The sequence below is a fragment of the Athene cunicularia genome (genome assembly GCF_003259725.1).
Source record: "Athene cunicularia isolate RWA chromosome 9 unlocalized genomic scaffold, athCun1 chr9_part1, whole genome shotgun sequence".
In the NCBI taxonomy this organism is placed as follows: Eukaryota; Metazoa; Chordata; class Aves; order Strigiformes; family Strigidae; genus Athene; species Athene cunicularia.
The window spans coordinates 16922101-16979066 of NW_020799110.1; the positions used below are offsets into that span (position 1 = coordinate 16922101).

The following is a 56966-nucleotide window of genomic DNA, read 5'->3' on the forward strand; positions in this document are numbered from 1 at the left end:
CGGGGCGCTGGCTCAGCGGTTCCCTCGCTGTCCCAAGGGAGATCAGAGCGGGCAGATGCGTGATGGCGAGTTGTAGAAGCATCGGGTGACTTTTCTTTCCCTTGTGCGCTTTCCCCCGCAGCTCTCACCCCCTTGTCACCTTTCCCACCCCTCCAGAGGATAGATCTGGCCCACGGCCGCAGGGCAGAGGTGGGTGAGAGCTGCGGGCGGGACCCTCCCTTCACCACGGATGACGCTGACAAAAGTTCTTGCTGAAACATTTATTTTCTGAATGGCATGGATCGGACACAACAGCACACACTTTTTAACTCGAGTGAATAAAACAAATTCATCTTGTGTAGCTCTCGCCTGATAGCACTTTTTAAAAAAGGGAAGAGTACAGGTCATGGTGTAAGCAATCTTTATGTCCCTTATCAGAAGGATTCTTATACTCCTCTCCGATTTTCTACAGGGATATCAACAGCCAAGCTGCTTCTAGAGAAAAGCTCCTAAGCCCCTTCCAGCCCCAGTGTGAGGGGTGACATCCGTAGCAAGAGAGCTCTACTCTTCCCTGCTCGCTCCTCCGAGCCACGGCTCCTTGCAGGGCTGGGTGGGGGCACCCAGGAGCGCGGGGCAGGGAGCGAACCCCGCTCGGAAACATCAGTGCCACCGCATCCCGCTGTCCTGAGCGAGAGGCAGCCAGCAAGCCACACGGGACGAGCTGCCAAGGACTCGGTAGCAGTATTAACACGTAGTAACGTGTTAATAGCAGAATTAAAACAACCACTAAATATTTGAGAAAAGTCCGCTATTTCATCAGTGAGGAGGAAGGGGAAGCCAGTTATTACTTAGAGCGCTCCGGAGGAAGCATTTAAAGCCACATTCTGAAAAAATAATTTCTATCGAGTCGGCAAAATAAATACAAAGTTTAAACCTTTAAACAATTGACTTGTAACTTTTGAAACAATGTACATAATTAAAACAGCTACACCTCTGAAGAACCTTGAGTTCTTCACATAAAAAAGGACTTGTGCTTATACCCCTTTTATATAGGGATGGATCAAATATTTATTTGGCTTTATGCTTGCTAAAGATGAAATGTTCTTCACTTAGCTAAAGGAGAAATGTTTGGTTTTAATTTTGGAAGGGTCTGTAATAGCATCAATTAGGCTGTATTAAATGATGACTAATAACAGCAGTACTGAGACACCGTAGTTCATAAAACAGCATCCCCCACCAATATCGTACTGCAGCACTAATGCAATAAAGGACAGAGATTACAGGGAGCAAAAGCAATTCAAAGCAGTGAAAAATCATTAAAATACCATGAAGTTCAAATTAATCCCTTCTTTCCATTTCACTTGAGGACAGGTATGAAATTTTTTTAAAAAAAACTAACAAAGTCATCTCCAGTTCTTACACAATTTAAAATTTAGCAAGTAACAAATAAAGATAAGCAAACATGAACTGCAAGCATAACATCTGAAATGGCAAAACTAATCAGTAAAAGCTGTAATTGGATTCTGCACCTTCCCTGCTGTTACACAGCAGTTCCGTCTCTCTGAATCCAAGCATATGAGTACTGACAGTAACGCTGCCTTCATTATGCTGCTCCAACTCTACCTAGGAAAACATGGGTCCAAGCAGCTCTTTAATTCGACCTACACACTGCAAAATGAAATTTTATTTTTCAAAACTGGAGATATATATGTATTTATTCTGCGCAGGTGGACTCAAGCACCCATGCAGAACCCAACTGAAATCAATCAGGTTCAGTGCAGCTGCAATATTCGATCCTCCCAGAACAAGTTTCAGACCTGGTAGTCAAGTTATCACTTCAAGCAACTCAATATCAATGAATATTTAATACATATAACCCAGTCATCCCTCAGATAATAAATAAAGTGGCTCTATTTACCTAAGACTCTGCAGCAAGCAATGTATGAGGTGAGGGGTAAGTAACTCTGACTAAAATTCCCCTATTTAAACTATGAGGAGAAAAACCTCTCTCTTTTTTTGCATTTAATGCTAAAATATTTTATATTACAGTTTAATATTTTATATTTAGTAATTATATTTATTATTTTTCTATGTAACAGACAACCCAAATCTTAACTAGTTGAATGAGTTCCTCCCCCCACAAAGTGATACTACCCCAGTCAGAATCCTCTGACATTTCCCCCATAATATCCCTTCATTTAAGCAGTGGTGCTGCAAAAGGTTTGATCCTTACTGGAATGCTTCCTGACTTAATTTTTTTATGCTTTAAGACTTGTCTCTCTCATGTTCTCAAGGATGGAGTGGACACAAGGTGAATAAGTTTTTTCTGAAGTCAAACCAGCAAGTTTATCTTTTAAGGCAAATTATTTTTGGATGAAAGATGGAGGTTTATGTTGTTATACACATAGCAGGTGGTAAGTTCTGGGTGTTGATTAAAAAACCCCACCTGTATCTAGCCTAATCAGAAAAAAAGAGATGCTGAATTCCTCAAGCACTGCTCAAAAGTGAGATTCTTAGAACTGAAGCACAAGATAGTTCGCAAAATGTGAACAAAACTCATAAAATTAGGTAGCTGCCCAAACTTGGAGATATGAATTTGTTTAAGACTGTATTTTGGTATCACCAGTAGAGATGGGTGAGAAAAATCTGTACAGTAGCATTTAGAATTGCAGATGTTTATATTTTGCATCTTTCCTTTTAGTACTGTTCATAAGTTCTAACAGCTTATTCAAAGTCCCATGCAGTAGTGGCAGCTGATCTCCCTTGAAACACATTTATTTCCAATGATGCTGAAGTCTTCAGCAGCAATTCGATTGAGGTGCAGCAATCTGCTTTTAAAGTCCTCATTTTCTCTTGGATGTTCCTTCTGAACTGTGCTTGCAGAAGCTGTGCTGCAGAAGCAGCTGGCATGGACTGAAATTAAACCAGCTAGTCATAAACCAGAAAAACATAGCAAAGTGGACAACCTGTCTGTAGCAGGCTGTTGCCCCACCTGCCCCCATAACCCCTACCCCCATTTCTCCTTTATATTCACCTCCAGTTGCACAGGTGACAGTTTCAATAAAGTTAATTTCATAAATATTTATAAACCCCTGTTTGTGCAGCTGAAGGGATTCCAGAAGTTTATGAATGTCCTGAGGACACTGCAGTGTACTTAGGTCTCTATTTGACTTTTATTAAAATTAGAAATCACCTTCTCAGCTGTTGTGTAACTGGTTTATGTTCTAAAGGAAATTAAGAAATTCAACTTTTATAACCACATACCTTAAAACAACAGGCAACATACTGTTCCATATCAAGATCTTCCAAAACCTTTAGCAGGTCACATGTAAGAGCTACCTTTGCCACACACATTAGGGTAACTCAACTCCCTGCAACCAAAACCATGAACCTGGGTTAATCAATCTCAGCACCCTCCAACCCCATGGTCTGCAGTGCCCAGGAACCCCTAAATCTCTTCAGCTGGTCAGCGCATCTCTCGCTCTGGTTAGCATCCCTGTACTGGGGGGCTCTGCCCTGGCACGGGCACCACGCAGGGTGTCACCCCACACCTCCTGCTGCGCTGCAGGGTGCTGGGGGCCTCACTTGCCTCTTAACCCCCCCACCCCGTACAGCAGGCAGCAGAAGGCACACAACAATGTTCTCCTGGATCTGAACATTCAGATGATGAAGCAAAATAGCTGGTCCTCATTTGGGTACAGATTGGACAAATATAAATCCTAGGGAAGAGAGTCCCAAGCCCTTGTCTTAAAATTCAAATACAGAGCTCAGGACAAAAGAGGGAGAATTCATTGTTTCTCATATAATTGACATGCAACATGCTATAAATGACTCTTTAGGAAAGATCTTGAAATTAATCCACTGCATCTCTTGAAGACTCAGTGAGTAACATAAATCATTCACTATTAACTCCTGAAAATCTTCAGAATTTGAGAAAAAGGGACTCTTTATCTGTACATCAAATTTCTACTCCATATCACAGGGAGGACTTCCTACAGGCTGTCGTGAAAGATGAGCACCCCCAGTGAAACTTAACTGCCTAGAAATCGGGCTTTATTGTCAACTTTTAAAAAAATTATTTAATATAGTTACCCTCTGTAAAAACAAGGGATGAGAATCTACAGCCCCTCAACTCACACAATGGCCAGAATTCAATTCCAGTCTCATGTCTTGAATTTTATAGCCAATTCTTTTCCAGAGTTTGCCCAAGGCAATATTCTTCATTCAGTTAATCAGCAGACAGTTCTCTTCCCACAGTATAGGGAAGATAAACTGAAATGCTGGGGGGGGAAAAAAAAAAAAAAAAGGTCACTAGCAACCCAAGAGATTTTATGATGAAAATGACCAGTATCAGCTGTAATGACAACCTCTATACCATCATAAATTCAGAAGGTACATCTCCAGTCTCTGAGTTTCTCTGCAACAGCGCAACGTTAGCCCTCGCAGTATCTAGCAGGTGACAATATCTGGCTAAATCATTCCTGAAACAAAGGTGTACCTTTTTAGCATGGCTAAAAAGATAAAAACTGGTTTCCACCTCTAATGATGACTTTGGTAATGACCTTGGAAGCTGAATCCTGAGCACAGGCTAGTCCCCTGATCCATCTTCCCCACATCCAAGCTGCATGCATAAATTCCACCCTCTTCTTCCCACGACAGCTAAATTTTATACCCAGAACAGCCTGTCATACAGAATTAACCTGTTCTGCTAGGTTAAATCTTTTCATGGAAGATTTCTGAGACTTATTACATAGACGTTCTGCTTACCCTTCCTCCATGCTCACCTTTCTACAGGCACTTACCATACACAAGTTCTCAGAAGCCCAAGAAGCAGAATCAGGAACACAGTTTCCACACTTGCTTGCAGGCAATCTCTTAAGGTCCTGAAGAGTAAAACTGATGGTCTGTATTTAAGGCAAGCAGCTACAGGAAGTTTTCCAGTCAACACAAGAGTAAAAATAGAGCAAGTACATCCAGGGATATCACAACATACCATGTTTCTCGACTGTGAGCTCTAAGTGAAGATTGTTAGTAACTGGGACTTGTAATCTCCCGCAAATGAATGCTCTAGGCTCTAACATCAAGAGTTCATATTCCAGCCTTTCCCATCTTGTGGGGGCATCTGAGATCTCTTTCCTTTTTTGGTCTTTCGCAGATCTTGCAGAAACTAAACTATCTTGGAGGCATTTGCTCCTCTTAGATTTGAGTGATGGGTTCAAGCATCACTGGAGAAAAGGGGAGATGGGAGAGGCAGAGGCAATGTAACAGCTCGCTGCTGCTAAGAGAGGTGGCCTCAGTTCCGCATCTCCTTCCTCCCACGTGCCTCATCACATAAACCTGCCTGCTCTGTGCTCATCCTACCTTTCCACAAGGAGAGTGATCAAACAAGTGCTAAAGCTGGTGGTGGGAAAGTGACAGGAGCACACGACCAGAGCAGAAGTGAGCAGCATGTAGCATCAACTCAGCCCATCTTACCAAAACACATGCTCCAAATGAAAATACTGTGGATGGAATTGCATGCTACAAGTGAGCCATTACCAAAAATGAGGACCATCCTACTCACTGTCCACAACTGTTCCCTGCACTGAGCCAGCTGAACTCAATAAGCCAGCAGAAAGTCAACAAAGTGAAAACAGGCACACACACAAAAAGGGTTTTTCCTTAATAAACTGAACTGGCTCCTCACAGGGCACCAAAAGCAGCAGAAAGGACAGAAAAGTAAGAGGAGGCTCATGGAAAGCACAAACAGGACCTGCACCCCACAGCAGCAACAAGCTGGGTCACTGGCCCAGCCATAACACAACCTCATGCTATGCGATGCCACAGGCTCCGTTTCCTTCACCTGAGTCCTGCAAACCATTTTAGGTATTGAAAAGCTGCTGCTCATCCCAATATCTGAGCAGCAGTTCCAAGTGGGAGGTTTTCTTTGTTCAAGAGAGGATTATACAAGCAACGACACAGTGAGCAGCCTGTGCCTTGTTAATGAGTTTCTGAGAAACACAGAGGTCACTGTTGACAGAAGAACAGCAGCAGCAATTACAGTTCAACAACACAGGCAGAATCAGCATCAACCAGCAGAAGACCCTTAGCATAACAGACATGAACATCACCCTTTTACAGGTTAAAAATAAAACCATTTCTAGATATCGGCAAACTGACAATTTTATTGTCACCATGTCATTTGGAAAATTTTCTGCATAAAATACAAACCCAAAAGCAAGTAAGACGAAAAAGTTCATGTGAAACTACCATTTCCTCTTTTAATAACCACAAACAGAAAACTTTCCAGCTTATGACAGAGTTACACAGTAAAACATCCCTGCACAAGATTAGACATCAGAAGTGACAAGTGGAACAGGCTTACCCATGAAAACTGACTGTGCTGACAGAAGCAGGTGAGGAAAAAAAAAGTATGCAATTGCTTAAGACTTATGCATCCTACATGGGGAAAAATACACATGGACAAAATTAAATTATTTTAGTTATGATTCTTACAAGACTGGTTTACAAACTGAAGAGCAGCAGTTACAGCAGCAGATGAACTGGCAGTATACTGAAAGTCTTGCAGTAGCTCATGAGAACAAAAAAGAAATTTTCAAATAATACTATGAGCCGTTTTAATAAAATAGAATTTTATGAAGAGCCTTATTCAGAAAAGTAACCTCCAAGATGATTTTCAGGGTTTGACTGCTAGTATCAGGTTTTAAATTTGATAAATCTCACGATACTGGAGTTGATTTTAAAAGGACTGTAAAATTTTCCTCTAGCTTACTCCACTGCTGCCGTCTTCAGCTGTAGAGAATTCACTTCTCTTGTTGGACCTTCATAAGTGCCCCAATCTAGATTTTTCAACAATGAAAACGCATAGAGAGTAGACCAGTCTTTACTAAAAAGGCAGCAATTCAAATATCCTTCAAAACTACCTTTACCTTGATGCAGCCAAATGTGTCCTCATGTAAGTACTTCAGTGTAGACCCACAACAGCTGAGAAACCTCTCACCCTGAATTCCTCAAGCGGCTCTATGAAAGTACAGCAAGACAGCCATCTAAAACTAGATACAAAGTTCAGACTCTAATCCATTGCTTCTAATTTTTATTAAAAGCATTAATTCCACCAAAGGACTAAATGCCTGTGGAGGAAAAACCCACAAGCAAGTTGCCTAAGGTGATAAAAGATGCTCGGAACAGATTTGTCGTTTTTGGCCAATCTTGCTTTTCTTATAAGATTCTAGTTTAAGTCATGGTACGTGAAGTCCTTCAAGATACCTTCCTCTTACAGGCACAGTTCAAAGACAGTGCTATTTTTTTTTTTCAATGTGCCAAGAACATGCCTCAAACACTGGCTGATCCCCAAGAAGTCCCTAAGGATTTCCCATTTTAGTGCTCTGTAACTTAGATGTCTCAGGTAGTTCTCATGCCACAGCGGGGGTCTGATACAATTTTTACAGTTATAGATATAAAATCTGCCTCGGAAATTTATTAAATAAATCAGTACAAATTTGAAAGCGATCCCAGTGGTGGGGATAATCACAAGTTTGTAACTGAAAAAGCATAGTGGTAGTTTTACATGCAGAAAAACAATGAACACAATCCAGCAACTGCAGCGGGTTCACATGTGCTTAGGTCGAGCTGCTATATTAGTACAGCAGGTGATTTGTAAATGCAGAAAGCAGCAGTATGTTCAGTGTCACTGGGACAGATGAACTCACATTAGCGATAGTTGCAATTCTAAATATATGCTTTGGAAAACATAATTTGTTACCCATGTTCATAAGCAGTTTATTCTTACACTTCAAAACCTCTGAGGGGGAGCAGGGGGAGAACACATGCACAGTGCCTGGTGCCCAAATAACCTAACACTGACTTTCAGAAACCAACTCTTCCTCAAATAGTATCACAAAAGGTATATGCAGCTGGTGTGCAGAGGTCAAAGGAAGTCACAGAGTTTAAAAAAGGCAGTTCAAATATAAACACTTCTGTAACATGGTAAGGAAAGATTTTAATTGTCAGAAGGAGACTCTATGCAACCAAGTAGCATTTCTCCACTGAGACAGGGCCCACACGCTCCGAGCGTGACAAGAGACACAAGAGACACTCACAGAGGTCAGGACTGATTCAGAGAAAACAAAGATGAACTTGCAACTCCATACCAGGCAGCCTTCATCCAAACATCTGAATGTCCTATGGAGTGCTGGGTAGGCTTCACCAAAACAGATCAGCATGGCAGTCTCTAGTACATACCCGGGTATATGCCATATACGATCCTTTTCTAATGTGATCCCACACCAAGATAGGCCTCACCAGCCACTATTTCAAGCTGCAGTGGGGTTAATCGGCCACGCTAGAGCGTGCCTGTAGCAAGCCACGCTGTTTCTCTGCTCTGGATAAACCTTAACACTAAAGCATGAATATTTACTTCTGATATTATCCTTAACTCCAAGCAGGAGAGGACAGAGAAGCCCCTTACCCACTCATGCCTCCTCCTCCTCCCAAAGCCAAGGGTCTGTCGCTCACCACCTGGGGGGTGTTGGAGGACAACGGGGTCCCTCTTCCTGTACAAGCACAAAAAACATCTGGAAACACTGGACCACACCTCCTCAGCTCAGAGCTTTTTTCCACAAGGATTCATTGAATCCTACTCCATGAATCCCAGGAATAATATTTAAATTACTCTTATCCTACATCAACTAGACGATTTTTCACCATTTCACACCAAAAAGCTGCATAAACACCAGTCACACAGTAATAGCACACTCCAACTATACCACATAACTGCAGCACAACCTAAGGAAAAACAAAATTTCACAGGCAGCCTAATTGTCGGTCTTCAATATTCATTTACATCTTTTACAAAAGATTTGTTACCAGATGCTGTGTGTCCCCCCCCTGCTTTTCTTTGAGAAAAAGCCAAACTGTAAACAAAACTATTTATAAAGGAAGGGAAGAAAATTTTAAAAGTAGGATCAAAAGATGTTCTTTTCAAAAGGAGAAAAAACCCCAGGAATCCAGTTAAGGATTCCTAATTGCTCTTAAAAGACTACTAGGTCGAAAACAGCTTTTCTAAAGTCCAGGATATAAAGCAAAGAACAAGAGGTATAAGAATGGTATTTTAGAGAATATAGATACTGGAAAAAGGTATTGCATAATAGAGCTGTCAAAGTCTAACGGGTGTGCTTCTTCAGTTCTCTAGCTACTTGACTTGAGACTTATAATCACTGATGATAATTTTATAAAATCTGAAATAAAAATTAATTATTGAACAGTATGGCTAACCTATAATGCTAAATTATTTTCTACTCTGAGGATTTTTAGCTATTAAATTAAATACACAATTGATTCTGCAGATAGAATATTCCTGTGGCAAACTATTTGTAGCCTCACATTATCTAGAACGTTGACATTTACCACCCCTCCATTTACAAACAGCTGTAAGATAAAAGTAATAGTTTTAAAGAAGTTAAACTATCTCAAGCGATCTTCTTCCTACTGTAAAATTAGGATGCTCCCTGTTCCCAATTGATTTTAGTACCTACATCTTGCTCTAGAAACCTTACCCAGCCTGTGTCACATGTGAATACACAGCATTTAAGAAAAAAAAAAACCCAACACAACTTAGTTTCTAATAGTTTAGCTACCAAAATCTGTACATCTGAAACACCTTATGTTACAGGGAAAAAGAAAAATATAAAAAATAAACTCTGTATATTTCTAAACCAGATTCTTTATAATGCAATATAAACAGACATAAGGTGTATTTTTTCTCATTATCAATGCATCTATTGAATACTCATTCTAAGTCAGTCTTTACAGTATGCATTCATTCTCCATATTTTCAGTATCCCAGGTCATCTCTCAGATCTCATTAGCAAAGAGAAATTTCCACTTAATTCTCACATTTTCAACAATTTATATACTCTTATAATAAAGTCTCCCACTGGGAAAAAAATTGGATTTTTTAAAAAATTAAATATGTATGTTTTTCAAAAGACCTTTTAGATTCTGCTTCTGAAAGTGTTGCCTCTTAGGCTATATACATGTACACCATAAGATTGTCCCCTAAACATTTACAAAATTCTAACAATGTAAAACCCGTAAATACACAAGTATAACAGCAGGATCTGATCCAGCACTCCATGCCTGCAGTTAAGTACAGTTTTGCTTTTAGAAACAGTTCACAGGAAGCAGATCCCTTTTAATTTTACGTTTTTATTACAATCTCCCCACGCCTCCAAGTATAAACACTAAACCCTCCCCCATTTCTCATCCCTCCCCACCTCCCACCCAGAGAAAGGCTGCATGATGAGACCAAGGTGAAGTGATTTAAAGCCACATCAATGCCTAACACACAGAACAAGTTTGGAAAAGGGAAAGCCTAACATTAAGAAAAGGTAAACAGCGTCTTGATTCCAAAAGATTAATAAATAAAATACGTAATAAAAAAATTTATTTTTTCCCATTTGGAAGGATTTCCACAACAGAGGAATAAATTCAATAAAATAATGTAAAAGCTGTCCTTTTGGAGTAAAAATCAGTTTTAGAAAACAATAGTGTGCTGTAGGTTGCAATTATTGTACCTAAACAAAGAAGTCATAGTGCTTCAGACTTGATGTCCTTTTAATTGTTCCCCATGCATGCCATAAGTATGGCTTGTTACTGATACATCATATATATAAGATATACACATACATGATGCATCTCTGCAGAGGCCCCTTTTTAAAAACGAACAAAAACATTACTCTGGTGTCACAAATATTCCCTGCAATTAAAATGGAGAAATACGAAGCAAAGATTTACCTGTAAAGCTTATCATAGTACGTACCAGACTGTTCAGCTGTTCTTACAGTAAAATATCATGGTAGGGAAGAAAACCCATCCACTGGATTCAAAAGGTGCTTTTATCTGGATAGTTAAACCAGAGAAAACAGGAACTGAGCTACCACTATGCTGAAAGACCTAAGCACCATAGTATGTCTGAAATACACAGTACTTCCAAACAAACTATGAACTCCTTTAAAGATCTGTATCACCAGTGGGGCAAGAAAACAACATCTTAATTTTCTGTTCATATTTTATTTGAAATCTAATTCAAATTGTCAAAGCTACAAAAAAGGGGAACATTTGAGTTATTTCTGCTATGTCACAACATTCTAAAACAAAGCATCACTACTGCCAGCAGATCAGTTACACGCATTTCTGATGAAACTTCTAAACACAAAAACGTTTCTTTTGGGAAATAGTCACAATGAAGATATTTTGTACAATATAAAACAATGACAGGTCTACAGATGTCGATACTCATGAGTATACACGTGCATTCACAAAAAAAATATCAGGAATGCTTTTTTGTTTTTTTAACAGACTGTTCAGGCACAAAAACAAAACCGCATTTCCAGTGACAGCATCATAAAAAATATTAACAATGTCAGTGTTTGCTTTTCTTTGACTTCTTGTGAGATCTGTGAGGAGAGCGGGACTGAGACCTGGATTTTTTCCCTGACTTTTTAGGGGATCTGGATCGTGATCTTCTTGATCTTTTGGGTGTCCTGGAGCCAGATGGCGACCTGCAAAGAAAAACAAGTTTTATGTCAAGTACTAATTGCTAAGAGCAACTTTTTCTGCCACTATTTGGCATTTATTTATTGAGCTATACAAGGTAGAATATGTTTTTATCTAGTAAGGGAAAGTAACAGAACAATATCCCACTGTTGAGAAAAAGGCAATGTTTGCATTATAAGGTTTTTCATGTATTTTGGGCTTAAGTTCAGTGCTTAGAACCCACAAGAAAAACACCACCAACTCATGTCCTTAAACCAGCATAAGGAATTCACAGCCTTCCACATATGCCTCAAACACCTTGGCTCTTGTATTAATAGCAGCCTATATCCATATAGAAGAGAACAAAAATGAGTAATTATGTTGAACTGTGTTATGTTGAAATACTTCTGACTCTCAAATATGTTCAACTTGTGATGTAACCCCACAGAAAAAGAATGGACACTGAATAAACTTACTGTCATCTAACCCACACCCAATACATTAATCTGATATAACCAAAATTGAATGACCATCATATTAACTCTAAAAAAACCCACCTCAAATACTTTTCTACTTCTATACAAATTCCTTAGAGCACATGAATCTGATTACTGTGAATATGTGCTATGATTTTCTCAACAAACGAATTTTCCTCAGCACGTCTGATGAATCTTAGTAAGATCTTATGCACTGCTAAAAGAAGTGGAAGCTGAACTTTTGACTTTTGAGCTACAAAATATCGATACAATAATAAGTTTAACAGTAGCTACAGACAAATATTTGTCAGTCTAGAAAGTAGGAAATACCTACTTTGGAAAGAAAAATCTATAAGCAGCATCTAATCTAGTTTGTTTTTCATTAAGAAAACAGAGCATGGGAGAGGAGCTTCATGTAAGCAAATCAGTTGAAGACTACATGCTCACTATAATTCTGGAAGTTACAGGCTACAGAAGATCTGTCCTCTGAAAAGAAAAAGCTAATAAAGCAGCAAGGTGCTTTGGTTTAAGGAGTATTTCTCAAAATTTTCAGTAAACAGGTAAACAAGAACATAGAAGCAGAGTCCGGAGCTTTCAAAGCAGGAGGCTGTATACATTTCAGATTGTCCAAAGATATTAACCAGGAACATGCAGTACAGTCCACTATGAGACAAAATATTTGTGCATCAAATGTGCTCTGCTAAAAAACACACAAACAAAACACCCCACTGAAAACATACCTATGTACTTAACTTTTCTATAACCTGAAATAGAGAAGATACCAGCTTACCTTTTGGCTTTTTTACTGACATCTCTAGGAGAATCTTTATGTGATGACCGAGAACGTGAACTCTCTTTGTGGGACCGTTCAGAGCGCTCTGAGCGTTCTGATTTTGGCGATGGAGATTTTGCTCGTCTACTGCCACTGCTGCGAGATGGACTAGGTGAAGCACTGTGTCGTCTTTTCCTTTGTAAAAAAAGCAAATACAGTTATATACATACAGATGCAGAGATACACATAGTGAAAATTTATATTAAGAAAATCGATTCCTTTCTGTAATTTTTTATTTTGCCAATGTAACATTAGATCCTTTTAAGTAATTAACAAGTGGTAGGCCTTTTATTACTTTAAAAAAAAAAATCAAGTTCAACATGTGCACCAGATTTTCTCTGGTTGAAAAAAAATTAAGGCCTGTGACTCATCTTTGTTTATTGCATTGTAAAAACATTCTGTTACAGCTTCCTGAAAGGCAAGGCATTTTACCATATCTACACTTAATATCATGGAAGAGTTTGACTATACAAGTATTAGAAAATCAGAATGTACAATCAACTACCCTAAAACTAGTTGTTTTGAAGAATTTTCATTATGAGATTAATACATTTAAACTACTGCAAATAATTTGCAGTGTGACTTCAGTACAATTTTCTGACTAATACACTGCAGTCAATTTACAGCTAAAAGAGTTAAATATACCCTGTTTTCAACTGGTCATTATTTTACCATGTTTTCTCAGGGTATAAAAGACCAAAAAGGAGATTCTATTCAATAAGGTACATCACTTGGGGCAGGATAAAAATGGCAATTCCTTCAAAATTTTGAAGTATATTTTTATATCCAAAATGCATTTTTGTTGTTGTTGGGTGAGGTTTTTATTTGGGTGGTTTTGTGTTTTTCTTTTAAAATAAGATGCATGATACAACATAACTTCAAGACTGCCATTATATACAAAGACTATCATTAACTGTGAGGTTTTTCCTTCCATCCACTTCAAGGAAAGTCTTACCTCTCTTTTCTTGTTGGTGTACATTCCTCCTTTTCCTTCTTATCTTTGGACCTGGATTCAGATTTTTCCTTGTCTTTTTTGTCTCTGTCCCGTTCTCTTTCCAACTCTTTTTCTTTTTCCTAAATTATTAGAAGCATTCATGATTTCAGATGAGGTATGACTATTAAGTAAAAACAATCAAGCTATCACAAACAGCATAAAAGCATTGAGCACTGAAGGAACACAGCACAACATTGGGGAAGGAACCAAAGGTCACCCCATAACTCAGGCTTCAAATCTTTACTACTCCTTTGTACACAGCAGAAATATTTATTGTAACACAAACACTGACAAAAACATGATAGATGTCCCCCTACATGAGAAAGTCTGAGTATCTAATTGGAAATGAACAGTCTTCAACTTTGCAAGTTTCAGGGAAATATTACAGCTGTAATAGATTTTCTAAACTAAACATGAAAGAATACCAGGCACCTCTTTCTACTTAAAACATATCTATTCATCTTCATTAATTCAGACTAAAATTTGAGAGATAATCTCATAGCTACAAGAAATTTAAAGAAAAAAACAAAACTACAAACAAGATTCTGCAATAACACCTACTCTTGTCAGGAAAACCCCATAAAAACAGTCCATTTCTATATACCAACAGGACTATTTAAAAAAGAAAATACATACCCTGAGCACGCGTCATCTGTCTATCAAATAGTTAGAAAATTAATTTTACAAAAAATAAACCTAAACCATCAGCAAGTCTGAACACAGAGATCAAGAGATGAGCTTCTTTCAGTACTGGCATAAAAAAACCCCTTCCATGGCAAAAAATAAACAGATATTCCCTGCATAACCCATAAAGAAGACAAAGAAGGGATGATTTAGCTGAATGAAAGATGGGGGTGGGTGGTAGGAAGGAGAGGAGGGAGATTACACAAGTACAGGAAATACCAGGACAACTATACTAATTAAGTCCCACATTTTCTTTACATGGAAGACTTACCAGTGAAATTTTAAAGTGTCCCTTATAGTTATACCTACTATTGCAAACTACTGTTAGATTATACTAAAATCAATGGGCTCTTAGGGTGTGCCTAATTTATTTGATAGCACAACTATTATTTCATCTTGATAAACAGGAATAAAAAGTATTTAAAATAGCTCTAACTTCCTATTCTCTTAACAATATACAATACTACTAGCAAACTTACTCTTGGAAAGCTTATTCTATAGTAAATTAGACCAAAAAAATGACAAACCACCAAGTTTGTGGGAAATGCAATTAGAACTAGCATTACATTATTATTATGTAAGTTAACTTCATTATGGCATTAAATCAAAAGATAAATTTATTCCCTTAACAACAGGGTTATTACTGTTTTAAAGAACACCTGTTATAATTGTCATTAAATATTTCTTAACTATTACCTTCACCATTTAGAGTGGAAGTGAGATAATTATTAAAAATTTAAAATATTGCAAGCTGGTTGAACTAATTCAACACAAGGCACCTAACAAAGTTACCAGGATTATGATTTCTGTTTTTTTAAGATACCATCTCACTGAACATCCTGTGCTTACTGTACAAATCACTTCTTTCTCCAATTACAGAAAACACTGAGGAAGTGGGAAGTTTTAAGACACAACTATATTTAAAAGGAAAGTTACTTATAAAAATTAAAGCCTTAACTGCTAACATTGACCTTCAAATGTGTAAGTCTGTAGTGATCAGCTGTGTTAATTTTTACAATTCTCTTTCTTCAAGGTACTGTGGAAAATTACTGTAGTGAATTAGTCAAATATTGAGCAACAAATAATGCAAAGAACAGGTGACAAACAAGAACCTGTTGAAAACTGCCTATTTGTATTTAGCTTCCAAGAAACTGCACAGGTATCCAATTTCATCATTGATCGGTCAGGCTATGAAACCAGACTAGAGAAGCAACTGCCACTTACTCTCACTAAACACACTGTCCAAACAGGTTACGTGTCCCTTCTTTATGTTTCAAATTCAAGACCACATGACATCGCATTTGATGATAGTTTTTAAAGCCACTGTGACTTCATAGTCCAGAGAGGACTACCAAAAATGGTAATGGTACAGAATTATTCACTTCTGGGTGACAGTATGGGCTAGAATTATCCAGGAAATCTTAGACACTGGAGAATCAGAAGCACACACGCTGCTTAATACAGCTTTGTCTTACTTTGGAAAAACCTTTTAGCACAATTACTAAAATGAAAATTAAAAGTCTGATTAACACCTTAAAATTACAGCTCTCCTTTTCCTTTCCCACACCTAACTTTGTAGTAACTTTGCTTTATGTAATAGATCCAGAAGTGACCTCTTTAAGGTTTCAACACATGCCAGCGGTATCCATCTGTACACTGTGAAATACTACATTATTATTCCAATTAAAAAGAGAGATTATAGCTACTCTGCAGAAAGCACTCAGACTTAGACATGCAGTTTGACATTACAGTAGAATTTCAATGAGAACCATGTGCTGTTATATTTTATGCCACCTTACATTTGATAAACTCAATAAAAGCCTATCACAGAATCAGAACCAAACATAAAGAACATTTCTTACCCTCTGGAGCAGCTTGTCTCTATAGTGTTCAACCTGTTCCTGAAAACTCTGGCCTGGTTTCTTGGGTCTTTTCCCAGACTCTAACTCATCCTGAAACTTCATCACCTTAAGCTGTGAAAATAATACTGACCATTAGGTTATTGGGCTTATAATTATCCAGTTAGGCAGGTGGCTGAAAATGAAATTTCCATTATTTATAATCTCTGGTTTTCATTCTTTCTACATAAGTTTGTGCACAAAAAGATACTAACTTAATTCAAACTGGATCAAAGCAACAAAACCCCATACTCATCTGCAGGCACCTGCAGTTGTTCACAGACATATTAAGAACTAAAAATAGGGATTTTTTCCATTATTCTAATAAATTCTGTTCCATCATTAGAACACTGCATCCTTATATTTCTTAGATCATTATCTGTTTATTTTCTTTCAAAATGAGATCATTTACTGGACGTGTCTTAATAATATTGTTTCAACTTCTCTGAGTTTTCCTTCAGAAATTGCCTTTTTTTGCCATTTAACCCTAAATATTAAAATCAAATGATGGACATAAAACAAATGCATCTCCTTTTCAGGGCTGTTTGCACAGTGACTGATTTCAAAGAAGTGATTTTTACTAACATTATAATCTTTCACATGCTATCAAGCTGAGCAACAAAATTCAGTTCACTAGTGCTGCTAAATGTAACACTGAATTTACTGCGATATCATCTCCGAGTCACAAAGTTAAGCAAATGTCAGAATTCTTCCATGTGGGTTTTTGGGTTTTTTTGGTCTAGATACACTAAAACCTTTCTCCACGCTGACTCACATCATAAAACTTCACTCACATCTCCTATCATTTGTCAATTCTTTATTCTTACTGTCATAGCCTTTTATAAACAATCCTTCAGTTTTTTTGGATGAGGAGGTGTCTCAAGGCTTGGTAATAAATCATGTTGTATTTGTCAGCCCTCTTCCATATACTGATGCTCTGACCCTCCCGTATTTCATGTTTCAATACCGACTTGCACAGACATATATGAGTAGATGTTTCCAGTGCTTGAGGTTTCATTTTTAACAAACACTCAAAATATTTTTCTCTTTAGAAATATTTAAATCTTCCACACTGAAAACACAAAAAGGAAAAAGACATTGCAACTATGTCCATTTTGATTATCTAAAAGGATTCTTATTCTCCAGGTCCTCAATTCCCTAATACGAAGTAGGCACAAAAATAAAAACCCTAAAGGTTTTTTCTTCCCTCTCAAAAGCAGCAGGCTAGATGGGATATGAAGACACAATATACATTCGAATCAGCCCTTCTAATTATTGACTGAGCAGAAAGGAAAGGTATTACAAAAACAAACTAATCACAAGAACAAATATGTTAAGAAACATAAAACCCAGGCAAAGATAACACTACTTTGAACAGGCTTTGGAAAGGATCCCTTCCCCTTCAGGTACAGAGCTTATGCCAACAACACATTTTTCATTTTAGTTTCAAACACGATGAAGCAACTTGGGGGGGGAGGACACTGCTATCTTGTACCATGGTAAATTGCTGACAAATGTTGTGTTTACCTCCCCCATTTACAGAGTACACTACCTATGGTTGAGCTTTTTTCATTTTTGCTTACAATTCAGCCAATTAAATAGTCAGCAGCCAATGGAAAACTGACATCATCATTTGTCACATATCACTCCACCTTCCACAAAGGCATTTTTTCTTCTCCCCCCCTTCAAATGTAGAAGTTTCAAAAGCAAGAGTGCCTCTTGGAACCATATATTCAGTGTCACCCTGTATGACTTGTTCTGGTGAGAAATCAAGATTGCATGCTCTACCGTGATGTGAACTCCAATGCCATTAGTTGCTTAGCACACTCAGTACTGAACAGAAGGAGTACAGAGGAAGCTTAGCTGATCCAGAAGGCCTCTTGACCTGCCATAGTATAAACATGACCATAAGACTTCTACTTTGTTTTCTCAACTAAATCACCCAGATAATCTAAAAAACCCCCAAAATTGAAAAAAAAACAAAAACAAACAAAAACAAACCAACAAAAAGCCCAAAACAAACCCCCATCCTAGTAAGATTTTATTTATACTTTTAGCCAGCAAAGCTGTGACACTATGTCTGTTTAACTGTATTTTGAAAGCAAGAAAACATAAGTCTGTAACACAAAGCAACCTGATGTGAAGGAAAACTAGAAATCTGATCAACAGGCTTTATTTGATTTAATAAACTAATATGGGCACAAAGAAATGCTGAACTTCAAGCAGCCTGTCTTATATGCATGTTGCACAACTCACTGTTGGCATAAAATTTAAAATGCCAGGAGGAACTATTTGCATGTAACTTTTCCATTAATGGGGAGGGTGGGGGAAGATGGTCATTAGCAGGTGCCTAGAGGAAAAAAGCCTACACAACAGCCAACTCAACATCTCTCTGTATGGTTTCCTGAGACAGCTGTGGTCTTTTACAGACCAGTCATCAGTGGATCTCTCTTCCACATACTTGCTGTATCTCCCTTTGAACCCGACTCCTTTTAGAAAGATGCTGTGGGTAGAGGAAATCAGCTCTAGTAGGTCCCTGGAAAAGGAGACTGGGTGTTACAAAATACTGAAATGATACCAACAGCTCACTACAGAAGATCATTCTCTTCCACCTCCCTTCTCTATTCTGGCACTCCAAGAAAAAGGTTCCTCCTCCACCCTGCCCTTGCAGCAGCTCCAGTGCTTGCTTGAGCCTTCCACAAAGCAAATAAATTCACTAATCCAGCAGAAGTCTACCTCCCACATTCAACTTTTTTTCCCTGCATTAGTGAGATGTATTGGCTCAGGGAAAGAATAAGCAAGTGCCAGAGCTCACAGGTAGAATCAGAAAATTCCCTTTCAGTAGAGGTGAGCAGTTAGATCAGATCAGCTCATCCTACACCTTCATGTATAGCAACTTTTGCTACTTGCTCTAAATCACCACCACCATAACAATGTTTTAAAAGAAAAGGAATTACTTAGGTCCCAAAGTTCAGAAAAGAATTCTCTAAAGAATTCTATCACTCAAAATTACCATATAAACCTGTATGCTTGGTGTAGCCTATTGGCCAGAGTGAACACTCTTCTTATTGACTTCTTCATGTAGAGTGTATGATGCTTATATACCTATCACACAGTTCCAGGTACCTGCCCAGGAGAGATCCTTAAAATTTAAGCTCAAGTTTGCTTAAGCATCTAACCTAATCTCTAAGCATTCCACTTTCTAAACCTCCATTTAGAAAGAACTAATACATTCTCATTGAACTGGTTATTTAACTATTCTTGTCCAACAGATAAAAACTATTAAGCCTGTTCATCATTAGGAGTAGATACATTGACTTTATCTACACTATGTCTGGAGACAGCAATGCACATGGTAATACGGAAGGGGAAAATTTTTCCAAGCCCTTTGCCAAAACTTCATAATACCAATTCCTTAGACACAGCAGTCTCCCACAGCAGAGTTTAGAGGTTTCCAGAGACTACAGTGTATAAGTGTCAAATATCACTGGAGTTCCTGTAAGCAATCTCTACTAAATGCTCCAATGAAGGGATGGTATTTCTCACTAACCATGAGGAGAGGTATCTCTTTTAAGTTCAACATGCCTCTTGTGCATTGGTTCTCATCTTGAAATTTTCCCTCTCTCTCTCTTCAAACTCATTTCAGGAGAGTTTAAAAGATTCAGCCTTCCATAGAAGTTGAGGCCTTGATTACAGACTAACCAGTAAACTAGCAAGTCACAGAAAAGGGTAACATCTTGCTGCCATGGTCCAGCGAAACCAGAGACTGACACAAACTGAAGCCCTGCATGAAGCTTTTTGCATTTTGACACCAACAGGTGTGCTGTGAGTAGCCTCCCTTGCTGAAAATTAATCTATTTTCAAAAACTGTTCTTGGTTTTCTAATCTTCTGCTGATGCTGTCCAAGTCCATACACAGTAGGTCTTCAGGGGGAAAAAAAGGCTTTTTCACAAGAGGTTGTTTCACAGTTACACAGCCTCAGAACTTAAGTGGCCAGGTTCAAAGACAATTTACTTAAGGTAAATCAGCTGCATACTAGGATTAACTAGGAAGTTAATCCCCAAATGCTTGATGAAAGATAGGAATTTCTGCTCAATATATAATTGCACTCAAATCTAGATTGATTACAAACAGGATAGACAACCAAGCAAACCAAAGTCTTTTGTTCTTCCTTAAAACAGACTCACCCCCAACAATTGCTGCAATAAGTCCTAGACTTTGCTAGAAGGAGAGCAAAATATTTCTTTGAAAGCCCGAGTTTTCTAGTGAGTCTATGAGCAGTGGAATTTCTGCAGCTACAATATTATCAACAACAGATAACAGTGATACTGATGTACACATGTGAAATACCTCTTCAGCTGTAACAGACCTCTGGTATGCTCAATCCCACTTCACAGGATGTCATGTGTCTTGGAGCTAAACAATTCCTCACTTTTGTCTTTGTGTAAAATAGAAGTAGATTCCAAGCTTTAAAATAGACCAGAATCTGCTGAATTAAGATACTCATTATATCCTAAGGAACAACTGCTATAAATAGCAAAACTACTGGTCAAGCAAGAGATAATTTGTCTCAGCTGTTATTATTAAGATGCAATGAGGAAGATATTTAATTGGATTTTGCCATTTTGCAGTGGCCTCAAGTAAACTAGGTAGAGAAGCCTCCACAGACTGTGAAAACCAAAGTGTTGTATAGTTCTAGTGATGATTAGAAGCCTCAGACAGCTACTATGACTTGATGAACAAATACTCAAAGGTGAGTATTGTGCATACTAAGCAGCATAATCCAGAGAAAGAAAGAATGGAAACTGTATGGAACCTTTTTTTTTTGACAAAGGTATACAGGGCCTTGAAACACACAACAGGCTTTAGATACAATCTGCTCTTGTGGACTATGCTTAATCTATTCTTATCTTGTGCTCTACTCATTCTCTGTTGAAGACTGAATACTACACTAAAGGTGTATATTGATCTTGTCTGGTACAGCAATTCATAACAACAACAACAACAAAAAAAAAAAAAAAACAAACAAGGAAAGTAACCTGCTTTCCTTTGTGACATGCAGGATAAACTCCTTTGGCTCTTGGTAGAAAAACAGATTGCACCTCAAATACCACGAGACATTTTTGTCAGGGGAGAATCTGTTCACACACTGGGTAGGGAGGTACTGACAAAGTACAAACACAGGACTGTATAAAACAAACCAGTCCTGCATCTCCTGGAGCTCAGCGGTATGTAGCAGCAAGGCTGAACAAGAAGATTGAAGACCATTAGTCTTCTACTTCTGATTAAGCAACTGAATACTATTTTGAGGTCTCAGGTGGCTAACACAAAGGCGAGTAAAGGCAGCTACTAAAGATGACAAATCTTCTGTTTTCCCCTTTTGGAAGCACTGATACATCTGAATTTGTGAAGAGCCTGCCTTCTGCTGCAGATGAAGTCTGTGCTATGGTTTTTTGGGGTAGAATTATAAAATCTTGTGCAGCAAGATGGGGACAGAAGTACCTTAGAGAAAAGTCCAAGGAGGACAATGCTGCTTCATTTTGTCTGTAAGTTTTTGTACTTTCTGAGGAAACAAGCTTAATGAACAATTTAAACAACATAAAATTCGCATTTTTCTAACACTTCACAGCACTGAGATCTCTTTACAAAGAGGAATATACCTTTCTTTTACATGTTGCTGGGGCAGGGAAAGAAATACATACACGCAAGCAGAGCACCATAAAAACCATTCTCAAATTTGAGTTATAATGTAAAGCAAAGTCCGATCTTTCCACACTTAAAAAAAATTAAAGAAAACACCGTTCCTCAGCGTTACAAAAGACCCTCTGCTCTTGCTCAGTTCTAGAAAGAATTCACACTTCAGCAAAGCTAACAGGGGTATGGAGAAGACAAACAAAGGGTTAAAATAGCTTGTCTTCTCTGATGGCACCAGTCTGATGGCTGTGGCCAAAGTTTGTTTCTTACTGAACTTTCCCCTCCCAGCTGACAAACTCAATTTACTAACTATGTGCAGAGAGAGAACTGTTGTTTGTATTCATCAGTTTCCAAAAAGACCATTAAAAAATGTGTTTCAGCATCCCTGGTAGTCACTGTGTAAACTGCTAGGGAATCAGACTTTGCTTTTTTTTGCCAAGTATTTTACACATTTTTAGTGTGTATATTAGATGGCATAATTGTTAAAGTTAGTGATTGGTTTCTTTTTTTTTTTTTTCCTTAGTTCCTCCCCTCAAATGTAATAATCGATACATTCTTTGCCAGGGACTGGGTACATAAGAAGAAACGTTGAACGTGAATGCTTTGAAGTAATACAGGGAGTACTTTCCTGCCAATGATAAACCTGAGGAGAAATTTTTAAATTTAAGTATTTCTATATAGTGTCTGAAATATTCTGAAAATGAAAAAAAAATACAATTATTTTCTAGCAATTCCAGAAGTCTGAAACTGAGATGGCAATTCACTTACCACAAAGAATAAAGATGGCAACATGAACTTGAAAATCTCAAATATTTGCCACCTAAGACTGTTACAGACAAGATACGTTGATGAAAGAACTTACAACACTTGTGCAGTGTAAATTTGACAATGGTTATACTAAATCACTTCCCTAATCTGTCTCCACAACTGCCAGGATAACACCTATAAAACAGATACTCAGTCCGTCAGGAGCCCTCTCCGTAACCACTATAATCATTAATACAGCAAAATGAAAACTAGTTTCACTTGTACTTTCGTTAGTCTAACATGATATATTTTCTACAGAACTACTGCCACCATGAGTCAAGTCAGACATAAATCCCATTTAGCTTTTCTCAAACTCAGAATGGCTATGTATCATGAATTTTCAAACTACTATGCAAAGCAAGAGGTTTCTAAGTGCTCAGTAATGGTCCATTAATCTTAATAATCTGAATAATTAAACAGAAGCATATTTGGGAGAAACAACAGTCGTGACATTTTAAAATATTTCTTTGTGTATCTTCAGAGTATTGTGGGGCTTTGCTAATGCCCAATTTTAGCTAACTAGTACATTATAGCATAAACAGGTAGGCAGCCACAATTTCACTTTCAAAATATTATCCAAATTATAATCTGTCGCTTGGAGATACTACAACTGCAACAAGCAGTTTAGCACCTTTCTTATTATCATTTTAATGCACTGAACATAAGGCACAAGAATTTCAGTATTCAATGTATCATGGGTTTTAATACTGAATACAAGCCAGGAAGTCACATGAAATTTTAAACCTGGTTTTGCACGGCACTGTATGACAGAGACTTCACTGCTAGACAAAGGTCATGCTAAATTCAAGTTCTCGTTAACTTCTCAGTCAACCATAAGCTTATAAGCCAGCATGAAGACATGAGAATCTCTGCTCAACCACCTTAACAGGTATACTAATGCCTGTGCTTGGAGAAAGGCTAAAAGAACAAGTGAGTCCTATAAACCGCATGTAGGTCTTCAATTAAAACACCCCATTTCCAGGACCACCTGGTTTACTTGCATCTACTTCTTTGTTTGGTGGCTGACCCAGAGGAACTTTTAAATGCAATAAAATACAGACACTTTGAGGCAAGGGACAGAAAGAACAAGAAAGGCACAGGACTAAGGCCACATCCAAAAGTCACTCCCATTTACCATGTGGAAGAAAGTGTAGAGGCACTGAAGCAATCTAAGGCTACCAGTGGTACTCAAAAAGGTCACTGAAGAGTGATTCTCAACATGCAATATCCTGACTCAATTTTTCATTTTTTCCTGAGTTATTTTGAAAGCCAAAATAAGGTAAAGCGAGGCTGTAAATGTACCTCTATAGAAATACAATGGCATAAAAGGCCAATATATAATAGGGCTGTAATTATTTCAGTAAAAATAACTCCCTGTTATTTGTAGAGAACTCGGGGAAGACTGGAAAGGTAGAAGGGTAGCACAAAACACCACACACTGACCTCTATCTCTCGGAGTTTGGCACGCTTTTCTTCACTCATTTCTGAATATTTGACTGATGACTTGGATTCAGGCATTTCTTCCTTAATAGGATTGGAATACATGTGTTGCTCTTCTGACTTAGAACTCTGAGTGTCTTCCTCATCTTCACTTTCTTCTTCTTGACTTTATAGAAAACATACAGAATTAACTGCTATATAAAGACAATTATCTGTTACAGTATTTACTATCCCTCCTACTTAAGTTTCTATGATTAGTTACTGGTTTTGAAATTTATTAAGTAAGATTATGTTATGTAAAAGCCTGCAGCTACAAAACAGTCTCCATCTGTGAGATAGCTATCTTAATATTTTGATTTAAATTGTTAATTTTATTACTCAGATAATCTATATACATACATAATATTCATATAAACAGAGTGCAAAAGAATTCTTGAAATTTATGGTCACCAAATCCATATCTAACTCACCTACAAAACAAGTCCACTACTTCAACAAAATCTCTAAGTGCTGTAATAATGCTCTTTAGATATATTAAGTTTTACAAAAGAAAAAAATCTACTACACTTTTGCTTTTTGGATACAAACCTAAGACACAGCAGATATTAAAAATTATATTCACAGACTGGCCACTAGAGTGCTGCAGGACTACATGCAATGCAGTAAGTTATTTAAAGCATTACTAATACATGCTCTCAATTGCCTAAAGAACAAAGCAAGAGACTGGGCAAAAACAAAAGATGTCATGGAGTCTATGAACATCCAAAGAAACACACACATCAGGACGTTATTCACTGTGTTTGTCTCACAAGCAAAAGTCAAAGGTTCAGATACATTCACACATATCTGACATCAGGATTCCAAATTGTAAAATACTACCACCTTAGTTCTTATTATTTGACATTATCAGACCAGCACCAATTTAAAGATGATGGTTAAGAACACTACCAAATGGTGTAATTTATTGGGTTAGAAAAAAATTATGGGTGCTGAAGGCATGCTAAACTAAAATCCTGATTTTTCTCCATTTTCTTATTTACCTACTTTCAAAATTTCATTTTTGTTCTGCTGTTATAATACATATGTATCTTATGGGCAGTTCCAAAGACACTCAACCTTAGAGGCAGAGAATGAATATGTTTTTATCAGAATGAAAAAGTATTTACTTTTGAATTTCTTCCTCCTCAGATTCTTCATGTTGGTCAAAAAGCTCCCACTTAGAAGTAGTAACAGCTAGAAGAAACAGTTAAGATAACTTTAACAGAAAACACTTTCACTAACCTGAAAATTAGCATTTGTAGCTAAAATAATTACCATGTGATAAAATTTACCAGCATCTAGCACTTAATACAGACTTTCTATTTAATAGAAATTCTCAAAACTGCACTTTAACAGAATATTTACTATTTACAGAGCTATTAACTTACATTGCATATCATGTTTCAGAAAATCCTTCAAAAGCAGCCAAGTATTTGTCAGTTTGTAAAATCTTACCTTCCAAACAAATATTTAGAAAGCCTGCCAGACACATACACAATTTTTTTTTCCAGTATTTATTGTTAATGAAGCGGAAATTATTTTTAAAGATTGGTAGGTTACTGAAGTAGAATAACAAAACCAGAATACACTATTTTCCTTCAATTAAGTTATTTTTTTGCTTATAAGTTAAAATTGAAAATCCTACCGTGTTACTACAGAAATCATATTAGCACTTTTAAACAGATCAGTTGAAAATAATAATGAAATGGGTAAGTGACATTAAGGTTCCAGTTTGCTTAGGGAAGTATTTTAGTTTAACATATACTCTAAAGCTAACCTTGAGCTTCCAGTTCTGATTCATCCACTGCTTCCCACTTCGAAGGGGCAACTTTAAATATAGGCTCATTCTTCTTTGAATCTTCAGCTGCATCCACTATTGGAGAAAGACACAGAAAAATAATTTCCAAAGCACTTCAAAAATTCAAACAGAAAAATCCTAATATGGCAACCAGATTTAAATACTGAGGCATATTATACAGTTTTATTATTTCGAAAGGAAAGAAATTAGGATTTGGAACCTGATGTGCATAACATCAGAAGACACCTACTGTGTCTCTGAAGCCATTACAGTCTAAAAGAAGTTTTATAACTAAATCTTCCTAGAACAAATTGAATTTTATCAATTCAACATTTTACAAAATCTACATTCCGTGTTAATTCTTGGCTGTACTTGTAGAAACTACTCAAAAATCATCATCAAAAAGTGAAGATTTAAACTCTAAGTAAAGTTGAAACATTTCATACAAGGAACTCCATCAAGATCGTCATCCAGTGATTTAATTGGGACTCCATCCAGATCATCAATAGGAGCAGCATCAATAGGAATTCCATCCACATCTTCTAGTGGAGCACCATCAAGCTCTTCCTCAATGGGAGCACCATCAAGATCATCTGGTACTTCCTGAAAGCAAACAATGAATTACTTCAATAACAAATAAATCTACATTGCTTTTCTTCTTCAATTATCAATTTGTTTTTAAAGAGTAGCTTTAAAAATACCTAAAACCCAAACAACTCAGCTTTAACAATTTTTACTACTAAGTACGGTTGCAGAGGAAAAACACCACAATATCCTCCTACAAAAAAAATTTTAAGAAAGAACCTGGAATTTGTCCACAATGTACTGGAAGCTTTGCAATACCTATATTCAAAAGAGGAGGTATGAAAATGAGGTTTAGCTTGAAATGAGCCAATTACAGTTGGATAAATTATACTTATTACATATGAAAGATTCCCTGAGAACAAGTAATTTGAACAACTGCCAGAAATCAACTGTTTAGCCGGAACACAAATAAATAATAAATACACCTATGTATTCTAACTTGCTAGGTATGGGCACTGTCCTCCATAGAGGCACATTCACCCTGCTCTACTGCTAAGGGAGATAAGCTAACCTTCCGACTACACTGTAGGTCTCCCTCCTGCTGTTCTGAAAAGCATGCTTCCACAGTTACAAAATGACCTTATCCTACACATACATCCATTTATTAGTGTCCACTGTCTTGATTCTCTTAAATAATATTTATAAAGAACTGCAAATAGATCAGTACACATTCACTGAGTGTTAATGGTGCTCTGAAAATTTTAAGTATAGAGCTTCAAAATACTGAATAATTTATACATCTTACTATGCAATAACTAAAACTCGCTACATATCATGTTTAAAGTAGCCTCTAATAAAATAAAAAACTATATAAATGCTGTAGCATAACTAGAAAGTTAGCAAATTACTGTTCTAATGCATCACAGCAAAGACCAAAGTAGACCAGTGTAAATGATCTATCACAGCTCTCCTCTCAAACTAAGAAAGCTCTGATGGCTCTATTACATCCAAATGTGACACACACACACAAGAAGTAATGGGATGATCCAGGTAGCCAGGTGACCAGCTATTTAGAACTCTCAGAAATTAAAACTGATGCCTGAAATTCTAATGCAAAGTTCACAGACAGATACTACAGAGTATTTCCAATACAATGGAAATAGCTGTCATTCTGCACTAGTCTTTGCTCTGAAATGGTTTCACAGTATAACTTTCCCACAGCAACTAATCTACAAGCAACAAATGCATAAGCAGATTAAACAGTATTTGCATTGAAAATATGTTACACCTGTATTTATGAGCAAGAATTCAGAGGAAAAAAAGGTTTATTCACACTAACAGAGATAGCAAATTAATCCTTGCCAGCCCTATTTTATATTTATACATTTTTCCTCACTATCTGCTAGCATCACTACCAAGGTCACCTACCTCTGTTTCTTTATCTTCCATAATATTTACAAGCCCCAAGAAGATATTCTGTAGTTTGATCAGAAATGGTTCTGGATATATCGCCCAGTCTTCCCATGCTCGGAAGCACGTCATTACCCGTTGCTAGAAGCAATAGGGAAAAAAATGCTAATAAATTTGCATTAAGAAGTTTTAAGTGATCAGAAATACACCACAGAGAACTACTATTGTAGACAGCTATTCTTAAGCAGTTCCATACTGGAGTATATTACAATGATACCATGCTGAGCAAGACTAGTAATTTCACAAAAATATGTATATAGGAACTACTTTTTTAAAAATCTCACTTGGGCCCTTTAAATTCCTGTTGCGTTATCAATTTCAGCTGTTCATATCCCAATAGTAAATTTCATTCTGTCCAGATGTTCTAAGCAGGTGCCTCTAATAAATGTAATAGAAAATATCTTTCCCCTCATAAAATAACTAAAATTAACACTGTCTTATATTACTGAACTGAAATTATATTCTGACTTCCTTTTTTTTTGTAGAAGTATATTTGAAATGATGGGCTTCAGCTCAAGCTTGACACATTAAATGTAGCTGAAGATGTAGATAAAAAAATCTACTGCCTGTCTTTACCATATTAATAAACAGTTTTAAAACAGCAGATAACTAAAACTGATTTGCAATCTAGAGCAATTGGGAGCAGAGAAGGTAGAACAACCAGAATAGAGACCTTAATGCAGAAAAACTAACTACACGCTAAGCTTTGTATTTAAAGCTTCCGATTTAAAAAAAAAAAAAAAAAAAAAAAAAAAAGAGAGGCATCTTGAAAACAGGAGAAGGAAAAGCCTCAAAAGTCACTCTCAACTACGCATGGACAGACTTGATTATCAGACCTCAAAAAATAAACCCTATCACAAAACCATTAAAAAAGTAACTTTATGCTGTTATGTCCAGCAGTTTCTTTCCACACTGAGCAGCCCAAATTCATTTTTGAAACTGAAATATAGGTGGTCCAAAAACAATCAGAAAGCTAGAAGGCCTTGTTTGCAATTCAAGTACTAGATAGATATCCTCTCAACTCAATTATACATCTACTGGTACACTTCAGCTGTTACATGCTAATTTTTTTCCTTAATTTCAAGTCTATCTTTGCAATAGAGAAAACTTAAGTGGTTTTTTTTTTTTAAAAAAAAAAAAAGCTTATTTAAGAAGCTTGAGGTCTAAAGCCACCTATCATAGTATGCAATCTCTTGTGCAGGAACATCTATTTGACTTCTATGTCATGTAAACAACAATGAAATACATACCTTGAAATTTTCAGACTGTAAATGGCCTTGTATTGTACGGTAAGTAGCATTGAGATCAGAGAATATCTGACATAATTTTGTTTCAAAACTAGAATTAAACATATACATTTCTTAGTTAAACTTTGTAAATATGTTTTCTGGACATACATAATTCACGAAAATACCTGGGACACAGGACTCAAAAGCACAAGGTTCTGATCCCTATAGTAGCCATGACCTGAACTATAAAACAAGTATGATTACTGTGTATTAAATCACCTCAGACAACAACAGAACTGTGAAGGGAGATCTTCACATCTGCTGCAGTCTCTTTATAAAGCCTGGAAAGATTGGAGGAGGATAAAAGAAGTTTTACAAACTTACATACACCAAAAGAATCGTCTCAAAATTCAATTTGTATTTAAAAAAAATTTCTTAGTTACATTTCTATTCTAATTTACTCAGTGAGGCTCTCAATGAAAGCACAGTGAGTAACAGCTGCCTAGCTTCCATTGAGCTTCTCTCAATGTGCAAAAAATAAACTGGCAGAGCAAAGACACACTGCAACAAGAAACATCATCTGCAGTCACTAGAGTTTTGTAACATGCTGAATATTCCCCATCATGCTACCACAGCATTAGAGACTCCAGGAAGTAGACACAATCAAATGTTTAAGGCAGAGTACCTTTGTCCTGTTTAGATATTTTTCCTAAATTCTGCTCAGCATCTTAGCAACAAAGTAAATGGTCCCTTTTTAAATTCTCCAAACTTCACAAAGAATTAAAAAACAATGAAAAAAAATTCTATTTCAAAAACTGACTTCTTCACATGGACTATTTGCTATACCATATCTCGAATACTATCTACAGGCTCTCTTTCTGTAGAGGCACATGAATTACTCCTGCCCCTACGAGGTTCCATGCAAGTGGTCCCTTACATAGGGCATATACACTTCCTGCATTATAAAGCAACCATGTGCACTAACTTGCTACATCTGATACATTGTCATCCAAAGAGATTAAATGTCAGTGCTGTAACAGTATCCTCATAGAAAGTGTGCGAATTTCTCTACAACCACATTTATCCAGAGATGTGCAAAACTGATTTTTATTTTTTTTTAATCATTCACCTAAAATATTATACTTACAATTTTCTATAGTAGGAAGCATTGGCAACTTTAGCTGAAGAGTTGTACAACACATCGGACACTAGATATAATCTTGCAATCTACAATAAAGAATGTTCAAATTAAGATAACTCCAGTTTAAATTATCCCAAATATATGCATTTTTCCAGAAAGAATACAAAACAGCTTAAACTATTTAGAAGTATCAAATTAGAAATAAATGTAACACAGCCATATTGTTAATAAACTTGCTAAGAGGCAATAAGTCCCCTGTTATGCTACAGGGTACTAGCCACTTTAGCATGGTATTACGTAGTATTACAAAGGACAGATCATGGCATTCCAGTTTTTATTGCCTTGTTTAAATAGACTATTCTGATATTTTCATCTTCACAGTAAGGCAGAATGCTATTTACAAGCAGGTTCAGAAAGAACAAAACTATTACAAAAAGGCACAGGAAAAAAGCATACTTAAAATTCAAGCCCATGTTTTAATACAAAACCTCAATGATATCTTAAACTTATAAAATAATGCGTGTAAATTATATGCATGTGCTGTTAAGTGAGCTATTCCCCCAAAAGGTAAGATTTATATAAAACCTCCACACCTTCTTAGGAAGAGGAGTCTTCAGAATGGACAACGATTCTGTAATGCAGTCTACAATTTCCTCAGCAGCTTCCGCATTATTAAGACAGAAAACCATTGCATCACCAATATCATTCTTCCGAGGTGTTAATCCACGCAGAATTTCCTCTAATTTGTCCCTCTGTCTGAAATATCAGGAATTTTAATACTTTCAATATAAAATTAACAGTACTTTGGGGAATTTCCATTTAATGATGTTTTTGATTTTTCCATCTTTAAGACAAAAGCAATTTTAAATATTTCTATAATCTGTTGCCTGACTTTTTTTCAGTGACTCATGAGCATATGCATCCACATTACATAAATAAACAAAGTGCAAAAAATTCCCACTCAAGTCTTGACTACATATGGAAATCAAGGAAAAATAACTGAGAAATACCTAATGCAGCAGATCAGTATCTCTAACGAAGTAATTAGCTTTCTGGATTTACTTTAAACCTAAATCAAAATGGATAAATATAAAGCATGCAAGTAGTTTCTGCTGCAGAATAAAAAACATTAGGAATCAGAAAGGTTGTAAGAAGCAATTATTTCAGGTCTTCCCTGATCTCCATATATAGAGAACACTCTCAAAAGATATCTTATTGAGTCTTTCAAAAACAAGATTAAAAAAAAATTATATATTAAAACCTCCAGAACCATGACTGGTACAACTATGATGAAAATAATAAAACAGGAAAAAATTTTACATTCTAAGAACACAGTTGCAAGAATAATAGCAAAATTAAGAAAATTATGTATAGATTTTCACTACCATAGGCATCCCCACCACACTTACAATTCACAAAGAACTCTGATGATCTGTCTTCCTGCTTATTAACAACTGCTCCCAATTTTAAGTTCTGATGCACAGCATCAATAACTCTAAGATAACTGTTTAGTTCATGAGATCACAGCAGTGATGAGAAAGGTGAAATATAGCCCCACCAACAGCTATTAACAGAAAATAAGGAAAAATTATCATCTTCCCAATCCCCTTCCAAAAAAGAACTAATAACAATGGGATTGAAAAGACTCATTGCTCAATGATGGCAAATCTACCTAAATCCAGAACATATTTAGCCACAAGTATCATTAAAAAAGAGTAACTGAAAAGCACTGAGGTTGAGTTTCTAAATGTTACAACAAGCATGATAACATTTTAGGGATGACCTATTATAACTACAAAAACACAACAGGAAGAAAACATGCAGATTAGCAGTTAAAACAGCACGATAAAGTGATGGAAGTTCGTACTCTTCCTTAAGTGCACCCTTCTTGTTTGGTTCCTCCACAAACGCTTCTGTTTCTTGCTCTTCCGACATCCCATGCAAGTATGGATTCAAGGGTGGTGGCCTCCAAAATGATCCATTTTTGAACATGCGGAAATCTTCTGTCCTCCACTTGGTTGGAGCATCTCCCTACCAAATGCAAGAAGTATTTTTATTTTGGTGTTCTTTCATTTCATCATGCCTGAATTTATGAATTGTCACTAAAATTCTACTTGCCTGAAGAATTGAATAAAGCTTCCATCTATAATATACATGGGCTGGAGTCTGGTTTTCAAATAAAAACCTGAACCAAAAAGCAAAGACACAAAACATATTATTTAGCTGAAGCAAATTAAAGAGAAGCAATAAAAAAGAAAAAAATATAACCAACCCCTGTTTAGAATCCCACCTCAGTTACCAAGTGAACTCAAGATATCTAAAATCATGAACACCTACAGCACAGCTGTGCAGAGCAAGTGCAACCACTCCACGCACATATATATACAATTTGCAAAGCAGTGCAGAATTCCACAAAGGTACTGTCTTTCTTAAAGTTAGGAGCAGAACAAACAGGGTCAGAAAGAACAACTGTGCAGTCCCACAGTAAAGTAGAAGATATATCAGTGCAACAAGTCACTATGAGAGTAACTGCAACCTCAGCATACGTGGTGCAGGAACTCATACAGTTAAGTTGCTCAGATCAAATACTAAATGACTTGGAGTTTTCCATCAGTAAACTGTCTGACGGAACACTCTGACAAGATTGGGGGAGGAGGGGGAGCAGCCCATTTCTAACGGCCAGGGTACTGGGTATTTTGACCTGCGTGTTTTCTCAATGCATATATGAAAATTTTAACAAAGCACTTGAGCCCTACAGCAAATATAGTATTTTTCAAAAGTCATTTAGTGTTTCCCTGAAAAAGTTTTTCAGAGGCTGCATTTCACAAGAAATTTGGAAATTGATCCTTTTTTATTCCATTAACAACAAAGGCTGGAAATTTCACTATAACAGCTGAAGTTTAATCCTATTTGCACTGACATCAAAGAAAAATTACTCCCAGCTCTTGCTAAAGTTTAGAAATTAGGCTCCAGGAAGGTGGAGTTTACATTGAGTCTGTCTGGTTTGGGGGAGATTTTTCTCTTTTTTATTTTTTTTATTTTTTAAATGTATGCTACTGTTTCCACTGATGATTGAAAATTATTCACAAAGGTGTTAAATGTAATTGTATATATTAAAATCTGCATATAATAAAAGCATATTCTATAGTGTGTATATAGCATTTTTATTTCTTTATATGTACACATTAGTAACAACTGGAGTAAAACTGCGTTCTTCTTAGTAAAAAGATAGAATAAGTATTTGTACAATTTGTAAAATTTAAATCTGCCCATAAAGATAGAAATAGTAAAAACAACTCTTACTAGTATTTCAGAAATGCAAAATATTAGCAACAGTGAAAATAGTGCTATTTCAAATGTAATAAGCACCTGAACATTGGATTGTTGATTTCTCGGTTCATGATCATGGCTTCAAACATGGGCCCTTCCCGTACCACAAACTCTATCATTCGATGTATCAAAGCGAGCAAATTCCTACAACAACAACACAGTTAAAGAAAAATTGACTCAGACCTAACACTATATAAAACTACACTCCACCTAAGATACTACAACTGTGCAGGAGATTATTTTGCTGTATTGTTAAGAAAACTGTATAAAAGGTAAGGTAACATGGAACATATTATAGCCTTGCATCAGAGACACGGGCATTCTAAAACAAAAACATGCCTAGGAGTGGTGGCATAAGAATTTAAGAGGACACCTCCTTCCTGAATTTCCACAGCTTAGCCTACAACCATCTCTTACTTAGTAGAAGCTTAATAGTACTTATGCATAAAAATGGGCAACTGAATACCAAAGTACAATTAATTATCAAAAACTAAGCCCTCATCTAGTGTCTAGAACTAAGACCAAAGTGTTAACTACAGAGGAACAACTGGCTGAATATTATGCTCAAAACTGAACACACATACTTTTGAATATTCAACAGAAACTGCATTCAGCTTTCAAACTATTCAAGCATGAAACGAAAAGCAAATAGCGTTCTTGATGCCAAACAGGGCAATGATTTTATTAAATTTAGATAATCTCTCTTTGGTCAAGACACAGCTATTGGCATAGAACAAAAAACTGTCTATCATTTTGTGTCATACCATCCAGTGTTTCCTCCCTCATATGCTCAACTGAACCAAATCACAATTAAAAAAAAAATAAAATTTAAATCTGTACTCATTTCATTCAACACTACATCCTGAGACAGGGAAGTGTGAAGTGCACATTTTTCAAGCCACATCTGCAAATGCAGATCCACTTATAAGCATGTTAACAGGAGACAGTCATATAAGCTTTATAAATAATAGTGATCATCAGTTTCCAACCTTTTGGGGTTTTTTTGGAAACAGGATCCTGAATTTTCAAATACAGATTACCTACATATGTCAAAAGCTTCACAGCACATGTCATTTGAATGTGATGCAAACAAAAAAAACAGATTTTTACATTGTTAAATTTATTTTCTTAGATGTAACAAATGGATATTGGTTCTTTACATGTATCTCATTAGATTTCCTTTTAGTGATTTTTAATTATTAAAATTCAAAAATTGTTACACGGAAAAGCTGTAGATTTTTCTATTACTTCTTATTAATGAGATGACTGTTTTCTACCATGAGTATTCAAAGTTCTGCCACAGATACAATACACTAGATTAAAAAAAAATTCCAACTTATAAACATAGTAATAACTGTTCTGTTTTATATCACCTAGCATTAAATCTACATTTGCCTCAAATATTACACAAAAAGCCAAACAGCTATCTACAGCTCAGTTTTCCTGTTTGCTTTTTATAATCCCAGAAACACTGTAAAGAATACACAGTCTCAGTAATTCTATAGCCATTTTATTTAAAGCAGTGTTCTGAAAGTCTAAATAGCAAAACTGTTCTTTTTATATGAACTGTATTTGAAAACATCAGTAAGAAAATAATTCACAATTAGCTGTCAAGCCTCTGAGCTATTACACCCTTCATTTATTTTAAGGCAAGTTCAATGTGACCACTTCTGGCTTCCTGCAGAACCATGCCGTTGCCTTTCATCTAATTTTTCTTTCATCGAGCTCAATAAAGTTGCATAAGAGCAGCTTAGGCTTGAACAAGAACATCTGTTATGGAAAGACCTCAGATGTATGAAAAGATTCGGTACATCCCATATCTGAAATGGCTTTACGTGAATTTCAGTGTATAAGACACAACTACTTCATAGTGAATTTCTCAGGAAAAACTTGATTATGTATACTCAAGCTTTTCTGTTTAGTATTTACTAAGAAGAGATGTTAAAAATCAGTACTGAAAATTTTCAAAGTATACCAATTATACATATTATTCCACTGAAGTCAGATGAAATTTCTGCATGATGTGATATACTATGTCATGGTCTCTGCAGTTGCCATTAGCATCTTTGAAAGTCATCAGGGGAAAAAAAAACTAATTTAGAAGTATTTTCAAATACAGTTCAATTAACATGAGCTTTTCTTATCATGCAAGCTTTCAAAATGCTACAGTAAATAAAATGGAAACATTTTTCTTTGAAAGCTAATTACTTTGTAAGCACTGTACAGTTTTACAAGTACTTGTTCTACTACTCACTATGTTTCTCAAATCAAGACTCCTCCTGGTCACCGTAATTATTCATGCCTCTACCCAACAAAATTGTACAGCCCTAAAATTTAATCCAAAATACTAGTGCATTTGAGCATCTATTGACAAATATGTTAATATAGTACTATAACTAGCTTCACAAATCTTTCTTCCCCCCCACACACGCGAAAAAAAAGAAAAAAGGGGCTTTGTGACAATTAAAACAGTGTAGTAAAAAAAGATGATAGTTTTAAGTGCATTATTTTAAAATGTCATTTAGCTTAAGTTGGCCAACAAAAAAAGTTTTTCAGTTATAATAAAACCACATTTATTGGAGCCGATCGTACCAATGTCTGGTCAAAAACTGTATACTTTCCCAATCCATCCCATGATGTTTTCCTGGTCCCCCGCTGCCGCAGACAGTTCAGCTGGTGTTGCTCACCAAGGCCAATGTCAAAGAGAATTTGGTAATCTTTTGTGCTTATTTACTTTTACAACAGTGTTGTGTTCCTATGTTTGGGAAAAGGTTTCAGCTTAACTGAGCAAGAGTATACCTAGACTAGTGTGAAGGTAGGAGTGCTGAAGGGGACCAAAATGTTACAATACCCTTGCAATATAGAACTATCTTTTTCAGTGACCAAAATTCTTACTTTTACTTGTTGCACATTAAAAAAAATTAGCAGAAATCAACAGTGAATTAAAAAAAAAAAAAAAAAAAAAAAAAAAGAAAGAAGTAATCCCCACAGTCCCCACAGCACTACACTGGAGACAGCCGCATCCTAACTATGAAGTACTCGGAGGTTTATGTCAGGACTTAAACAACATCTCTAAAACAAGCTATTTCGACCTAGTGTTCACTCAAAAAATTACGCTGCAACTATTTCTAGTGCTCAAAATAAATGCAAAAGAGAATTACTTAAATCTACCCTCACTAAAAAAGTTAAGCTAGGATAATACGAATGTAAAAGACACACATTTCTCTCAAGTATCATGAAAGAACCATTGCTCAGTCAAGCCATTACCTTTTCCTCAACATCACCATTTTTCTTTAAAATTCCGAAGGGGAAATTTTCTATATTTAGATCAGTAATAATAAAGAAAAACATGTACCTTTCTGTTGGGATAACCACTTTGACTATGGCTTGCGACAGAGTCTGTATATGAAGTCACATCAGATAATAAACATAGAATATGTGAGTATTGTTAACAAGTAACAAGCAAAAATATACATATGCAATGAAAATACTACACATCTATCACAAGTTTTGCAGGCAATCACTGCTGTGAAGTTATAACTAAGCAATTACACAAAATGCAAATGGTCGTGTCAGTGAACCATAAAGGTTCACTAATTGCAAAGTATCAGAACATTCCTGTCAGAATGTACATTGATGCACTGAATAGGTACTACACTGAACATAATTAAGAAAGGAGTTCTTAAGTTCATGAAAAGATTCTAAACTATGTGACTTGGATCACATTGGTATTACTTTATTCCCAAGTCTTACAAAAAACAGCCCTAATATTTAAGTGTCATTCAAAGAATCAACAAATTCTTACAAATGTAATCACAAACCAGCTTGGTTTACAAGATACTTACCCTTTAATCGGCTAATATTCCAGAAAAAAGTCTGAAAACTGACTCCATAAGTAGCATAAAATACTTACTCAATGTCCAGATTAATTACCTTCTACACAAAATACATCAACTCCTCTAGTGTAAAAATAATGCTACCCAAATTAAAATGTAGTATTTTCTCTAAAGAAAACAATTTAGATACTGCAATTTGGCAGCCAACAAAAGGGGGGGGACGTAGGAGAAAAAAATCCAGGGAGCCTGGAGGGGGAAAATTATAGCCAGATTTAAAGAAGCACTAAAATAAATCAAGACCCAATATACTGTACCCTAACACAGACATGAAACAAAGCTTCAGGAATTAAGGAGGTTCCCTTGCTCTACAGCAGGGAGCCACTGAGTTTGTACACTAAGGGCCACCAAAGTCAGCCTGAACAATGCAAATCTATGAAGCCATTGAAATACTGTCACAGATGTAGTATTTAACAATGAGATATGGCCCAGGGTACTGTAAGTTACCTTCTCAAAATCTTCTTTGTTTTTTGGTGGTGGTAACATTGGAGCATTAGGATTCTTCAATCTCTCCCTAGGCTGAGCATTAAAAGGCAGTCCTGACGGAGGCGGCGGGAGGGTATGCTCCATCATAGAAGGTGGAATGTATATTGGATGTGGTGGTATAGGTACAGCTTTGCCCCAACCTAGCTTCATTTCAAACGACATAATCATCTTGCCTGAAAAAATGAAAGTAAACAAAACAAAACCAAACCACCATAGTTATAAACTGGTTCTGTGTCACTCGAGATATCTCTGTGTAAAGTGCAGTTTTTAGGTTTGCCTGCCGTGGTTTACTTCTTAATTACATTATTGATTAGTGTACCACAGCTATCATGCAAATGAAAGCCTATTACACCAAACATTTTACTAATCTTCCCCCATGTACATTTTCAGGAGACTTCACTACACAATTACTTGACTTGTTGCGGGAAAAAAATATTAAGGAGTTGATATTCAGCACATCAGGATGAACAGAGTAATTCTTACACTATACTATTTCTGCACTCCAGTTCTTCAAAAATGTTCATAATAATAAATTTCAAATTATGTTATTCAAAACAAAATGTAATAACCAATTAGAACTCACAGAAATTACATAGTGTAAGCCTACTTACTAATGGTACCAAGCTCATTTTGAGTAAGCTATATGCAAGAGCAACTTTTCATTACTTAATTCTTTTTTTCTATGATGCTGATTTTTTATTTTCAGGCTCTTCATGAACTGTAAGGACATAGCTTTCTTCATCACATATTTTTTTCCTAAATTAAAGGTAGACAAGATAGTCCATATGCAGAATTACATGTCTAGTGTACAACAATTACCTCTTCAATATCAGGAATTTAGCCATTATTCAAAAGAACATAACATATTTATCACCAACTATTGATTATATCCTGTGCACTAGTTAAATTTATTCACAAAAAAAAAATTGTTGGTAAACAAATACAAGTAATAGATTCCTTCTTTAAACAGTCTCTTTACATAGGAGAGATTATCAAACATTACCTCCCACTCACATCTTCAAAACAGTCAGAAATTTTACATCTTTACCCACATCAAAAGCCACCAGTATTCCCAGCCCTTGTGTATGCTATAGTTTGATGACAGCTTCAGCTGCCAGTAAAATAGTGTAAACTAAAAATCACTACCAATGTGGTATCTACTGGAGTTACAACCTACCTACCACCAGTCTGATAAAACAACCTGAAGATATGCTTACAGTTACTCCTCAATATTCCTACAAAGATAATTACAATTCCAAACAGAGAAATCTGTTTACCATTTAAATTCTTTAATGCTCTTTCAGCATCTCTCCTGTTCATAAAGGCAACAAAGCCACAGTTTCTTTCTCTTGCTCTTTCTTCATCAGTTCTTGGCCACATAATTTTAACACTTGCTAATGGTCCAAAGCGTCCAAATTCTTGACATAACATCTCTTCATTCATCTACATGAAAACAGGTCAAAATTAGTATTTTGCTACTGTATTTCTAAGATACTCATTCATACAATTGTCCAGATGTTGACAATTTTCTGAGTTTCTTGAAAAACAAGACTTCAGTGATACTTCCCCAATGTGATCCATTGTAAAAATAAGAATTTTTTTAAAATTGCATTTTAAATTGAGCACACTCAAATCTTTGAGATATAATCTACCTGCAGAGAGATATCTATGGAAAAAAAATCGTAGCTGAGCATCTTTGCATCTAGTAACTGATAGTCTAAACCTTAATTTTTGCAGCATTGTGTACAGAGCATTTATTTAAATCAATACTGTCTCCACAGTCACCAACTGTACCCAGTATATGGGTTTAAACATATGCTTATGATTTAAAGTAAAAAAGGGGGGAAAACTGCCCCTGGAAAAAAATTCAGCTAAGACTCAAACATGCCAACACTGCACTTCACTCCCTGGCTCCAAACTTACTTGAGGATTAATGTTTCCAAGATACAAATTTGTTGTACTTGGATCTCCAACATCATGTGACCCTGGTGCGTAATCATCCAGTACTACAACGATAGAGGAAAAAACAGGGGAAAAAAGAAGTCATAAACCTTGCCATCCATTTAAGTGACAACATTACACTGAATGCAAAAAAGAATTTATATTACCACCAGATGATCTGTTTCTTCTTGAAGGAGCATCCACTGAATAAATAGAAGAAAAACATAAATAATTTAGTCCACAAATTTTGTAGGCAAAACAAACAAAATATAACATCTACTTACTTGAACGACGCTGGCCATCTGAATCTGACTGGGGTGGTTCAAAACGACTCAATCTACCTTTTGTTTTATGTCTTTCATCACGCTCCTCTTGTATTCTACAAAACAAGTTTAATCTAAGTAACAATACCATTTTGAGGTTTTATTCCAAAATTTTCAATTAACTTTAGAATTATGAGAGTTTTTAATATTAGACAATGGGCTTGTTAAAAATTTCCAATTGCCAGTATGCTTGAAGTTCTGTTTAGTCAACTGGAATATATCTATCAGAATTATGTCAGCTGCATGCTTCCTCATTCATACTGTTAGGGTTTTAATCTCAAAGAAAATTGATTTGGTTTGAGAAGCAGTTCACAAGATCAGAAATAAGAACTGTGCTCTCAAAAAGTGACCTGAATTCCACATTCAGCTGCCACAGACCCATTGACCATTCAGATGACTTTTCAAAATGCACACAACCCCTTAGTGTCTATTTCTCTTCCTACCATTTTGTTTTGCCAGTTGTTAGGCCTAGCATAAAGGACACAGCCAGCATAAAGATGAACCAATAACCAAACTGGATTTGATACAAAAGGGACAGTACATGGGTGAGTGCTGGGGGTACAAACAAGTCAGACTATACATAATTGACATCAAACCCACTGACCCCAACAACGACACCACACGACCAACAATGGGGGGAATAAATGGTGAAACGCAGTCTCCCATAGAAGGGACAGGAGACAACCGAGTTAACAAGCCAAATACATAAGACCAAGGAAGTCACACACCAAACCTCTACACAGTCCACATTTACAAAAGCCAGACCTGACTGGAGCCCAGTCCCAGGGAGGCAGGAGGTCCTTCCCCAACGGGGAACTCTGCAAAGTGCCTGCACCTCACAGACAGACACTGCCCCTGACTGCAAGTGGTCCCAGCTTTTATCCCTCAGTGGGACACCTGACCTTTGGTTACTGAATGCAGACACCTGGGGCTCCTTTACCCAATGGCTCTGTCTGCCAGGCCGGCCCCACCCTGGGGGGAAGCCTAAAGGCAAACTCACCCCCCCTTTGGGAAGGGCTGTGGGAATCACCCATATATCAACCTTAATTTGGGGCTCAGGGTTGAAACCCCAGCATTTCACTTTTCTAAGCCTTATTCATGCAGGCTGTCACCTTGTAGGGTGACATACACCCCCATATGACTATTTCCAAAACACACAGAATTCATTTCAGTTTACACCTCTAAGGATAGTATTCACACAAGTAACTACTTGGTTCTTTGTAGTTTGGCCCTAAAACCTGGTATGAAGATATTGTGTACCAGGAATACATGGCTGTCAATTCAATTCACATCAAATAATGATCAGACAGCAGTGAAGTTCAGACACTACTCACAAGAGCCATTTACAGATTTATAATTCAGTACCTATTGTCTTCTAATGCATACAGACTTGTTTTCCACCTCTAACATTAGGGCAAATACACAGCACTCAATACATGCTGCTCTTTCAGTTGTATTATACATTCAGAAGCAAAAGAATCTGCTTTTTGAAGCATTATTCAGCTTGTTTTTACAATTATGAAAGCTGAAGTACATCTCAAAACTTGAACTACAAGTCTTAATTCTGCATTAACACAAAAAGCTCAAACTCCTTTGGATATAGTTTTAGAGATGCTGACAAAACTTATTCTTCCGGAGTCTTCAATTTGCTAACAATATCTTTGCTACATCCTCATCAAGAGAAAAGTCAACAGCCAGCACCTAAATATCCTCTTCCATTACAGTACCTACTTGTCTTGCTGTATCTTCACTAACTTTAACAATGCATGAGACCATGTTAACAAGTGTTCTCATTTACCGGCACCCACTTGCTAATTTATGACAGAATGGCATCCCAAGTTCCACTTGCAAGTAACATACTGACAGCAGCTGTCAAAGAAACAAAGCTAGGTTTCCATTTTTTATCCTGGTAGATGGCTGGTTGATTCAATTATCAAAGCTTCTAGTCACACCTAACTGATCCAAAAATCATTTTCAGTAGTTTTGGAAACATAGCCAGTCATTCACTTACTGGGATCTCTGAAATACTTTATGCAATTTTTTTGGTTAATTGCTCTGGGTATTCCTCTGCTTAGGAAGGCAGTACCAAATTATTTCAAAGATCACAATCGAACAACTGTGGCATGCAAAGATATTCATTAATTTCAACAAAGATTTAAACGAGCATACCCAGCTTTTCTGGTTTGTTTTTTTGATCATTTTATAGCCTCTGGTCAATGCTAGATTTCAAAACAGAAGTACTTTTCAGCAATAGGGTAAACACTTCCTACCATCAATCAGCATAAGAAAGAGCAGAAGTACCAAGGAACACTAGAGGAGTAATTAGATGGCAACTGATTATCCAGACAAATCTCAGACATCTGGAGCATCAACTACAATGGGTCCCTACTCACTGCCCTTGTTAACTAAATTATACCACCCCACAAGCATTTGGAGAAAAAAACAAAACAAAAACCTACTGTGGAAAACAGCTTAGCAAGAATAATTCTAAATATTGCCTGTAAAAATAAATTAAAACCTGCCATCTTTTTTATTTACAGTAAGAACTAGTCAAACTTACTGCTTTAATTCTTCTTTAAAAAGTTCCAAATTACTCTTTTTCTTTTCTTTCTCTCCTTTCTTCAAAGGCTAAAATTAAAGATATATCAGCCAACATATCAGCAGATACCATGAAACAACACCAAAAATTATATGTATACAACAAAATTTTAGATAATTTCCATGCATATTTCACCCACAGCTCTCAAACCAAGTAAACTACATGAGAAAGAAAAACAAAACAAAGACTTAAAAACATTAAGACTGAGTGCTATCAAACACAAAGCTAGAAAATATAAATAGCTTAAACTAAACTTTGTTACTTATTACAATGAAGCATCTGTGATCAAACACTCTCTCTACAACATACAAATTTAAAATATCTACAATGTATTTCGTCAGTTTGTTCCACTTAGAAACTCAGAAGCTGACTACACCCCTAGCAAACCGTCATGCTCTAATTACATTGATATATGTGTGTACATATATATGTAAATTATTTTACATATATATTCAATTATTTTATCCACACACAAACATTCTATGTGAAAATAATTTCCTTCTCTTGCTTCCTTTCAGATATAAATACAGGTCTGAAGAAACAGTTACTGTAAATAGTTCAAGACCCTCAGAAAAAAACTCTTGAATGACAAGAACACGGATATTGTAATACTTCTTTTTTAAAGTAATATTTTTACCTTAACTAACTCATGTGAACTATTATCTCAAACAACATTGCTTTCATATAACCAAATTTAAATGAAAACGTTTCCAATAGGCAGACATACAAAATATTTATTCTGTTACACACTACAGCTTTGGAAAAACTGGACTTCCTACTCACCCCAGGCAAAGTTGTTTGTTTGTTTTTGTTTTTGGGGAGGGTCTGCCAAATAAATAAAATCATTTTTACCTCATTATCTTCAATCACCATTGGACAGGGCAAGTGAGTAAACTGATTGCATTACTTGATAAGTATTTATGACAAATTTGAAAAGCAGTAATATTCTTACAGTACAGACACTTGCATATGACAGAACAGAGCTCAGCATAATAAAAAAAAAATGCTACAATTAATTTCTGTAACTGTAGAGCTTTACATACAATGAAAAAAATCAAACTGCCATCCAGTATTACCCCACTAGTCTAAATTTGAGTTCTGTTTAAAGTGGGAGGAAGGCTAGGATGGGATTACCCACAATTATCACATCACATTACATCTCATTTCTCATCCTAACAGGCAGTATCATACGTTTCACTTAAGCTTAAAAATTGTAGAAAGCTCTGTTAAGACTTTTTAAAGACATCCAAGACATTAATTACACATTACACATATACAGTAGTAACAGTAATCAAACATAACTACCACTTCACTTGAAGACTGTTTGTTCATAATATTTCCATTACTTTTTATGATGAATCTCAGTTTAACAAAAAAAAGTATCAAGCCATGCAGAAGTCAAAATAAATAAAAACAATGTGTTCAGCTTCAAAAATGTGCAAGTTCTACAACTTACTTGGTACAACTCAAAGAGCTAAAGAGACTTCTCAAACATCACCACAAAGGAAAAAAAAATAAAAAAACCTCACCAAGAAAAACTTGGATTAATGCAAAGGTCAATTCTTTTTTTTTTTAAAGTTATAAAAACCTAAAAACAGATGGCAGCAAGAAGAATTGCTTCTAAAACTTCACAAATTCTCAGGATTGGAGATACTGTTACTTTGCAACAGTCATGGTTCTGTATTCATGAGAAGTCTATCTCAATTATCAGGAATACAGTAAAAACACACAGCAGCCAAATCAAAGTGCAGTACGAGGTATATCATGGTGGATATAGGGGTACTGGACTTCTGAATTTCATTATCTTGATACTTGTTAAAGGATTAAGCAAATCAAAATCTTCACCTTCTTTTAGTATGTGACAAAGGCAGACAAAACTATTCTGCAAGATCACACAGACTTTCTTCTAAGCACTCCTAAATTCTAAGTATGGGGTTAATATTCAAAAAAGAAACTTACAGGCTTTTTGGTTTCTATCATTAAGAGGGATGGAGGTTTCTCATTAGATGGCTGGCTTGGCTGATTTTTTTGATCTGAAAATCGTGATGAAGGCTTATAGATTTTACCCCGTTTTTCATCTGTTTCATGCTCCTCTGAAATTAAAGGCAAATTTAAAACAAATTGTATTAACTAATGGTGCTTAATACTGTTCATTAGAAAGAATGCTGCTGTTCTTTAGTCTTGTTCATTCAATTCAATATACTATTTCATTTTTTAAAAGTGTTGAAAAGCTTTCCGTTATTTAACATCTTTTAATAGGAAGAAAAAGAACAAGATTAGGTACATTAAATCAAAGCACTTTTTTCCTCTGTGATGTTTAAGACATGCCACTATCTATTTAGTGAGTCAAAGCATAAAGTAGATTTTAGCATCAAGTTTCCTTTGCTGCTTCTAATGTAACATACTAAATTTTAAAATACAATTCAAAACCAATCTTCATCTTTACTCAAAACCAAATGATCTATCATCCCCAAAAAAAGATTAGTTATACCTTTAGATGCATTAACGATTCCTCCTCTTACAAATGTTTTCACTTTATTACCATCACTTCCTTCAAAGGCAGCAAGGAATTCTTCATAAATTTCTGCAGCAGCCTTCTCATCCTCCTACATAGCAAATGTTAATCTATTTACTATCATCACAGAACAACCTTCAATAGACAGCTATTCTTAAATTAGCGATGTGGCATTCCTTTTTATTTTCTAGAGTTCATGCTACAAACTGCATCAAATGAGTTTCAATTTTAGACAAAATTCAAATTTCTGAGAAATGTGGGAAGAACACAGCACATAATACGTAAAGCAAATAAGCCCTGTATGCTCAAATATGACTGTTCATTTACAAGAGTTTACATGGCAATTTAACATTCAAAAGATGCCAAATAGAAAAGATCATATGAAAGATCAGCATTATGACAGTACGTATTCCATCTTATCCGTTACGATCAGCCCATGTGATCGAAGGCAATTAACAGGATGACCTTTATGTATTTCCCAAAGAAGTTAAATCACTGACTTGATAAAGCAGAGTGAGACACTAAATTTAGCACTACAATGTTTCTTTAGGCTATTTCCAACAACCTAGCAGGAGATATCCCACTGAAATAATAGGCATAAAGTTCAAAGCCCCAAATTTTCAAAACTTCCACCTTACCAACTATAAGCTACATACTTTCTAAAATATGGATGCTCCTGAGTATCCTAAAATTTAGTTTCAAATTTTTTTTTTTTTTATTAACTGCAAAAGAAGTCATTAGACAAAAATATGTTTTACAGAGTAACAAGGATGCGTACTGAAACAATTTCAGAGACAACAGTTACTCTTTTTAATTACTGAAATCCAATGATAGAGAGCAAATGAAGAACATTAAATAACCTAAGGTAACTGCTGTCTTCATCTTGAGCAACACAACAATCAATGGACTATTGTAATTCAGTATTTCAGGAAGCCAAGAATGCCATGTTCTTGCCATAAATGCCAAGAACAAATTAAACATGTAAAATGCAATTCACTTTCATTCTTAGAAAACTACAATTATCAAAATAAAAAGATTTGGTGGTAAAGCTGGTTGTAATCTAAAAGCAGACTTATTTCAGCTCTGCACACATAATATAATTTTCATTGTATACTCTTACCTTCTTCTTTAATTCTTCTTGCTCCTTCTTGCTCAGAGTCCTCTTGGCAGCACTCATTTTGCCAATACTGAATGCCTTAAGTTTGCTTTCCATTAGAGGCTGCAAAATGAATAAGAGAACAAACATTAAACCATTTACAAAACAATTAAAATAATGTTAGTGTTTACCTTGGTCTAGAACAGAAACTTCCCACCTGAAGTGACTTAACCTAAACAAAACAAATAGGCTTCCTGTACTTCTCCCTGAACTTGCCATTATCTCATACAACCAAACAATTTCAATCTATGTTTTTTTAAAAATAAATCATCCTTGGTTTGGTGAGAAAGCTTTTAATATACCACTCAAACACAGCTGAAATCTGAAGGGTACTTGCTGTAAGAGCCTGGAGATCTTATCACTATGCAACACACAGTTTCTAAACCTTTGGAAATACATGCTTTGCACTACAGTTCCTTTCTGACCACTGCAATTTCCAGGAAAAAAAATAAGTACTAAAAACTTTTCTAAATATTTTGGCCAGAATAATGTTTGAACAAGGTTGAACAGGTGTAGCTTAAGAATGGATGCTAAATTTCAGTTGTACTTCAAGGTTAAGTGTAGTATTTTTGGTTGAAGAAAATGCATTCTTGAGGTTTTCAGCTACTAGATAAATATAACAAACAACCGTGCATTTAGCTCCTAATTTTTTTTCTATTTTAGGTAGTTTAATTCCTCCCTTCTTGAAACCCTGATGAAGGAAGGACTCTACATAACAGTCATTTCTGGAGAGTACGGACTTAGAATTCTCAGATTCTATTCAGGTAGTTAACAGTAAAGTATTGAGAGAAGAAAGACAACAGGATGAAGACCACATCCAAAAGACATGGGCAATGGGAATTAAAGGAGATAAAAGATAAGAAACTTCTTGGAAACACCTAGTTCAACAGTAATTCATAAAGAACAAGCACAAGTAAAAAGCCCCAGAAAACCAAAATATAATCTATTAGCCTTTATCTTCAAAATAGTTTTGATGCTCTTACAGACTGCAGTGATGCTTAAAACTATCACTTTTGCAATGACAATTCCTAAAAAAAAAGCTCAATTTAATGAAACTTCAAGACAAATAAGGTGAAACACATAACTGTTGCATTATCAAAAAGTTTCAGACACTAACTGCAAAAAGTTTTCTCTAGTAATAATCTTGTCAAGTTTAATTTCTAGTATCAGCTTCCTATTCAGAATTTTTTACATACAAAAAAAGAACTGTATTTGAAATACCTTCAGTTTATAATCCTTGTTTAGTATCACAAACACCTCTTTGATGTGTGCCAAGAGTATGACCAAAATAGCTCATATTTCTTTGAAAAATGCTCTCTACTTCACCATTAAAAGGAAAACTATCAGTTACAAATTAATGCAGCACTGTCTGTGGAGTTATCTGGTTTCTAACACCAAGTCTGTCAACTTGAGCTGTTGTCACAGGTTTATCAAGAGCTTTTAATGCATCTGTGTGTTTTTATACTTAATAAAATCCAGTTTTCCTGTTGTCTGAAAGATAGCTTATATTTCAGTATGACAAACAACACACAACCTTGGCAAAACATGGGCATATTGGTATGGCACAGCAATGCAGAAAAAACAAATATCACACTCCTACCCAAGGCTTATCCTGTCATCAGGAAATAATCTCTCACAATAATGTTAGAGGATACCTGCAGATTAGCCACATGAATATATGTTCTAGTGACACAAGGGAAGGAGCTGTAAGGTAAGAGTTTTGGCACTAAAATCTCCACAGTTTAAAAAGGATCTCAGAAAAAAAAAAAACAAAAACCCAATATTGTCAAAGTGGATGGAGAAATATAAAGTTAATATAATTGAACTAATTTATGCCTGCTAGTTACGTTCCAGTAGGCAATTATATATTATTAACCATATGCAGCTTCACAGAATTCCTAATAACAGAGCTATACAAAACTTGAAGAACTTCCTCCTTCAAAAAATGGAAAAAAAATACAGTGAAAAGGGTAAAGCAAATGATGGGAGCAAAGAGGAAACTTCTAGCTGAGTAATCAATACACTGTATGAAAACGAACTCCCATTGAATGTAATGCTGCATTGACCATAAGAAAGCACAAAGTACTGCAGTCCCAGTTCCACTTACAACACAAAATAATCAAAAGAGATTTAAGAGTAATTTTCCAAATTGTAGCAACTAAAGCAAATCAATAAAAAGTACCTACTTCTTTATAAAAAGTTTATGCAATCACAACTTGAATAATGTTATCTTACAAGCAATTTAACAGCTGGTAATTGACTTTTTCATATACAAAATCAAATTGAAATCTTGAAGAAAATCCAAACCACAGAATGAATTGTCCAGTATTAATGCTGTTTGGCTCTTGCTGCCTGTTTTTATTTTAGCTCAGAAAAAGGGAGGCCTTCAAGAAACATACCAACCACATGACCAGGGCAAAGGTCTCTTCAGTGGCAGGGGGGTGGGGAAGACAAGGTAATTACTCTTACCTTTTTTATGAGAAATGAAGGATGAAATTAGGGCCACACTATCTCACTTTTGAGAAGCCAACTGTATACAAAAAGACACTTTAATACACAGTGACTCTTCTGATTAATCACCTCGTATTTTGAACTATTCCTCAGTATAAGAGAAAACCACGCAGAGAGTCCTTACAGCTTCTTCCTGTTCAAGTACCTATTATGAATGCAATATAATACAACAGAGCTTCCTACACTAGAGGTTGTTTGAAAGTTTCAAGGAATATTTTTAAACATGGAAATCAATGGTTTATTTACAAACACCTACAGATTAGACACCCAATGCACCTGCAGCAAGTAGTTTTTTTTAGAGAACAGGTCTATTTTGAGTTTGTGGGTTTTGTTTGATTTTTGTTTTGGTCATCATTTTGGTTTAATTTGGGTTTTTTTAATGTTTTGGACTTACATGTGTATCAGCAGATCCAGTGGTGTGTACTGCATCTGGCACTCTGACCTGAAGAGAGAATGAAGAGGTGGTGAGGCACAGAAAAAGAAACAGACAACCAACCTCTATCCTTTTAATCCAGTTCTTCAAATGTGATTTTCATTTCAAGTTGAGTGTACAAATACATTACATGTATCTTTGTTTTTGTGTATTTCAATGATATATCTGAACAGAGTCACAGTATGAACAATGTCAATATGAGGCAAGGGATTAAAGGTAAACAGCTCTTGCTACCACTAAAAACATCTAAATTTCTAAGGCTGGACTTTATAAACATGCAACTGACACCACTGCTCTATGTTCTGCATAGATGGAAGCTGGCCACCTCTAGAACACTACTTTAGGCCCAATTTGTGCTTATGTACTAATTAACATTATGACTTTAAACTGTAACTGAACTTTAACACATAAACCAGCGTATAAACAAAATTTGTATAGGCTTTTTTTTAAAACGATTTTTTAATGTGTTTAAGTGATGGAGAACACTCCAACAATAGGACTGAACACATTTTTAAATTATGTAACACCCAAATCTCAAAAAACCTCACTGACATAATATCTATTAAGACATAACTGCCTGATGCACAACTTGTATCTAAATTGAAATTAAGTCAAATTAAAACATTTCCACTAGCTGAAATCTGTTTATTAGTTACAGAACATTAGCACTTCTCCTTATTACCAGGAATTTATAGTTCTACCACAAAGAGTAATATGTGATACTTATCTCCAGTCTTCCAAAACGGACAAGTACGAAATGCTACTCTAGAAGGTAACTTACTAGACCTTGTTTTCATTTCACATTACACTTTTTCATCAGCTATGATACAGACATTTATCTCTGGACAAGTATATTGCTATGTTTTACAGTCAAATCAAGTTTAAAAAATGGTAGACAGCACTTCAAGAACCAGAACTAAGTCCACAAAGGTAGAGAGACACACAAAGATACAACCAGCAAAAGGGAGAAGCAAAAGGCTCCTAGGAATATGTTAGAGGGGTTTTTTAAGAAAGAGAAAGGGGGAAAAAACCAAAAAAACCTCCAATTATGTCTTATTCTCGAAGACCTCCCAAATCCACTTACCTGCAACACTATACATTACTCACAAGGCACATCTTTGCACAGAAGTTAATAAAAAAGTTTAGTTCATGTGTATCAGTAGCCGTTTATTAACACACATGTGAAACAAGTATCATAAGCATCTAATAACGCTTCCTGCAAACTTGTCCTCTGTATTTGGTGGTGGATATTTTTTTTGAGATTCACAACTGCCTGTGGCACTCAGATCAGTAATCTGTTATTGACAGTTCTACGTACTGCAAAAATGTAGCTTAAGGAAACCTGTCCTCCCCCAGAAGGTTTATGAATGTATAGCACAGTATCACACTGATAAAAGAAAAACACTACGCAAAAGAATTTCAGAGCTTAAAAACAGCATTCTTCCTGCTGCCAGCTGCCGCCCTGCAGCAACCAACACATCAGTTATAGTTCCACCCTTAAAAAACAAGAATTTTCAGACCTGCAGTTAAAAAGATAAATCTCAAAGGTAGACTGATACAATGGCATCTGCCTTAGTGTACGGAGAGATTTGAGACCTAGCACTGCTTGGGGGAAGTATGTTTGGCAACAGCAGAATGAAATGACTATTTCTCAAATCTCCACATCTGTTTCATTTACAGAAGTTTTGGGAAGCGACACCTTCCAACAGGGACGGGTGCTGAAGCTGCTTACAGGGAGGACAACAAACATGGCATCAATCACAGTAACAAACAGTACCAACACTCAGTACAATAACAAGACACAATATCCTGAGGAAGAACATTTAAAAAAAGTAACAGAAACTAAATCTGTTTCTCCAGCAACAGAGCAGATGATACTGCTCAGAAAGGCTCTCAGTGCACAGTAGCATGCAGAGATTCTGCAGTCTAACAGAAGGAAAGCAGGCCAACAAACAAAAAAAGTCTGGAAGTTGCTGAGCTAGAAGGACTGCCAAACCCACCAACAAGGACCACAGCACTGTGGAGCAAGTCACCCCAAAATGTTAACCAAGGAAGACAATTTCTACTAAGGTGCACTCTTGAAACATCTAAGAGCAGTTTTAGCTTTTAAACCAACTTTATTCCACAGCAACTAGCAGCTCTGCAGAGCCACATTATTCTCCTCCTTCAAAAATTCTTATTTTTAAGGTCTTCTCTTCCCTTCTATAAATTTAGTCCATACCTTTGGCACTGCTTCTGACCATCCACGCAACTGTACCCATAAAACACAAGACAAAATGATTCTTCACAAAATTACTCACTGCTCTCTGACAGTTTCTAACTAGCAGTTATTAAATAAACATTCTCACAGAACTGCACTTTGCATCCCTCATCACTGCCTGGGTGAAAGGGGCAATTTTGTTTCCTAGGAGTTACATCTGCTGAGCTGACTCAGCAGAATCATAGTATCTTTCTAATATTTGAAGAGCACTTCAGAAGATGTTGCCCACCTGTATTGAAACCTGAAACAGGACTATTTTTCCTCTTCTCATCAAGTAGCTCAACTGAACTGCTGAAAGAAACATACCCAAAGCTCTGTCCTGCACTTGATGATGTCTGAGATGTGAGGATAACTCCTTCATGTTCAAAACACTGACAGAAAAAATGCAGTGAGTCCATCTTTCAGTCATTGCCAGCATAAACAGTCTACAAATGTCCTCTTACTCCCAACTCACTGCCTCTTCCACTCTGCATTAAGCCTTTTTTTTTTCTTTCCCTAAACCAGACTATTTTCCAGCTGGATCACTTTCACTACACAAGTCCCTCCAAGAACTGTGCCAGCATAACTCAAGTAGCAATGCAGGCTGCTGAAATGGCATTTCAGTAAAATACGACCCTGTCAAACCACAGTCTTGGAGGTCAGGTCTCTCAAAGCTCCATTGCTGAGTATAGCCAAGTCTACTCAAAAAAAAAAAAAAAAAAAAAAAAAAAGAATAATCTTCAAAAGGACCATACACATGAGATTTATGACAAATTCCTATCAGAAAGCCAAAGCAGAGAGCCTCCCCTCAGATTCCAATGTTTAAATTTTCTTCCAGATTCATGGCAGCTTCCAAAGAAAACAGAGGATGACTGCTCTCCCAAATCTTCCTTCCTGTCAGCAGTACAAGTGCCCACAAATCCAGCTCTTCGTAGTTTCTCCAAATTTAACCACCTCTGGGTAAAACTGGCACCATCATGTTATTTCACAAATAATTAAAATACATAAGCAAACATGGTTTTTTAATTAATACTGATGCTATTTAGTAAAACAACAAAGGGCAACAAAAGCTGCCACTAAAACCCCAAAGACAACCCCATGGCCAAAATTAAAATATTATTTTTACAACTGTAATAGCTACAACTTAAACATGAATAAAATCCCTGCCCTTGCAAAAACTGATAGCTTCAGGGTCAAGTGTTTACAAGAAACTCTGGTGTAAGACACTTTCGCTCTGTTTCAACATCTTCCATTGATTCTGCCCCCATGCCAGGCAGCTGGTCATGCTGAACTAGATCACCCTTCCTGATCTATCTGATCACTTAAAGAGTTGGGGAGGCTCAGCGAAACCAGTTTCCAATTCATAGTAGGCTCCACCCACAAACACCCCCCCCAATCATGCCAAATCAACTGAAGAGGACAGTGTTTGGTTGGGACGGAAGAAGTAGCTAAGGGTGGGACTGGTTTGTGTCAGCACCGATACCAAGGAAAAGCAAATGGAACCACAGCTTAAATTAAGATGTTAAATCCAGCAAAGGTAGGGAGGTTTCCAGCCCAAGTTGTCTTTTTTATTCTTCCTTTCTCTATTAGACTTCTGAGAAAACAAATGCTTGCAAACATTTGAAAATTATTTTATAAATAACCTGTTTACATTTACTGGAATAGTCCATATTAATATTATTCACTATTTAAATAAACACCACTTGCAGACACAAAAGTAAATGGAAAATAATTTTCCATTTATAAGGAATGTTATTCCATTATAACCTTAAAGTCAGATGAACAGGAGCTGCCAACTTTGTACTGCTATAGAGAAAATACAGACAACACCTCATTTTACATTTCCATCAAGAGGAACACACCTACACCTCTCCTGCTCCTGGTCATTAGCTGAACAGCAATACAGGGAAAGTTTCACCATCCTGCAGAATGCTACATCTAACCAGAATTCACCACATGTACAGATTTTACATTGCTATTTTTCATACACTTTAACTTGCCAAGGAAAGCTGTCCATTCACAACCAAGTAATCACTATTCTTCAACATTTAATTAACACATAACTTACTCAAAGTCTGAGAAATATATTTAAGATTAAGGAACGTTAAAACATTTTTTAGATAGAGAAAGGGAAACCTAAAGCTTGGTTCAAGTGGATAATCTCTTCTGTCACATGGAACCCAATCTGTACTGTATTATATGTAAGAGCAGTGAACATGCAATATAGTCACTGTTCTTGGAAGATGAAATAAGAAAATGGCAGAGTCACTGAGCAGCTAATATTTCATTACATCAGGATAACAACTGAACATAATCAGTATCTGCCATATCAGAATCATATCCTACACTGACTTCCTGTGCAGTCTTGGGCAATGTCTATTTTCTCTTCCTTAATTTTGTCCTTTCCTATTTAGATTTCTGGAAATCTCAAGCACATATCTTGCTATGCTAATCTCAAAGTGACAAAGGAATAGATGATGCTTCTTGCAACACATTTCACATCAGAGACTCTCAAACTTATTTAGGAGCTGATAGTATCGTAAAAAGCAGCTACTACCACAGCGACACAGGCTGTGAGTGCTCCTGGACCTGTATCATCTCCAGTGACATTTTTCAAATGGTGAATCAAACAGATAATGCCTGACTGAAATAAACGTGATCTTACACTATAAAACAAAACTGGCTAGATGTTAAAAATCAGTACTCTGACACTAAGACTGAAGAACAAACACCACCTGTTCTGAAGAGAAAGAACCTGTATCTTACTGTAAGTGTTAAAGCCTTCAATCACTAGGCCACAACTCTTCACAGAACACAGAAAATAAAATGTCACTGTGTCTTCCCAGGAGGTAGGTTAGAAGCCAGCAAAGGCAAATCTTGGAAATGCCACTGAAATATATCCTGTGGAGTCTAGAGACATTTTTTTTTTTTGCCAGTACAATTATTCTTATAGCTTGCAAATACAATGCACCAAAAGAAATGGATCCTAAAGCTTCAATTTTTATATGTAAGTAAATGAATCTTAAAATGAGTTTTAAAAAATTAAAATGTTTGATAAAAATTACTTTATGAAATTGAGAAAAATGGTTATTTGCTTACATTGTTAAATGATAAACATTTTCATGCAGACTCAACTAAAAATACAAATTTTTATCCTTGTGTGAATAAGCTAACTGAAAAAAATAAGAATTTTACTAATTTCAGTACCATTATGTCATACTTATTTCTGCAGACATCTGAAAAGCATCTCTATGGATATACATATCACAAGCATTCATGAACTGACAAAAAAAGAAAAAAGACACCACATACACCCCCCCAAGGAAAGTTGAGATTGAAGAAAATAAACCCCAAGAGCTAGGCATGTCTTATTTTATTTCACTTTTCAACAACAATCTCATAGATTCAGGAATGTACTATCACTATTTTCTTTGGCACATAAAATAATATTGACAATACAAACCAAAATCTAGAAGGTAAAGGATGGGAAAAAGACTACTGGAAACACAGCATATACATCCAGAGTAATGGGAAACTGAGGAGTGGGGGGAACTTCACGAAGAAGGCAAGATTCCTCAACAGGCCTCCACCGATTAACATACATGTTTGACTTTACATTCTCTAGCAGTCCCACTGACCTCAATGGGATGGATGATTTAATATGAAGAGTTAAGTGTCTGCAGGCAGATACCTCTACAGAACTGAGATCCAGCACAGAAAACAGCTCTTATAAATTATTATTGTATACTAAAAAAAATAGTATAATTCATAGAGAAATAGTAAGCAACAAAACAAAAAAGTCTATGACGCAAGTGTGAAAAGAAACTCTTATCTGGGTTGGTTTTGTGTATATGTTATCAGTGCAGTAATCAATAATTAAATTATTATTCTCTAATTATATATGAAATTCCAAAATGTCTTATTCCCTGGAAGCCATTCTCCATAAATTAAGACCTACTTTACTACTAAAATTTTCTGTCCAGCTCTCACTTGCAGTTCCAAGCCAAGGGCAAGATCCAAAAAAACGTTTCCTGGCAATATTCTGAATACATCATAAAAAGGAAACAAAAATAAAACTCTCCTACTCTGCTAACATCAACTGGGTAAACATGCAAAGGCTCTCAGTAACTATATTTCAGCTAGTTTCCTAACAGCGAAATAAATTAATCCTGTTATAGCTGAATACAAAAATGGGTAAAAATTATTAATCTGTATAGCACTGGAAATTCCTGAGCCAAAATGTGGCTTCTCCCTTGACTGATTTACACACTCAAAAAAAAAAAACCAAAAAAAAACCAAACACAACACAAAACCAAACAAACAAAAAACCCACACCAAAATCTGGAATATTTATATACTTTTGGCCAAAAACCTTCAACAAAGCTGAGTGGAAGGGAGTGTCAGTAATCGCCAATTCTCGAACCGTCAAAAGCCAGTGTGTCCGCCAAAACGTATCTTACCCTCCGCTCTCCTGGCAGGAGGGGATGCTTAGAGAGCAGGCGGCTCTGGACTGTTAGTACCCCCGGCCAGGCAGGCGCTGGTTTCAGCGCACAGCTCCGGGAGACTTTGCCAGAACTCCTGCACTACCTGGACTTCTGCAAATCCAACAACCAGTAATTACAGGAAGTAGAGCGGGTACTGTGAAAAGAGCAGGGAACGCCACGGCGATTTTTGTGAAATTTGTAATTTCATCGCAAATCAGAAGATGCTCGATCTCAAATTACCGTTCTCCTTCCCACTCACAAACTGGAAACTAACCCCATGCGGGCTTCAGCCCATGGGAGGGTCAGGACTCCCAGCACGAGTGGGATTCAACCCGTCCACGGGCAGGGGTAAGACTCGGGCATTAACTAACGCTCCGCAGCCGCGGACGGGCCGGCCGGCACGGGGCGCCCCGCGCCCGCAGTTACTGCGCGCTCCGCCGGGTCCCCGCCCCCCTCCGCCGAGGGCACGGGGCCCGGAGAAGGCCACTGACACCAGCCCGGGACAGAGACGCGCC

The 56966-nt window shown here is 36.4% G+C and overlaps 1 protein-coding gene across 3 annotated transcripts; it reads right to left on the reverse strand.

Moving 5' to 3' along the window:
• Nucleotides 1–9940: 9940 nt before the first annotated feature.
• On the reverse strand, nt 9941–50011 carry U2SURP (U2 snRNP associated SURP domain containing). 3 transcript variants are annotated; one of them, XM_026854566.1, is made up of 26 exons: nt 49690–50011; nt 46749–46847; nt 45605–45719; nt 45073–45206; nt 43075–43142; nt 40476–40570; nt 40362–40394; nt 40174–40256; nt 39528–39693; nt 38212–38423; nt 37227–37270; nt 33911–34015; nt 32660–32726; nt 32409–32572; nt 31135–31297; nt 30548–30627; nt 29422–29509; nt 28130–28252; nt 26623–26779; nt 26156–26251; nt 25506–25572; nt 24343–24505; nt 16363–16473; nt 13778–13896; nt 12781–12957; nt 9941–11540 (listed from the first exon to the last, which is right to left on the reverse strand). In XM_026854566.1, exons 2-26 carry the CDS (start codon nt 46839–46841, stop codon nt 11402–11404), a joined length of 2862 nt encoding a protein of 953 aa, XP_026710367.1. In that variant the 5' UTR covers nt 46842–46847; nt 49690–50011; the 3' UTR covers nt 9941–11401. The 3 variants fall into 3 exon arrangements, with proteins under 3 accessions (XP_026710367.1, XP_026710366.1, XP_026710368.1); XM_026854565.1 differs by having other exon boundaries at nt 40359–40394; XM_026854567.1 differs by lacking the exons at nt 37227–37270; nt 39528–39693; nt 40174–40256; ... (5 more) ...; nt 46749–46847; nt 49690–50011 and having other exon boundaries at nt 38212–38378.
• Between the last annotated feature and the right edge of the window lie 6955 nt (nt 50012–56966).

What these genes read in the sequence shown, in the direction of transcription:
- U2SURP (XM_026854565.1), bottom strand. Translation starts at nt 46,841, where the DNA reads ATGGAAAGCAAACTTAAGGCATTCAGTATTGGCAAAATGAGTGCTGCC. An exon ending in GTGGTTATCCCAACAGAAAG is followed by an intron (nt 34,016 to 37,226) that starts GTACATGTTTTT and finishes TTGTTGTTGTAG; the next exon opens with GAATTTGCTCGCTTTGATAC. An exon ending in ATCAGAACTGGAAGCTCAAG is followed by an intron (nt 25,573 to 26,155) that starts GTTAGCTTTAGA and finishes TGTTTCTTCTAG; the next exon opens with CTGTTACTACTTCTAAGTGG.